Source organism: Coturnix japonica, chromosome 26 (genome assembly GCF_054131305.1).
Source record: "Coturnix japonica strain WE chromosome 26, WE-NBRP24, whole genome shotgun sequence".
In the NCBI taxonomy this organism is placed as follows: Eukaryota; Metazoa; Chordata; class Aves; order Galliformes; family Phasianidae; genus Coturnix; species Coturnix japonica.
Genome location: NC_140688.1, coordinates 6,734,172 through 6,805,004, shown reverse-complemented (window position 1 = coordinate 6,805,004; position 70,833 = coordinate 6,734,172). Strand labels below are relative to the sequence as shown.

The 70,833-nt window shown below is 50.2% G+C and overlaps 2 protein-coding genes and 2 long non-coding RNA genes across 4 annotated transcripts; 2 read left to right on the top strand and 2 right to left on the bottom strand.

Annotated features, from left to right (window-relative positions):
* Positions 1-25,924: 25,924 nt before the first annotated feature.
* On the bottom strand, positions 25,925-27,177 carry LOC146756814 (uncharacterized). Its single transcript, XM_085524299.1, has one exon. The coding sequence runs from the start codon at positions 26,960-26,962 to the stop codon at positions 26,300-26,302; it is 663 nt and encodes a 220-aa protein (XP_085380425.1). The 5' UTR covers positions 26,963-27,177; the 3' UTR covers positions 25,925-26,299.
* Positions 27,178-27,387: 210 nt separating this feature from the next.
* On the top strand, positions 27,388-28,805 carry LOC146756813 (uncharacterized). The gene is made up of 2 exons (XR_014937398.1): positions 27,388-28,077; positions 28,522-28,805. It is a non-coding gene; the product is annotated as an uncharacterized LOC146756813 (long non-coding RNA).
* Positions 28,806-33,201: 4,396 nt separating this feature from the next.
* On the bottom strand, positions 33,202-37,554 carry LOC146756812 (uncharacterized). Its single transcript, XR_014937353.1, has 3 exons — positions 37,358-37,554; positions 33,415-33,483; positions 33,202-33,273 (listed from the first exon to the last, which is right to left on the bottom strand). It is a non-coding gene; the product is annotated as an uncharacterized LOC146756812 (long non-coding RNA).
* Positions 37,555-65,457: 27,903 nt separating this feature from the next.
* On the top strand, positions 65,458-67,228 carry LOC146756811 (zinc finger protein 2-like). The gene is made up of 4 exons (XM_085524261.1): positions 65,458-65,733; positions 65,923-66,049; positions 66,648-66,758; positions 66,864-67,228. Exons 1-4 carry the CDS (start codon positions 65,710-65,712, stop codon positions 67,226-67,228), a joined length of 627 nt encoding a protein of 208 aa, XP_085380387.1. The 5' UTR covers positions 65,458-65,709.
* Positions 67,229-70,833: the final 3,605 nt, after the last annotated feature.

Sequence of the window (70,833 nt, the reverse complement as noted above, 5' to 3'; positions counted from 1 at the left end):
ATGGTCAGCAAACCCAGAAGTGAGGTCAGGAAACGCGTAAAGTGAGGTCAGCATACTCAGAAAGTGAGGTCTGCTAACCCGGAAGTGATGTCACCAAACCCAGAAGTGAGGTCACCAAACCCGGAAGTGAGGTCAGCAGACCCAGAAAGTGAGGTCAGCAAACCCAGAAGTGAGGTCAGCAAACCCAGAAGTGACGTCACTAAACCCGGAAGTGAGGTCACCACAACCGGAAGTGAGGTCAGCAAACCCAGAAAGTGAGGTCAGCATAATCAGAAAGTGAGGTCGGCAAACCCGGAAGTGAGATCACCAAACCCGGAAGTGAGGTCAGCAGACCGGGAAAGTGAGGACAGCAAACCCGGAAAAATGAGGTCAGCAGACCCGGAATTTGACGTCTGCTAACCCGGAACTGAGGTCTGCTAACCCGGAAGTGAGGTCAGCAGACCCGGAAGTGAGTTCAGCAGACTTAGAAAGTGAGGTCAGCAAACCCAGAAGTGAGGTCAGCAAACCCAGAAGTGACGTCACTAATCCCGGAAGTGAGGTCACCACAACCGGAAGAGAGGTCAGCAAACCCAGAAAGTGAGGTCAGCATAATCAGAAAGTGAGGTCGGCAAACCCGGAAGTGAGGTCACCAAACACGGAAGTGAGGTCAGCAGACCGGGAAAGTGAGGTCGGCAAAGCCAGAAGTGAGGTCAGCAGACCCGGAAGTGAGGTCACCAAACCCGGATTTGAGGTCAGCAGACCCGGAAAGTGAGGTCTGCTAACCCGGAAGTGAGGTCAGCAGACCCAGAAGTGAGGTCAGCAGACCTGGAAAGTGAGGTCTGCTAACTCGGAAGTGAGGTCAGCAAACCCGGAAGTGAGGTCACCAAAACCGGAATTGAGGTCAGCAGACCCGGAAAGTGAGGTAAGCATAATGAGAAAGTGAGGTCGGCAAACCCGGAAGTGAGGTCACCAAACCCAGAAGTGAGGTCAGCAGACCCGGAAGTGATGTCACCACACCCGGAACTGAGGTCAGCAGACCCGGAAAGTGAGGTCTGCTAACCCGGAAGTGAGGTCACCAAAACCGAAAGTGACGTCTCGGAATCTGGAATTGAGTTCAGCAAATGCGGAATGTGAGGTCAGCATACTCGGAAAGAGAGGTCGGCAAACCCGGAAGTGAGGTCAGCAAACCCGGAAAGTGAGGTCAGCTGACCCGGAATTTGAGGTCTGCTAATCCGGAACTGAGGTCAGCAAACCCAGAAGTGAGTTCAGCAGACTTAGAAAGTGAGGGCGGCAAACCCGGAAGTGAGGTCACCATACCCGGAAGTGAGGTCACCTGACCCAGAAAGTGAGGTCTGCTAACCCTGAAGTGAGGTCAGAAAACCCGGAAGTGATGTCACCAAAACCAGAGTTGAGGACAGAAAACGCGGAAAGTGAAGTCAGAATACTCGGAAAGTGAGGTCACCACACCTGGAACTTAGGTCACCACACCCGGAAGTGAGGTCAGCAAACCCGGAAGTGAGGTCAGGTGACCAGGAAATGGAGGTCTGCTAACGAGGAAGTGAGGTCAGCGAACCGAGAAATATGGTCAGCAAACCCAGAAGTGAGGTCAGGAAACGCGTAAAGTGAGGTCAGCATACTCAGAAAGTGAGGTCTGCTAACCCGGAAGTGATGTCACCAAACCCAGAAGTGAGGTCACCAAACCCGGAAGTGAGGTCAGCAGACCCAGAAAGTGAGGTCAGCAAACCCAGAAGTGAGGTCAGCAAACCCAGAAGTGACGTCACTAAACCCGGAAGTGAGGTCACCACAACCGGAAGTGAGGTCAGCAAACCCAGAAAGTGAGGTCAGCATAATCAGAAAGTGAGGTCGGCAAACCCGGAAGTGAGATCACCAAACCCGGAAGTGAGGTCAGCAGACCGGGAAAGTGAGGACAGCAAACCCGGACAAATGAGGTCAGCAGACCCGGAATTTGACGTCTGCTAACCCGGAACTGAGGTCTGCTAACCCGGAAGTGAGGTCAGCAGACCCGGAAGTGAGTTCAGCAGACTTAGAAAGTGAGGGCAGCAAACCCGGAAGTGAGGTCACCAAACCCGGTAGTGAGGTCACCAAACCCGGTAGTGAGGTCACCTGACCCAGAAAGTGAGGTCTGCTAACCCTGAAGTGATGTCACCAAAACCAGAGTTGAGGACAGAAAACGCGGAAAGCGAAGTCAGCATACTCGGAAAGTGAGGTCACCACACCTGGAAGTGAGGTCACCACACCCAGAAGTGAGGTCAGCAAACCCGGAAGTGAGGTCAGCAGACCCGGAATTTGAGGTCTGCTAACCCGGAAGTGAGGTCAGCAAACCCAAAAGTGAGGTCAGCATACTCGGAAAGTGAGGTCGGCAAACGCTGAGGTGAGGTCACCAAACCCGGAAGTGAGGTCAGCAGACCGGGAAAGGTAGGTCTGCTAACGAGGAAATGAGGTCAGCAAACCGGGAAAGTGAGGTCTGCTAACCCGGAAGTGAGGTCAGCAAACCGGGAAAGTGAGGTCTGCTAACCCGGAAGTGAGGTCAGCAAAACCGGAAGTGAGGTCAGCAAACCTGGAAAGTGAGGTCGGCAAAGCCAGAAGTGAGGTCAGCAGACCCGGAAGTGAGGTCACCAAACCCGGATTTGAGGTCAGCAGACCCGGAAAGTGAGGTCTGGTAACCCGGAAGTGAGGTCAGCAGACCCAGAAGTGAGGTCAGCAGACCTGGAAAGTGAGGTCTGCTGACTCGGAAGTGAGGTCAGCAAACCCAGAAGTGAGGTCACCAAAACCGGAATTGAGGTCAGCAGACCCGGAAAGTGAGGTAAGCATAATGAGAAAGTGAGGTCGGCAAACCCGGAAGTGAGGTCACCTGACCCAGAAAGTGAGGTCTGCTAACCCTGAAGTGATGTCACCAAAACCAGAGTTGATGACAGACAACGCGGAAAGTGAAGTCAGCATACTCGGAAAGTGAGGTCACCACACCCGGAAGTGAGGTCAGCAAACCCGGAAGTGAGCTAAGCAGACACGGAAAGTGAGGTCTGCTAACTCGGAAGTGAGGTCAGCATACCCGGAAGTGAGGTCAGCAGACCCGGAATTTGAGGTCTGCTAACCCGGAATTGAGGTCAGCAAACCCAGAAGTGAGGTCACTAAACCTAGAAGTGAGGACAGCAAACGCGTAAAGTGAGGTCACCAAACCCGGAAGTGAGGTCAGCAGACCCGGAAAGTGGGGTCTGCTAACCCGGAAGTGAGGTCAGCAAACACGGAAGTGATGTCACTAAACCCAGAAGTTAGGTCAGCAGACCCGGAGGTGAGGTCTGATAACCCCGAAGTGAGGTCAGCAAACCCAAAAGTGAGGTCAGCATACTCGGAAAGTGAGGTCGGCAAACGCTGAGGTGAGGTCACCAAACCCGGAAGTGAGGTCAGCAGACCGGGAAAGGGAGGTCTGGTAACGAGGAAGTGAGGTCAGCGAACCCAGACTAAGGTCAGCAAACCCAGAAGTGATGTCAGCAGACTCGGAAAGTGAGGTCTGCTAACCCGGAAGTGAGGTCAGCAAACCGGGAAAGAGAGGTCTGCTAACGAGGAAGTGAGGTCAGCGAACCCATTAGTAAGGTCAGCAAACCCAGAAGTGAGGTTAGCAGACCCGGAAAGTGAGGTCTGCTAACCCGGAAGTGAGGTCAGCAAACCCAAAAAGTGAGGTCTCCAAACCTGGAATTGAGGTCAGCAAACCCAAAAAGTGAGGTCAGCATCCTCGGTAAGTGAGGTCACCAAACCCGGAAGTGAGGTCAGCAAACCCAGAAAGTGACGTCACCAAATCCGGAAGTGAGGTCAGCAAACGCGTAAAGTGAAGTCAGCATACCCAGAAAGTGAGGTCTGAAAACCCGAAAGTGAGGTCAGCAGACCCAGAAGTGAGGTCACCAAACCCGGAAGTGAGGTCAGTAGACCCGGAAATTGGGGTCTGCTAAACCGGAAGTTAGGTCAGCAAACACAGAAGTGACGTCACTAAACCTGGAAGTGAGGTCAGCATACCCGGAAGTGAGGTAAGCAGACCCTGAAAGTGAGGTCTGCTAACCCGGAAGTGAGGTCAGCATACCCGGAAGTGAGGCCAGCAAACCCAGAAGTGTGGTCAGCAGGCCCGGAATTGAGGTCAGCAAACCCGGAAGTGAGGTCAGCAGACCCGGAATTTGAGGTCTGCTAACTCGAAACTGAGGTCAGCAAACCCAGAAGTGACGTCACTAAACCCGGAAGTGAGGTCACCAAACGCGTAAAGTTAGGTCAGCATACTCAGAAAGTGAGGTCGGAAAACCCGGAAGTGAGGTCACCAAACCCGGAAGTGAGGTCAGCAGACCCAGAAAGTGAGGTCAGCAAACCCGGAAGTGAGGTCAGCAAACCCAGAAAGTGAGGTCATCATAATCAGAAAGTGAGGTCGGCAGACCTGGAAGTGAGGTCACTAAACCCGGAAGTGAGGTCAGCAGACCGGGAAAGTGAGGACAGCAAACCCGGAAGTGAGGTCAGCAAACCCAGAATTGACGTCACTAAATCTGGAAGTGAGGTCAGCATACCCGGAAGTGAGGTAAGCAGACCCGGAAAGTGAGGTCTGCTAACTCGGAAGTGAGGTCAGCATACCCGGAAGTGAGGCCAGCTACCCCAAAAAGTGAGGTCAGCATATCCGGAAGTGTCGTCACTAAACACGGAAGTGAGGTCAGCATACCCGGAAGTGAGGTCAGGAGACCCGGAAGTGAGTTCAGCAGACTTAGAAAGTGAGGGCGGCAAACCCGGAAGTGAGGTCACCATACCCAGAAGTGAGGTCACCTGACCCAGAAAGTGAGGTCTGCTAACCATGAAGTGAGGTCAGAAAACCCGGAAGTGTTGTCACCAAAATCAGAGTTGATGACAGACAACGCGGAAAGTGAAGTCAGCATACTCGGAAAGTGAGGTCACCACACCCGGAAGTGAGGTCACCACACCCGGAAGTGAGGTCAGGAGACCCGGAAAGTGGGGTCTGCTAACCCGGAAGTGAGGTCTGCAAACACGGAAGTGATGTCACTAAACCCAGATGTGAGGTAAGCAGACCCGGAAAGTGAGGTCACCTGACCCGGAAGTGAGGTCAGCAAACCCGGAAGTGAGGTCTCCAAACCTGGAATTGAGGTCAGCAAACCCAAAAAGTGAGGTCAGCATCCGCGGTAAGTGAGGTCACCAAACCCGGAAGTGAGGTCAGCAAACCCAGAAAGTGACATCATCAAATCCGGAAGTGAGCTCAGCAAACGCGTAAAGTGAAGTCAGCACACTCAGAAAGTGAGGTCGGAAAACCCGGAAGTGAGGTCACCAAACCCAGAAGTAATGTTACCAAACCCGGAAGTGAGGACAGTTGACCCGGAAAGTGGGGTCTGCTAACCCGGAAGTGAGGTCAGCAAACACGGAATTGATGTCACTAAACCCAGAAGTTAGGTCAGCAGACCCGGAAGTGAGGTCAGCAAACCCGGAAGTGAGGTCAGCAGACCCGGGAAGTGAGGTCTGCTAACCCGGAACTGAGGTCAGCAAACCCAGAAGTGAGGTCACCAAACCCGGAAGTGAGATCAGCAAACGCGTAAAGTGAGGTCAGCATACTCAGAAAGTGAGGTCGGGAAACCCGGAAGTGAGGTCACCAAACCCAGAAGTGAGGTCAACAAACCCGGAAGTGAGATCAGAAGACCCAGAAAGTGAGGTCAGCAAACCCGGAAGTGAGGTCAGCAAACCCAGAAGTGACGTCACTAAACCCGGAAGTGAGGTCACCACACCCGGAAGTGAGGTCAGCAAACCCAGAAAGTGAGGTCAGCATAATCAGAAAGTGAGGTCGGCAAACCCGGAAGTGAGGTCACCAAACCCGGAAGTGAGGTCAGCAGACCCAGAAAGTGAGGTCAGCAAACCCGGAAGTGAGGTCAGCAAACCCAGAAGTGACGTCACTAAACCTGGAAGTGAGGTCAGCATACCCGGAAGTGAGGTAAGCAGACCCTGAAAGTGAGGTCTGCTAACCCGGAAGTGAGGTCAGCATACCCGGAAGTGAGGCCAGCAAACCCAAAAAGTCTGGTCAGCATATCCGGAAGTGACGTCACTAAACCCAGAAGTGAGGTCAGCAGACCCAGAAGTGAGTTCAGCAGACTTAGAAAGTGAGGGCGGCAAACCCGGAAGTGAGGTCACCATACCCGGAAGTGAGGTCACCTGACCCAGAAAGTGAGGTCTGCTAACCATGAAGTGAGGTCAGAAAACCCGGAAGTGTTGTCACCAAAACCAGAGTTGATGACAGACAAAGCGGAAAGTGAAGTCAGCATACTCGGAAACTGAGGTCACCACACCCGGAAGTGAGGTCAGCAAACCCGGAAGTGAGCTAAGCAGACCCGGAATTTGAGGTCTGCTAACCCGGATGTGAGGTCAGCAAACCCAGAAGTTTGGTCACTAAACCCGGAAGTGAGGTCAGCAAAAGCGTAAAGTGAGGTCACCAAACCCAGAAGTGAGGTCACCAAACCCGGAAGTGAGGTCAGCAGACCCGGAAAGTGGGGTCTGCTAACCCGGAAGTGAGGTCGGCAAACCCTGAGGTGAGGTCACCAAACCCGGAAGTGAGGTCAGCAGACCGGGAAAGGGAGGTCTGCTAACGAGGAAGTGAGGTCAGCGAACCCAGACTAAGGTCAGCAAACCCAGAAGTGAGGTCAGCAGACCCGGAAAGTGAGGTCTGCTAACCCGGAAGTGAGGTCAGCAGACCCGGAAGTGAGGTCACCAAACCCGGATTTGAGGTCAGCAGACCCGGAAAGTGAGGTCTGCTAACCCGGAAGTGAGGTCAGCAGACCCAGAAGTGAGGTCAGCAGACCTGGAAAGTGAGGTCTGCTAACTCGGAAGTGAGGTCAGCAAACCCGGAAGTGAGGTCACCAAAACCGGAATTGAGGTCACCAAACCCGGAAGTGAGGTCATCAGACCCAGAAAGTGAGGTCAGCAAACCCAGAAGTGAGGTCAGCAAACCCAGAAGTGACGTCACTAATCCCGGAAGTGAGGTCACCACAACCGGAAGTGAGGTCAGCAAACCCAGAAAGTGAGGTCAGCATAATCAGAAAGTGAGGTCGGCAAACCCGGAAGTGAGGTCACCAAACACGGAAGTGAGGTCAGCAGACCGGGAAAGTGAGGTCGGCAAAGCCAGAAGTGAGGTCAGCAGACCCGGAAGTGAGGTCACCAAACCCGGATTTGAGGTCAGCAGACCCGGAAAGTGAGGTCTGCTAACCCGGAAGTGAGGTCAGCAGACCCAGAAGTGAAGTCAGGAGACCTGGAAAGTGAGGTCTGCTAACTCGGAAGTGAGGTCTGCTAACCCGGAATTGAGGTCACCAAAACCGGAATTGAGGTCAGCAGACCCGGAAGTGATGTCACCACACCCGGAACTGAGGTCAGCAGACCCGGAAAGTGAGTTCTGCTAACCCGGAAGTGAGGTCACCAAAACCGAAAGTGACGTCTCGGAATCTGGAATTGAGTTCAGCAAATGCGGAATGTGAGGTCAGCATACTCGGAAAGAGAGGTCGGCAAACCCGGAAGTGAGGTCAGCAAACCCGGAAAGTGAGGTCAGCTGACCTGGAATTTGAGGTCTGCTAACCCGGAACTGAGGTCAGCAAACCCAGAAGTGAGTTCAGCAGACTTAGAAAGTGAGGGCGGCAAACCCGGAAGTGAGGTCACCAAACCCGGAAGTGAGGTCACCTGACCCAGAAAGTGAGGTCTGCTAACCCTGAAGTGAGGTCAGAAAACCCGGAAGTGATGTCACCAAAACCAGAGTTGAGGACAGAAAACGCGGAAAGTGAAGTCAGCATACTCGGAAAGTGAGGTCACCACACCTGGAACTTAGGTCACCACACCCGGAAGTGAGGTCAGCAAACCCGGAAGTGAGGTCAGGTGACCCGGAAATGGAGGTCTGCTAACGAGGAAGTGAGGTCAGCGAACCGAGAAATATGGTCAGCAAACCCAGAAGTGAGGTCAGGAAACGCGTAAAGTGAGGTCAGCATACTCAGAAAGTGAGGTCTGCTAACCCGGAAGTGATGTCACCAAACCCAGAAGTGAGGTCACCAAACCCGGAAGTGAGGTCATCAGACCCAGAAAGTGAGGTCAGCAAACCCAGAAGTGAGGTCAGCAAACCCAGAAGTGACGTCACTAAACCCGGAAGTGAGGTCACCACAACCGGAAGTGAGGTCAGCAAACCCAGAAAGTGAGGTCAGCATAATCAGAAAGTGAGGTCGGCAAACCCGGAAGTGAGATCACCAAACCCGGAAGTGAGGTCAGCAGACCGGGAAAGTGAGGACAGCAAACCCGGAAAAATGAGGTCAGCAGACCCGGAATTTGACGTCTGCTAACCCGGAACTGAGGTCTGCTAACCCGGAAGTGAGGTCAGCAGACCCGGAAGTGAGTTCAGCAGACTTAGAAAGTGAGGTCAGCAAACCCAGAAGTGAGGTCAGCAAACCCAGAAGTGACGTCACTAATCCCGGAAGTGAGGTCACCACAACCGGAAGAGAGGTCAGCAAACCCAGAAAGTGAGGTCAGCATAATCAGAAAGTGAGGTCGGCAAACCCGGAAGTGAGGTCACCAAACACGGAAGTGAGGTCAGCAGACCGGGAAAGTGAGGTCGGCAAAGCCAGAAGTGAGGTCAGCAGACCCGGAAGTGAGGTCACCAAACCCGGATTTGAGGTCAGCAGACCCGGAAAGTGAGGTCTGCTAACCCGGAAGTGAGGTCAGCAGACCCAGAAGTGAGGTCAGCAGACCTGGAAAGTGAGGTCTGCTAACTCGGAAGTGAGGTCAGCAAACCCGGAAGTGAGGTCACCAAAACCGGAATTGAGGTCAGCAGACCCGGAAAGTGAGGTAAGCATAATGAGAAAGTGAGGTCGGCAAACCCGGAAGTGAGGTCACCAAACCCAGAAGTGAGGTCAGCAGACCCGGAAGTGATGTCACCACACCCGGAACTGAGGTCAGCAGACCCGGAAAGTGAGGTCTGCTAACCCGGAAGTGAGGTCACCAAAACCGAAAGTGACGTCTCTGAATCTGGAATTGAGTTCAGCAAATGCGGAATGTGAGGTCAGCATACTCGGAAAGAGAGGTCGGCAAACCCGGAAGTGAGGTCAGCAAACCCGGAAAGTGAGGTCAGCTGACCCGGAATTTGAGGTCTGCTAACCCGGAACTGAGGTCAGCAAACCCAGAAGTGAGTTCAGCAGACTTAGAAAGTGAGGGCGGCAAACCCGGAAGTGAGGTCACCAAACCCGGAAGTGAGGTCACCTGACCCAGAAAGTGAGGTCTGCTAACCCTGAAGTGAGGTCAGAAAACCCGGAAGTGATGTCACCAAAACCAGAGTTGAGGACAGAAAACGCGGAAAGTGAAGTCAGCATACTCGGAAAGTGAGGTCACCACACCTGGAACTTAGGTCACCACACCCGGAAGTGAGGTCAGCAAACCCGGAAGTGAGGTCAGGTGACCAGGAAATGGAGGTCTGCTAACGAGGAAGTGAGGTCAGCGAACCGAGAAATATGGTCAGCAAACCCAGAAGTGAGGTCAGGAAACGCGTAAAGTGAGGTCAGCATACTCAGAAAGTGAGGTCTGCTAACCCGGAAGTGATGTCACCAAACCCAGAAGTGAGGTCACCAAACCCGGAAGTGAGGTCAGCAGACCCAGAAAGTGAGGTCAGCAAACCCAGAAGTGAGGTCAGCAAACCCAGAAGTGACGTCACTAAACCCGGAAGTGAGGTCACCACAACCGGAAGTGAGGTCAGCAAACCCAGAAAGTGAGGTCAGCATAATCAGAAAGTGAGGTCGGCAAACCCGGAAGTGAGATCACCAAACCCGGAAGTGAGGTCAGCAGACCGGGAAAGTGAGGACAGCAAACCCGGACAAATGAGGTCAGCAGACCCGGAATTTGACGTCTGCTAACCCGGAACTGAGGTCTGCTAACCCGGAAGTGAGGTCAGCAGACCCGGAAGTGAGTTCAGCAGACTTAGAAAGTGAGGGCAGCAAACCCGGAAGTGAGGTCACCAAACCCGGTAGTGAGGTCACCTGACCCAGAAAGTGAGGTCTGCTAACCCTGAAGTGATGTCACCAAAACCAGAGTTGAGGACAGAAAACGCGGAAAGCGAAGTCAGCATACTCGGAAAGTGAGGTCACCACACCTGGAAGTGAGGTCACCACACCCAGAAGTGAGGTCAGCAAACCCGGAAGTGAGGTCAGCAGACCCGGAATTTGAGGTCTGCTAACCCGGAAGTGAGGTCAGCAAACCCAAAAGTGAGGTCAGCATACTCGGAAAGTGAGGTCGGCAAACGCTGAGGTGAGGTCACCAAACCCGGAAGTGAGGTCAGCAGACCGGGAAAGGGAGGTCTGCTAACGAGGAAATGAGGTCAGCAAACCGGGAAAGTGAGGTCTGCTAACCCGGAAGTGAGGTCAGCAAACCGGGAAAGTGAGGTCTGCTAACCCGGAAGTGAGGTCAGCAAAACCGGAAGTGAGGTCAGCAAACCTGGAAAGTGAGGTCGGCAAAGCCAGAAGTGAGGTCAGCAGACCCGGAAGTGAGGTCACCAAACCCGGATTTGAGGTCAGCAGACCCGGAAAGTGAGGTCTGGTAACCCGGAAGTGAGGTCAGCAGACCCAGAAGTGAGGTCAGCAGACCTGGAAAGTGAGGTCTGCTGACTCGGAAGTGAGGTCAGCAAACCCAGAAGTGAGGTCACCAAAACCGGAATTGAGGTCAGCAGACCCGGAAAGTGAGGTAAGCATAATGAGAAAGTGAGGTCGGCAAACCCGGAAGTGAGGTCACCTGACCCAGAAAGTGAGGTCTGCTAACCCTGAAGTGATGTCACCAAAACCAGAGTTGATGACAGACAACGCGGAAAGTGAAGTCAGCATACTCGGAAAGTGAGGTCACCACACCCGGAAGTGAGGTCAGCAAACCCGGAAGTGAGCTAAGCAGACACGGAAAGTGAGGTCTGCTAACTCGGAAGTGAGGTCAGCATACCCGGAAGTGAGGTCAGCAGACCCGGAATTTGAGGTCTGCTAACCCGGAATTGAGGTCAGCAAACCCAGAAGTGAGGTCACTAAACCTAGAAGTGAGGACAGCAAACGCGTAAAGTGAGGTCACCAAACCCGGAAGTGAGGTCAGCAGACCCGGAAAGTGGGGTCTGCTAACCCGGAAGTGAGGTCAGCAAACACGGAAGTGATGTCACTAAACCCAGAAGTTAGGTCAGCAGACCCGGAGGTGAGGTCTGATAACCCCGAAGTGAGGTCAGCAAACCCAAAAGTGAGGTCAGCATACTCGGAAAGTGAGGTCGGCAAACGCTGAGGTGAGGTCACCAAACCCGGAAGTGAGGTCAGCAGACCGGGAAAGGGAGGTCTGGTAACGAGGAAGTGAGGTCAGCGAACCCAGACTAAGGTCAGCAAACCCAGAAGTGATGTCAGCAGACTCGGAAAGTGAGGTCTGCTAACCCGGAAGTGAGGTCAGCAAACCGGGAAAGAGAGGTCTGCTAACGAGGAAGTGAGGTCAGCGAACCCATTAGTAAGGTCAGCAAACCCAGAAGTGAGGTTAGCAGACCCGGAAAGTGAGGTCTGCTAACCCGGAAGTGAGGTCAGCAAACCCAAAAAGTGAGGTCTCCAAACCTGGAATTGAGGTCAGCAAACCCAAAAAGTGAGGTCAGCATCCTCGGTAAGTGAGGTCACCAAACCCGGAAGTGAGGTCAGCAAACCCAGAAAGTGACGTCACCAAATCCGGAAGTGAGGTCAGCAAACGCGTAAAGTGAAGTCAGCATACCCAGAAAGTGAGGTCTGAAAACCCGAAAGTGAGGTCAGCAGACCCAGAAGTGAGGTCACCAAACCCGGAAGTGAGGTCAGTAGACCCGGAAATTGGGGTCTGCTAAACCGGAAGTTAGGTCAGCAAACACAGAAGTGACGTCACTAAACCTGGAAGTGAGGTCAGCATACCCGGAAGTGAGGTAAGCAGACCCTGAAAGTGAGGTCTGCTAACCCGGAAGTGAGGTCAGCATACCCGGAAGTGAGGCCAGCAAACCCAGAAGTGTGGTCAGCAGGCCCGGAATTGAGGTCAGCAAACCCGGAAGTGAGGTCAGCAGACCCGGAATTTGAGGTCTGCTAACTCGAAACTGAGGTCAGCAAACCCAGAAGTGACGTCACTAAACCCGGAAGTGAGGTCACCAAACGCGTAAAGTTAGGTCAGCATACTCAGAAAGTGAGGTCGGAAAACCCGGAAGTGAGGTCACCAAACCCGGAAGTGAGGTCAGCAGACCCAGAAAGTGAGGTCAGCAAACCCGGAAGTGAGGTCAGCAAACCCAGAAAGTGAGGTCATCATAATCAGAAAGTGAGGTCGGCAGACCTGGAAGTGAGGTCACTAAACCCGGAAGTGAGGTCAGCAGACCGGGAAAGTGAGGACAGCAAACCCGGAAGTGAGGTCAGCAAACCCAGAATTGACGTCACTAAATCTGGAAGTGAGGTCAGCATATCCGGAAGTGAGGTAAGCAGACCCGGAAAGTGAGGTCTGCTAACTCGGAAGTGAGGTCAGCATACCCGGAAGTGAGGCCAGCTACCCCAAAAAGTGAGGTCAGCATATCCGGAAGTGTCGTCACTAAACACGGAAGTGAGGTCAGCATACCCGGAAGTGAGGTCAGGAGACCCGGAAGTGAGTTCAGCAGACTTAGAAAGTGAGGGCGGCAAACCCGGAAGTGAGGTCACCATACCCAGAAGTGAGGTCACCTGACCCAGAAAGTGAGGTCTGCTAACCATGAAGTGAGGTCAGAAAACCCGGAAGTGTTGTCACCAAAATCAGAGTTGATGACAGACAACGCGGAAAGTGAAGTCAGCATACTCGGAAAGTGAGGTCACCACACCCGGAAGTGAGGTCACCACACCCGGAAGTGAGGTCAGGAGACCCGGAAAGTGGGGTCTGCTAACCCGGAAGTGAGGTCTGCAAACACGGAAGTGATGTCACTAAACCCAGATGTGAGGTAAGCAGACCCGGAAAGTGAGGTCACCTGACCCGGAAGTGAGGTCAGCAAACCCGGAAGTGAGGTCTCCAAACCTGGAATTGAGGTCAGCAAACCCAAAAAGTGAGGTCAGCATCCGCGGTAAGTGAGGTCACCAAACCCGGAAGTGAGGTCAGCAAACCCAGAAAGTGACATCATCAAATCCGGAAGTGAGCTCAGCAAACGCGTAAAGTGAAGTCAGCACACTCAGAAAGTGAGGTCGGAAAACCCGGAAGTGAGGTCACCAAACCCAGAAGTAATGTTACCAAACCCGGAAGTGAGGACAGTTGACCCGGAAAGTGGGGTCTGCTAAACCGGAAGTGAGGTCAGCAAACACGGAATTGATGTCACTAAACCCAGAAGTTAGGTCAGCAGACCCGGAAGTGAGGTCAGCAAACCCGGAAGTGAGGTCAGCAGACCCGGGAAGTGAGGTCTGCTAACCCGGAACTGAGGTCAGCAAACCCAGAAGTGAGGTCACCAAACCCGGAAGTGAGATCAGCAAACGCGTAAAGTGAGGTCAGCATACTCAGAAAGTGAGGTCGGGAAACCCGGAAGTGAGGTCACCAAACCCAGAAGTGAGGTCAACAAACCCGGAAGTGAGATCAGAAGACCCAGAAAGTGAGGTCAGCAAACCCGGAAGTGAGGTCAGCAAACCCAAAAGTGACGTCACTAAACCCGGAAGTGAGGTCACCACACCCGGAAGTGAGGTCAGCAAACCCAGAAAGTGAGGTCAGCATAATCAGAAAGTGAGGTCGGCAAACCCGGAAGTGAGGTCACCAAACCCGGAAGTGAGGTCAGCAGACCCAGAAAGTGAGGTCAGCAAACCCGGAAGTGAGGTCAGCAAACCCAGAAGTGACGTCACTAAACCTGGAAGTGAGGTCAGCATACCCGGAAGTGAGGTAAGCAGACCCTGAAAGTGAGGTCTGCTAACCCGGAAGTGAGGTCAGCATACCCGGAAGTGAGGCCAGCAAACCCAAAAAGTGTGGTCAGCATATCCGGAAGTGACGTCACTAAACCCAGAAGTGAGGTCAGCAGACCCGGAAGTGAGTTCAGCAGACTTAGAAAGTGAGGGCGGCAAACCCGGAAGTGAGGTCACCATACCCGGAAGTGAGGTCACCTGACCCAGAAAGTGAGGTCTGCTAACCATGAAGTGAGGTCAGAAAACCCGGAAGTGTTGTCACCAAAACCAGAGTTGATGACAGACAAAGCGGAAAGTGAAGTCAGCATACTCGGAAACTGAGGTCACCACACCCGGAAGTGAGGTCAGCAAACCCGGAAGTGAGCTAAGCAGACCCGGAATTTGAGGTCTGCTAACCCGGATGTGAGGTCAGCAAACCCAGAAGTTTGGTCACTAAACCCGGAAGTGAGGTCAGCAAAAGCGTAAAGTGAGGTCACCAAACCCAGAAGTGAGGTCACCAAACCCGGAAGTGAGGTCAGCAGACCCGGAAAGTGGGGTCTGCTAACCCGGAAGTGAGGTCGGCAAACCCTGAGGTGAGGTCACCAAACCCGGAAGTGAGGTCAGCAGACCGGGAAAGGGAGGTCTGCTAACGAGGAAGTGAGGTCAGCGAACCCAGACTAAGGTCAGCAAACCCAGAAGTGAGGTCAGCAGACCCGGAAAGTGAGGTCTGCTAACCCGGAAGTGAGGTCAGCTAACCGGGAAAGGGAGGTCTGCTAACGAGGAAGTGAGGTCAGCGAACCTAGAAGTAAGGTCAGCAAACCCAGAAGTGAGGTTAGCAGACCCGGAAAGTGAGGTCTGCTAACCCGGAAGTGAGGTCAGCAAACCCGGAAGTGAGGTCTCCAAACCTGGAATTGAGGTCAGCAAACCCAAAAAATGAGGTCAGCATCCTCGGTATGTGAGGTCACCAAACCCGGAAGTGAGGTCAGCAAACCCAGAAAGTGACGTCACCAAATCCGGAAGTGAGGTCAGCAAACGCGTAAAGTGAAGTCAGCATACTCAGAAAATGAGGTCGGAAAAACCGGAAGTGAGGTCACCAAACCCAGAAGTGAGGTCACTAAACCCGGAAGTGAGGTCAGTAGACCCGGAAAGTGGGGTCTGCTAAACCGGAAGTTAGGTCAGCAAACACAGAAGTGATGTCACTAAACCCAGAATTGAGGTCAGCAGACCCGGAAGTGAGGTCAGCAGACCCGGAAAGTGAGGACAGCAAACCCGGAAGTGAGGTCAGCAAACCGAGGAAGTGAGGTCAGCATACTCAGAAAGTGAGTTCGGCAAACCTGGAAGTGAGGTCACCAAACACGGATGTGAGGTCAGCAGACCCGGAAAGTGAGGTCTGCTAACCCAGAAGTGAGGTCAACAGACCGGGAAAGTGAGGTCAGCAAACACGGAAGTGAGGTCACCAAGCCGGAAAGAGAGGTTGGCAAACCCGGAAGTGAAGTCACCAAACCCAGAAGTGAGGTAACAAACCCAGAAGTGAGGTCAGCAGTCCCGGAAAGTGAGGTCTGCTAACCCGGAAATGAGGTCAGCAAACCCGGAAGTGAGGACACCAAAACCGGAAATGAGGTCAGCAAACCTGGAAAGTGAGGTCAGCATACTCAGAAAGTGAGGTCGGCAAAGCCAGAAGTGAGGTCAGCAGACCCGGAAAGTGAGGTCTGCTAACCTGGAAGTGAGGTCAGCAAACCCGGAAAGTGAGGTCTGCTAACCCGGAAGTGAGGTCAGCAAACCCGGAAGTGAGGTCTCCAAACCTGGAATTGAGGTCAGCAAACCCAAAAAGTGAGGTCAGCTTCCTTTGTAAGTGAGGTCACCAAACCCGGAAGTGAGGTCAGCAAACCCAGAAAGTGACGTCACCAAAACCAGAAGTGAGGTCAGCAAACGCGTAAAGTGAAGTCAGCCTACTCAGAAAGTGAGTTCGGCAAACCTGGAAGTGAGGTCACCAAACACGGATGTGAGGTCAGGAGACCCGGAAAGTGAGGTCTGCTAACCCGGAAGTGAGGTCAGCAGACCCAGAAAGTGAGGTTTGCTAACCTGGAAGTGAGGTCAGCATTCCCGGAAGTGAGGTCAACAGACCGGGAAAGTGAGGTCAGCAAACACGGAAGTGAGGTCACCAAGCCGGAAAGAGAGGTTGGCAAACCCGGAAGTGACGTCACCAAACCCAGAAGTGAGGTAACAAACCCAGAAGTGAGGTCAGCAGTCCCGGAAAGTGAGGTCTGCTAACCCGGAAATGAGGTCAGCAAACCCGGAAGTGAGGACACCAAAACCGGTAATGAGGTCAGCAAACCTGGAAAGTGAGGTCAGCATACTCAGAAAGTGAGGTCGGCAAAGCCGGAAGTGAGGTCAGCAGACCCGGAAGTGAGGTCACCAAACCCGGATTTGAAGTCAGCAGACCCGGAAAGTGAGGTCTGCTAACTCGGAAGTGAGGTCAGCAAACCCGGAAGTGAGGTCACCAAAACCGGAATTGTGGTCAGCAGACCAGGAAAGTGACGTAAGCATAATCAGAAAGTGAGGTCTGCAAACCCGGAAGTGAGGTCACCAAACCCAGAACTGAGGTCAGCAGACCCGGAAGTGATGTCTGCAAACATGGAAATGTGGTCAGCAGACCCGGAAAGTGAGGTCTGCAAACCCGGAAGTGAGGTCACCAAAACCGGATGTGACGTCACAAAATCTGGAATTGAGGTCAGCAAATGCGGAAAGTGAGGTCAGCATACTCGGAAAGTGAGGTCGGCAAACTCGGAAGTGAGGTCACTAAACACGGAAGTGAGGTGAGAATACCCGGAACTGAGGTCAGCAGACCCGAAAAGTAAGGTCTGCTAACCCGGAAGTGAGGTCAGCAAACCCAAAAGTGAGGTCAGCATTCTCGGAAAGTGAGGTCGGCAAACCCTGAGGTGAGGTCACCAAACCCGGAAGTGAGGTCAGCAAACCCGGAAGTGAGGTCAGCTAACCCGGGAATTGAGGTCAGCAAACCCGGAATTGATGTCAGGAAACCCGGAAGTGACGTCACAGAACCCAGAAGTGAGGTCAGCTGATTCGGAAGTGAGGTTAGCAGACCGGGAAAGGGAGGTCTGCTAACGAGGAAGTGAGGTCCGCGAACCCAGAAGTAAGGTCAGCAAACCCAGAAGTGAGGTCAGCAGACCCGGAAAGTGAGGTCTGCTAACCTGGAAGTGAGGTCAGCAAACCCGGAAAGTGAGGTCTGCTAACCCGGAAGTGAGGTCTGCTAACCCGGAAGTGAGGTCTCCAAACCTGGAATTGAGGTCAGCAAACCCAAAAAGTGAGGTCAGCATCCTTGGTAAGTGAGGTCACCAAACCCGGAAGTGAGGTCAGCAAACCCAGAAAGTGACGTCACCAAAACCAGAAGTGAGGTCAGCAAACGCGTAAAGTGAAGTCAGCATAATCAGAAAGTGAGGTCGGAAAATCCAGAATTGAGGTCACCAAACCCAGAAGTGAGGTCAGCAAACCCGGAAGTGAGGTTAGCAGACCCGGAAAATGAGGACTGCTAACCCGGAAGTGAGGTCAGCATTCCCGGAAGTGACGTCACTAAACCCGGAAGTGAGGTCAGCAAACGCGTAAAGTGAGGTTAGCATACTCAGAAAGTGAGGTCGGAAAACCCGGAAGTGAGGTCACCAAACCCAGAAGTGAGGTCACCAAACCCGGAAGTGAGGTCAGTAGACCCGGAAAGTGGGGTCTGCTAACCCGGAAGTGAGGTCAACAAACACGGAAGTGATGTCACTAAACCCAGAAGTGACGTCACTAAACCCGGAAGTGAGGTCAGCAGACCCGGAAAGTGAGGTCAGCAAACCCGGAAGTGAGGTCAGCAGACCCGGAAAGGGAGGTCTGCTAACGAGGAAGTGAGGTCAGTGAACCCAGAAGTAAGGTCAGCAAACCCAGAAGTGAGGTCAGCATACCCGGAAGTGAGGTCAGCAGACCCGGAAAGTGAGGTCTGCTAACCCGGAAGTGAGGTCAGCAAACACGGAAGTGAGGTCATTTCACGGAGTACTCTAGAGCTCACTCCGGGACAGTGGGCACAAACCGGGGCAGCAGGAACAAAAGCCCTCCCTCCCCCCTTTTCTCTCACGGCACGGTACAGCAAAGTGTGGTGTGGCCCGGCCCGGTTACGTGCGTTTCGGAAGAGGGGAAGGGAAGGGAGATTGCGATTAGGTCTAACAAAAAATAAGGGAGAAAAAAGGTGATCTGAGAACGAATGGCAGTTTAATAACCTAATAACACTAAACAACAACAAGAGAGTTTCAACAAAGAGAGTACCAAGTCCCCAATCTCACCGATGGAGCTGTGGAAGGCAGGAAGCTCTGACCACGTCTCCTCGCGGGGAGCTGGGCCAGCAACCCCGTCCGCTTCTCACTTCCCTTCCGTTGCCGCACCCCACATGCCCATTAAGGCAGCCCACAAAAAAAAAATACTTGTCCCCTTTACTCCCATTATGAGGCATGGTGTTCTGATGTGGAATACCAACACCAACCAAATTGCAAAACCATAACATTCCACCCCTTATTACACATCATCACATCATGCCTAACTTTTATCAACATATAAACAGAACATTAGTTAACATGCATTACATATGTACATACAGATATATATATATATATATATACACACATGGAATCACAGGCTGCACTCCCCCAGCATCAAATTTCCCTGTGGCACACACTGAACATCCCCATCCTTCTGCATCACCCACCAGGTGCACCCAGGTCCCTGTGCAAAGACAGTTCCACGGAGGGGCCTCCCCTTTTCAGAGGCTGGAAGGACCCAAACCGCTTTTCCCAGCATATTCTTTACATGCACCACAGGAACCTTGTCTCCCTCCACGGTACGCAGGGAGTTTGACTGTGTAGCGCCGTCTCGGTTGGCTGATCCTCGGGTGTTTACCAGCCAGGTGGCTTCTGCTAGATGTTTCTCCCAGTTCTTAAATGTTCCACCACCCATCGCTTTCAGCGTGGTTTTCAGCAAACCATTGTGGTGCTCGATCTTACCAGCGGCTGGTGCGTGATAGGGGATGTGGTAGATCCACTCGATGCCATGTTCTTTGGCCCAAGTGCTCACCAGTGAATTTTTGAAATGAGTCCCATTGTCTGATTCGATCCTCTCTGGGGTGCCATGTCGCCACAGGATTTGTGTCTCTAGGCCTAATATGGTGTTTCTGGCAGTGGCATGGGGTACCGCATATGTCTCAAGCCACCCGGTGGTTACCTCCACCATGGTGAGTACATAATGCTTACCATTACGAGTCTTTGGCAGGGTGATATAATCAATCTGCCATGCCTCCCCATATTTATACTTTTCCCATCGCCCTTCCCCCCAGAGAGGTCTCATCCTCTTGGCCTGTTTGATCATGGCACAGGTGTCACAATCATGGATGATCTGCGCAATAGCGTCCATAGTTATGTCCACCCCTCGGTCTCTAGCCCACTTATGTGTTCCATCTCTGCCTTGATGGCCTGAGGTCTCATGGGCCCACCGAGCTAGGAATAACTCTCCCTTATTCTGCCAATCCAGGTCTATCTCAGCCACCTCACTTCTGGCAGCTCGATCTACCTGGTGGTTATTTTGTTGCTCCTCTGTTGCTCGACTCTTGGGCACGTGGGCATCTACGTGGCGCACCTTTAGGACCATGTTCTTTATTCGAGCAGCAATTTTCTTCCATAGTTCAGCGGTCCAAACAGGTTTACCTTTCCGCTGCCAGTTGTTTTGCTCCCATTGCTGCAACCACCCCCACAAGGCATTGGCCACCATCCATGAGTCAGTATAGAGGTAAAGCACTGGCCATTTCTCCCACTCAGCAATGTCTAGGGCCAGCTGGACAGCCTTTACCTCCGCAAATTGACTCGATTCTCCTCTTCCTTCCGTGGCCTCTGCAACTTGTCGTGTGGGGCTCCACACTGCAGCCTTCCGTCTGCAATGTTTCCCAACAATGCGGCACGATCCATCAGTGAACAGGGCGAACTTCTTTTCGTTGTCCGGAAGTTCATTGTATGGGGGAGCCTCTTTGGCGCGTGACACCTCTTCTGCTGGTGGTGCTTCAAACTTTTTACCTTCGGGCCAGTCCATGATCACTTCTAGGATCCCTGGATGGCTGAGGTTCCCCATCCGGGCCCGCTGTGTGATTAGTGCAACCCACTTACTCCATGTGGCATCTGTGGCATGGTGAGTGGAGGGAACCTGCCCTTTAAACATCCAATTCAGCACTGGAAGTCGAGGTGCCAGGAGAAGCTGTGTTTCGGTGCCAATTACCTCAGAGGCAGCCCGGACCCCTTCATATGCGGCTAGGATCTCCTTCTCAGTTGGAGTGTAGCCCTCTTCCGACCCCCTGTATGCTCTACTCCAGAATCCTAGGGGTCGGCCTCGGGTCTCATCTGAGGTTCTCTGCCACAAGCTCCAAGTGGGACCTTTCTCCCCAGCAGCCGTGTAAAGGATGTTCTTCACATCCTGTCCCATCCGTACTGGCCCCAGGGCCACAGCACGGGCTATCTCTTGCTTGATTTGCTCAAAGGCCTGCTGCTGTTCAGGGCCCCACGCGAAGCTATTCTTCTTTCGGGTCACCTGATAGAGGGGGCTCACAATGAGGCTATAATTTGGGATGTGCATCCTCCAGAAGCCTACCACACCCAGGAAGGACTGTGTCTCTTTTTTGTCAGTGGGCGCAGACATTGCAGTAATTTTGTTGATCTCGTCTGTTGGGATGTGGCGATGCCCATCTTGCCATTTCACCCCAAGAAACTGGATTTCTTGGGCAGGGCCCTTCACTTTGTCTCGCTTAATAGCAAAACCAGCAGACAGGAGGATTTGGATTATCCGTTCTCCTTTTTTAAAAACCTCCGTCGCTGTATCACCCCACACAACGATATCATCTACATACTGCAGGTGCTCTGGAGCACCGCCCTGTTCCAACGTGGCTTGGATCAGCCCATGGCAGATGGTCGGGCTGTGTTTCCACCCCTGGGGCAAACGATTCCAAGTGTACTGAACACCCCTCCAAGTAAAGGCAAACTGTGGCCTACACTCTGTGGCCAAAGGAACAGAGAAGAATGCGTTGGCAATATCAATGGTGGCATACCATTTTGCCTCTTTCGATTCCAGTTCATACTGGAGTTCCAACATGTCTGGCACTGCAGCACTCAATGGGGGTGTGACCTCATTAAGGCCACGATAGTCCACTGTCAGCCTCCATTCTCCGCTGGCTTTGCGCACTGGCCATATGGGGCTATTGAAGGGTAATGGGTCTTACTAATTACTCCCTGACTTTCTAGTTGTTGAATGAGCTTATGGATGGGGAGCAAGGAATCCCTATTAGTACGGTACTGTCGTCTGTGTACTGTTCTCGTGGCAATTGGTACCCGTTGTTCTTCCACCCGTAGTAACCCCACAGCAGACGGGTCCCCTGATAGGCCAGGCAAATCAGACAGCTGCTTAATGTTGCCTGTTTCTATAGCAGCTATTCCAAAAGCCCATCGGTATTCTTTGGGGTCCTTGAAATGTCCCTTTTAGATAATCTATTCCAAGTATGCAAGGAGCCCCCTGGCCAGTCACTATATGATGTTTCTGCCAGTCTCTACCTGTGAGGCTTATCTCAGCCTCCAACACAGATAGTTCCTGTGAACCTCCAGACACCCCTTGTATATGTATCCGTTCTGTCCCTTTGAAACCTGAGGGTATCAGAGTGCACTGTGCACCAGTATCCACCAGTGCTTTATATTTCTGTGGTTCTGATGTGCCAGGCCACCGAATCCACACAGTCCAATACACTCTATTATCCCTCTCCCACTCCTGGCTGAGGGCAGGGCCCCTCTATTGGTTGTCTGCAGCGGTAGAGGCAACCTCAGTAGTGGCTGACCTCTTTTCACTCCTGCAGTCCCGGTAATTTCGCGCACAGACTGAGGCAAGGGAATTTAACTCTTGCCTTGGGGGGTCTCTTGAGTCTCAGGTGAGTCTTGGGACTCAGGTGAGTCTGGGAGCGTGCTGTTGCTGTATGGTACCCTGTGCACTCGATGAAGTGCCAGCAGCACACCCCTAATAATCCGAGAATCAGAGTGAGGTACTCCAGAGGGAATGGGCCCTAAATCCAAGAATCGTGCGAGCTGAGAAACATTGCTGGTGAGCCAGCGGGAATATTGAATGAGAAACCAGGGATGTAAATGAAGTAATGGGACTGGTTATATAATTGAGTACCCTAATCATGAGACCAGGAGCTGGGTGTTTGTGGAAATAGAAGAATTGTATTGTTTGATTGGTGGATTTTGAAGGGAGTGGGAGAAACTGTACATGGAAGTCCAATTGTCAACGGTACATGGAAGTGCAACTCTGAGGGTACAAATAGTGGAATTGTGGGGGAAAGCAACACAAAACAAAACCCACAAAAACCAGCAAAAGGGTTATGGAAAACAGTGAGTTTGTGCTGGCACAAGAACACATCCCCCACACTGCCCTCCCCTCCCCCAGTGTCAGCTTGTAAGAACTTGGAGTGAGAGAAAGAGCCAGGGGCCAGAGACTCCCATGTCTCTTACCTGTCTTGCCAGATAGGAAGTTTGTCCAACAGCTCTGCTTAGAGGAGAACCGGAATTTGATTCAGGTACTGTGGCCCTGAAATCTGGAACACCCAGATGTTTCCAGGTGCAGTTAGTACAGGCAAGGACAGGCATCCAATGGCTTTATACACCTGGTGACTGCCTGCCTAACAAGGAAGGAATAAGCTGAGCCCACCAGGCAGTTGTATGTTAGTTGAGTCCTCAGACTCCAAAGTGAGTGGAAATTTTCTACAACACTTCAGGCATGATTAGGGTAACTTAGTTTCAGCAAGTTTTGCATTAGCAATAACGGAGAAAAATAATTAAAAAAAAATTATGATAGGTGCTGCAAAAGAAAATCATCAAAGCAGATGAAACAAACTTAGCGCTCCTTTGTGCTCTTCACATTGATTCACCTAACACAGAGGAAACTTTCTTCCAGGTGCAACTCTGTTTCCATTGGAACAGGTGCGCCTATGGTCTTAGCAGTTACTCAAGGAAGGATGTAGGAGGAGATCTGGATTTGACCAAGGTATCTGATCAAGGTAAAGCTAATGGAGGAAGACACTCACCTGCTCCACCTCCAATGCCTGAGCTGGATTTGAAGCTGAAGAGGACATCTGTGTGGCTCAAGATGAATTCCACAACAGCCGACTGCATCTGTACCTCCATGAAGGCACTTCTTCTGCTGATGCAGGCAGACTCACTCTGCTGTGATCTGCAGAAAAAACAGATGAAGTAAAACTGCCAACAGACAGAAGACTGGGAAGGCACCTCTGGCTGTGCAAAATGTGTTGATTTTGGAGGGGAGGGTCTGTGAAGGCCGCATGCGTTTGAGCTTATTTTCAACCCTGTTTACAAGATGTCAAGCATCAGCCCATTCTGGCGCATGTCAGTGTGTCCCTATTTTAATTCTGACTGACACAGGCCCAACACATACCGACTTCCTTTGGAGCCCAGCACACCTTTTACATCTCTGAAAATGATGCAGGGACATTTTCTTCAACGCTCCCTTTAGGATGCTTTGTTCACCAAGGCTTCAACAAGGTTTATGGGAAACAGAAAGTACAGAATTCTAAGGAAGTGATCTGTGTGATGTCTGGGTACTGGAGCTGCCAACACCATGCAGAGCAGCAGCACAAGTGCTGTTTGCAGGGAGCTGATCCAATCCCTCCAGGCTGATGCCTGTGGGCCACCAGGGACTGTGGGGCTTTTCTCAGAGTGCTGAGCACACTAATCCTTTCTGAAACTCATACATCTCTGTGTTTCTTTTGTTGCTGTTGCACTGGTCAATAAGTAAATGCACTACTACTACATTCTATGCCCGGCTTGCAGAGGCCCATTCTGCACATCCAGAGGTGCTCTAATAACAAGGAGCAGTAGCAAAGCCCTTACCCAGCAAGGCCACGCACTGGTACGTCTCCAGCATCACGTCCTGGTATTGTACTCACAGTGCAGGGTCCAGCAATGCTCACTCCTCCCTGCTGAAATACACAGCCACCTCTGCAAACGGCACAGGCTCCTGCAAGCGCTCCTTGCTGAGCACAGCCAAGGCCCAGGGAAACAGCTTGGAGAGAAACTCCAGTCCCAGCGGCTTCTCTGTTCCCAGCACACAAATGCTGGCTGAGGACACCTCACTCTCCCCCTGCACTGTCATCTCTTGCTCCTTGCCCTCTTTTGGCTGTTTCCCTTAGCCCCTGCCCAAGATGGATGTGCCGTGGCTACTTGCTGCTCTGCTGCAGGCTGATATTAAACTGGAGCCTGCTGGGACAAGAGAAACAGCAGGAGAGGTGTGAGGGAACGCAGCAATCCCTGCTCAACCCCCACCCTCACAAGCCCACCTACAGGGCATTTCCAGGGGGTAAAAACCAGCTGGGACTCAGATCAGCAGCACTGCTCTTACCAGCCTTCCTTCCCAGCAAAGCCAGTGTGATGGTGTTTTCCCTCCTCACCCTTTCTTTCCTCCTTTCTCCCACCTTCCTCCCTCAGCCTGGCGTAGGAAGACAGCGAGCAACACTCCTAGCTAAATCAGATTAACGATCACAAAACTGACTCAAACTGGGAGGCTGAAAGAACTGACAGCGGACTTCTGCCTCAACAACTGAGGGCCACTTGAGCACGTGCCTAAAAACAAAGTATGACAGTGAGTCAATCATCTTACCACCAAAACAGAGCAGCACAAGCACCTCTTAAGCTCTCCTGCACAGCAGCAGGCTGCAGGACAAGCTCTCCCCTTGAGCAGGGATGCCTCTTGAGGTCACACCTACACAGAGATCCTTTCTAACTTGATATCAAGATACCTCGCTGATATGGATCCTTAGCAAGCAACTAACAGCTTGGTTTGAGCTTTCTTAGCTTTGCTAAGGTTGTATCTTTGTGCACACAGGATCTCTTAGACGCAAATTCTTGAACGCGTCTGGGACTAGGAGCGGATTCAGCTGTGCTGAGGATCCTTACCTCTGTGGTTTGAAGAGGTCAGACAGCAATGGGGTCTGCTCTCATCCTCATGACACAGCAGGAGAGTGAACTGTAGGCGACTGTTTAACCCAGCCCTCTATGTGGAAAATAACCAAGCGTATCCTGCCATCTCCAGTCTTGTTATATCACCCTTATATACTGAAGTACAGTATAGCTACCTAGCATCAATAAACACATTCCTACTTCCCCCTTAGGAGTGTGCACTGTAGCTGTATCCGAAACGACAGAACTTACAAACACAGGAGTTAACATCCTCATAGAATCCTAGACTCTAATAACCTCGTAGTAACGCTACAGTATTGAATCGCCACATTTTGTTTCCTCACTCCCACAGAGGGAAGCCTCTGAAGGAGCATACTCACAATTGATGGTATCAGTCAGCATCACCCAGCACTTCTCATGGAACAGCTTATCTAGAATATCAAAACACTGAACTCAGAGGTTCTTCCTCAAAAGATGGATTTTTAATACCATTTTTCATTCTGGTTTGGACACAGGAAGGGAACTGAGGTCTAGAATCCTTACAAAAGGAATCTAACACCACAGTGCCCTTCATAAAACCTCTTCCCTTTGCCACAACACAGGGGAATGAGGAAAGTGAACCTTCATCCTGGTTTTCCACTACCCCTCAGGTCAGTCCCTGGGGACATCTGGGACCCTCCTGGAGACACCAGGAGTCCCCAGGACCCTCACTGGGCCCGCCCCAGGCATTTTGATGCCACAAGCCCACTTGCACCCAGGGTGTATCTCTAGTATCCCACAGAGGGTGAGAGCCCAGGCAGGATGCAGTGTGATAGACCCACATGGCTCCATTGTGTGTCATGGGTGCTTCTCACTGTTCCTGGTTGAAGTTCTCAGAGGGGCACACAGAGCTAATAGCAGGCTGAGGACATGGCCAAGGGGCACTCAGGATGACAGGATGTAGCCACAGCTTGGGGACAGTGGTCAGGTGCCGGGGACATTCATACGGCAGGAAAAGACACAACCACAGCTTGGGGACATGGGGGGCAACAAAAGGGACCTTGCTCTGACCACTGGGAGCACGGTGCCACGGGTGAACACACTGCCTCCCACCTAGTGAAAGTCACGTCCTTGCTGCAGCTGCGCCTCCAAAGGGCTTTATTCAGTGCCACAACCCACAGATCCCCCAAACAGGCAAAAACCACAGAATTCTGGACCAAGCAATTGTCAGGAGCTTCCATCCGGTGACAGCGTTACTGTGAGGCCAAGGTCCCCACAGGCCAGGAGACACAGGAACACTGCTGAGACACTGAGTGATCAGTAGCAGTGCTGCTGATGGCAGCATCAACTCAAGGGGACACTGCGCCGGAAAGGCAGCGACAATAAGAACGCCATCAGTGACAACCACAACCCTCAAGTCCACCGGACACAGCGCTGGAGGTTACCGGCAGTAACACTGCGACAACGAAGCCAGGAGCTCCCCACGGCTGCCAGCACTGCCCCACCGGGGTCCTCACTCTCACAGCACCCCACAGATGTCAGGCGGCAGGTGGTGACGGTGGCTACGGTGGCAGCCACAGCACGCAGATCACGGCGCACCAGGCACAGGCAGTGTGCGGTAGCAGCTGCCCCAGCTTGAGCTTGGCCCAGGGGTCCCCCGAGGCCTTCCAGCAGCCGCGCAGCCCCACTGAAACCGCGTCCCAGCGCCTCAGCCATCGCACCCCGCAGCCGCCCCTCTCCCGCCGCCAGCCGCTGCTGCAGCAGTGAGGTGCCCCCCCGGGACACCCCCGGCAGTGGCACTCGGGACACGCCGTCCTCTTCCTCCTCCTCCTCAGTCTCCGACGCCTCCCCAGGAACTTTCAGCCCCACCGCACGGGTCCCGGCTGCGGTCCCCCCCGGCTCCGGCTCCGAGTCGCTCTCCGAGGCCTCGCCCAGCACCACCGTGGTGGAAAGAGAGGCAGCCATGGTCTGCAAGAGCAGAACGAAAGGGAGGAGGGGGAATCGCGGGGAGAACAGCCCCGTCGGGCACGGAGACCCCCGGCCCCTTCTCCCGAGTCTCAGGGGAATACCCCGCATAACAGCCCCGCATAACAGCCCCGCGCTCCCCCGGCCTCACGAGACCCCCCGCTTCCCCGCCCCCCTCCCGGCCCCACGCGGACCCCAAACACGTCCAGGCACCCGCAGCTCCATCGGAACGCCTCGCAGTCCCTTCCCAGCCCTACGGGACCCCCCACGCCCCGTAACGCACCGCCAGCCCCGCAACCACTCACTCCCCTCAGCCCCGCACCGCCGCAGCCCTGGGTCACGTGACGCTCACCCCCATCCACCGCGCGTCGCGTCGCGTCGCGTCGCGTCGCGTCGAGCGACGTCACACCTCCACGCGCCCGGATGAAGGGCGCGCCAATAATAGGCAGCAGTGAAAACCAATCAGATGGCGGAACGGGGAAGGGCTGGCCAATAGGAGGGGCGGAGGGGAGGGGCGTGCAGGAGGCCATGCAGGGCCGGAGCCTGTGCCTGCCGTGCGTTCGTGTGGTCCGGCGGTGCCGCCCGGTGTCCGCTGCTGCTCGGGGCGGCGTGTGCCAGGGCCCTCATCGGGAAACACTGCGTCCTTCTATGGAAGCCGCCGAGCGCCTCGGCCTGCACTCTGTACATAAGGACGCGGCGATGACCGACTTGGTGTGCGCAGGGCGACGAGTCCGCTGCTGGGACACTGTCAGGGCGCGTAAGAAGTCGTGGTCCCTCCGTGTGTGAGCTCCCTCCGAGGACGAGAAGGCCGCCATCAGGTCTCCCCAGAGCCTTCTCCGGGCCGCACGAGCACAGCCATCTCAGCCCTTCCTGTCGGGAGAGGCTGTTCCTGGGCAATGGGGCGCAAAGCCAGGAGTCGGATGCAACGGGGGCATCCCCAGATGTTCCGATCCATTGCCCCGTGCTACCCAGAAGCGAGCAGGGACGAGGGAAGGGGAGAACCTCCACTTCTTGTCTGAGGAGAAGAGGTGCACCGAGAGGCCTGAGAGAAGGGGGAGAATGTGGGGTGCGGGAGTTGCACCACCACAGTTGACGCAGGCACTCCAGGCTTTAGGTGACGACTGCCCGAGAAATCCAAACACCAAACCTTCCTTCCAAATGAGCCCCACGCTGAGTTTTACCAAGCAGAGCGAGGAAGGAAGAAGCATGACATTTGGGCCTTGCAGGTGGGCATCTTTCTGTGCCAGAAGTGCTTTGTCCTCTTAATTAGTGAAGGGAGTGACGTGCGGAATCAAACTCTATAACCCACGTAAGCTTATAAAGCAGCTATGCTCGTCATGGCGCCAGATGCGAGGGGGATATCTCCTCCTCCAAGAGGACTTGCACTCCAAGAAAAGCTCTAGGTACATATTTACAGACAGAATGTTTACATATTCATTACGTTTCACAGAAATGGCCTGGAATTCTGAGAAATTATTAACATATTGTCCGACTCTCTTGAACATGCGTCCTAAAAATGGGGTGGGGGTCTCCGGTGGTCATTGGATGAAGGCTAGTAGTCTACCCCGCTGTGAACTTCCAACCTTTTAGTGGGGGGTAGTCCAAACCAGCTCGTACTGGTGTTTTGTTGAGCTGAGGCATCTGTTTCACTCTCCCATCTTCTACAACAGGAGTCCATTCTTCTTTCTTATCGTTGATGGGCGGCAAGTTTCCGTGGACTCTGCATTCTGTTCTTCAGCTTACGTGCCCACAAGCGTCTTGTCCTTCAGCGTGGACCCACTCCAGCTCTGTGAAAAGGCTGTTCTCACAATTTAGAAAGGCTGTTCTCATGGTTCGGGAGACAGCCAGAGCTGGGGAATGGATGCATGGCACCCTAACTCTGACCAGCAAGGGAACGAGAATGGAAATGCAGACACTGCCAACTTCTACCAGTTTAAATCTGCTTCCAAACTGTTGTGGTTTGGTAATTTGGTTGGTGTTGCTATTCCACATCAGAACATCATGTGGGATAACGGGAGTAAAGGACACAAGTTTTTTATTTCTTTCTTTTCTTTTTCTGTGGACAGCCTTAAATGGGCATGGGGGGAGGGAAGCGGCAGCAGAGGGGAGGCCACCCTGCCCCATACATGCCCCCCCACCCCATAACTCCCCCCACCCCACATATGGCCACCCCTTCACCCCATAGAAGCTCCCCCTGCCCCACAGAAGGCCCCCTGCCCCATATAAGCCCACCTCCACCCCACATATGGCTGCCACCCCGCCCCACAGAAACCGCATAACTCTCACACCCCATAACCCCCCCACCCCATAGAAGACCCCCTTGCCCCACATATGGCTGCCCCCCTGCCCCATAGAGCCCCACAGAAGTCCCCCCCTCCCCATAGAGCCCCATGACCCCCCTGCCCCATAACCCCCACGCCCCATAGAGCCCCACAGAAGCCCCCCCCCGCCCCATAGTGACCCATAGAAACCCCACAGAAGCCCCATAACCCCCCCACAGGGCCCCTGCCCCACATATGGCTGTTTCCCCCACCCCATAGAGCCCCATAGAACCCCCACCCCACATCTGGCTGCCCTCCCCCACCCCATAGAGCCCGATAGAAGCTCCCCCTTGCCCCATAGAAGCCCCATAACCCTACCCACCCCGTAACCCACCCCCGCCCCATAGAAGCCCCCCCTCTCCCCATAGAAAACCACCCCGCCCCATAGAGCCCGATAAAAGCCCTGCCCCATAGAAGCCCCCCCCGCCCCCTAGAGCTCCATAGAAGCCCCATAACCTCCCTCACCCCACCGAGAGACGCCCCCCCCGACCCCCATAGAGCCCCATAGAAACCCCATAGAAGCCCCATAACCCCCCTGCTCCATTGAGCCCCATAGAACCCCCCCCACCCCATAATTCCCCCCGCCCCACATATGGCCACCCCCCCCCCCGCACCCTAGAGCCCCATAACCCCCCATCTTGCGCTTTACAGCATCAGAGAGGAGGTCGGGAAGGGGATGGGGTTTTGCCCGGTTCCCTGTGTGGAGGCAGCGTGGTAGGAACTTCCCGCCTCCCACAGCCCGCCGGTGAGATTTGGACTTGTTTTTCTCCTTGTTGAAACTCTCTCGTTGTTGTTTAGTGTCCCTGGGTTCGTTAAACTGCCGTTCGTTCTCAGATTGTTGGTTTTTTTTCATTTTTTCCCTCCTAGACCCATTCACAATCTCCCTTCCCTTCCCCTCTCGGCCGCGCCGCACCGCGCTGTTAGAGAGGGGAGGTGCTTTGTTCCTTCTCTCCCCGGGTTTGTTCCCGCTGTCACCGAGTGAGCTCTAGAGAGAACTCCATGACACAAACTCATTGCAAAGTCTAAGCTAGAAGAAGCGTCACCTCAGTGTATCCCAGAAAAAGAACAGCGTTGAGATTTTAATTGGTTTTGGTTTTTTGTTATATTGAGGGTGGGTTGTTTTTTGTTGGTTTTTTAGGGGTTTTGGGGTTTTTTTTTGTCTTTTTTTGGGGGAGGATGGGGGGGGTGGGGGGGTGCGAGGGGAAGGGAGAGGGTGGGGACAGTTGTTTGGTTGTTTTTAATATACAATAAAGCTATGCAGTTCCACTGTCAGTTGCCTCAGAGAGTTCCCGAAGGAGCTCAACCACATTCTGCTCAACATCAAGTTGTTCCATTGAGTGGAACAATGGTAGTCTTGCAGATGGAGCAATGCAGGAATTCTGACAGCATCTCCAGGTGTATCCAGTTCATCATCTGAAAGCTCCGCAACCAAATTGGAAGGGACCAGTCCTCTTGTGCCATCTGTCAGCTCTCCCTGAAACCAGCCATTCTCACCCACATCTCCAAAGACATTACGCATTGTCCGGCAGTCAGAGGAAGCTCGTTTTCTGGGTCCTCATTAGGACCCTCAACAGGAATGTAGCTGTGTCGAGCTAAGAATCTTCAAACTGCTGGTGATACCTGTCCTGGAGAATGCAGGATGAAGGACAAAAGCTCTGCTCTCACATTCAGGGCCATCCTCTGACAGAAGGCAGCGCTCAGGACTGTTCCCAAGGATCTCTTTCATGGCTTTGAGTTCAAGCTCCAGGTCTTCCAGATGACCTTGAAGACTTCTGGCCTCTTCAATGGCAGAATGGAACGGACTGGAGCTATTACGGAGACTCTTGTTTGACTGGGTCAGAGTCTGTCTCGTTGCCTTCCCCAGCTCCATCTGCTGCTTCTGCTTCTCTTTTTTCCCTCTTGAGCGCTCTGTGAGAATGAGTTTCAGAAAGCACTACTCAGTGACAGGAAATAAGGGGAAACTTGAAAGACTTTGCAACCTAAGTCCTGGCAGTGTACTGCCAGCGGCTGATTTGGCCGTCCAGGATCCTGGCACCACAAATGCTTCATTGCCAAATGCAGCAATAAGGTGTTCTGGGGAAAGGCCAACTCACAGGTAATTTTTGAGCACCCATATCACAGTACCAACGGCCAGCACCAGCGCAGGCAGCAGCATCGCTGAGACCGTCACCGGAATGTGGCACTTCCGCACAGATCTGTGAGCAGCAGCCTCTGTGCTTTTGCCTGTGTTCATCCCTGGAAGAAATGAGACAATGTCCCACGTTACCTTCAGCTGCGCTACAGATAATCTCTCAGTGTGCTTCATGGACCCAAGAGGTCATTTTGTCAGTGGGTGCCTCCGTCTCTGGTGCCGAAGAACCGGAGGACAAGAAGGATTGCTTCCACCTCTCGTTGGGTACGGAGAGGCTGCACAGGCACTACCCGTGTCCTCCTCTGGGCCGAGAGCTGGGGCTGTACTCTGGGGTCTGGGCTTGGTCCGTGGGGAGAGCTACAGAGCAGAATCCCTCACACTTTTCCCGGCATGCGTGTTCTGAGCTCCCCCTGTGGGACGCCCCCCAGGCTGAAGGTCAGGCTTCAGCCAGCACAGGGCACAGCCAGAGCCAGCCCAGGGGAGAAACACTCCTGCAGGCTCCTACCACGCAAGACCCTGCTCATCACCCTCAGGTGGCTTCGTTCCAAAAGGGCAAACTCTGGGATCCGGGAGCGGTGGGAGCTGAGCAGGGTCACAGAGGTCTGCAAGTACCTTCTCTGGCACATTGTTGGAACAACTCTCCACACTCCACGAAGGCCAGCCATTTTCAGAGAGCCACCCCTGGCTTCTTTTACATGTGCTCTATGCTCACACGCTCAAGTCTGGCTGCTGACCTGGTGTGCAAGAACTGGCAGCAAGAGCCTGCAGGCACGCAGTGACTCTGGTTCGTGACACCGTATGATCATGGGACAGAAATTACCTGGCATGCCAGTTGGTGCTGCCTGCATTCCTCTGTCCGGGACGGACAGTGTGGGATAACCGCCTTCCTGCAGCGCATCTGGGACTGGCAGTGTGGGATATCCACCTTCCTGGAGTGCATCCGGGACCGGCAGTGTGGGATATCCACCTTCCTGGAGTGCATCCCGCTCACTTTGTTGGTCCGTTCCTTTAGAAAGAAAGCAGGGCAGTAGGATTGGGATGTCACGTGCCCTCATCAAAAACTGAGCTTCTCCAATCCCGAGCTCAGGTAAAGTCCAGCCCCCCCCCCAGTACACTGTGAGCCCCTCTGTTACCCAAGGGCATTTGGGCCCTCCCAGCTATTGGACAATGCTGACTCCCTCACACCTCTTGAGGAATCAGCTCCTGTGCAAGGCCCTCACATTCTGTGCTGTCACCAGCCCATCACAGCCAGGTAGCTGCAGGCTGAAATCCAAGCTCTAACACACAGTCCAAGCCTTCAGAATTAGCATCTCCACCTCATTTCCAGCATTAGCAAAAGCAGCCAACCCTGCTCGGGATGCTCCTCCTGCCTTGAACTTGCTCAGCTGCACGGAGGGCTTTGGATGAACAGAAGCACAGCGCTTGCCACTTGCTGCCATCTGGGTGCCAATGACTGCACAAAGCAGCTCTGACAAGTAATGGTTGTGCTGGGGGAGCAGCTGCCTCTGGGTCTTGGCTGGATGCAGACCATCTGGCAGCAGACCAGCTCTGGTGCTTGACAGCACCTGCAAGGTGATACATGGAACACGGCTGCAGCACGGCTCTGACCCTTCCCTTCCTGCTGTGCAGGCTACAGCCTGCCCACACCTGTATATCACACCTCAGCTTCCCAGGTCCCACAGTGAACAGACTGAAGTATACCCACCACGCTCTGCCTTCTCCATTTCCTTCAGCAGTCGTTTCAGGAGACGGGATGAGCCCTGAGAGTATTTTCCTCGTTTGGATTCATCCTCTTCTCTTTCCGAACCTTAACAGAATGTATGAAGTTAAATATCACATGCATGAAGTTTTGAAGACCAGCGGCGAGTCAGCCAAGTCAGTGAAGACAGAGTACTCACTGCTGGGATTAAAGCTGGGCTCCAGCACAGGAGGAAACCGATGACCGGGCAAGGCCCACACTGGGGGCACTTCTGCAACCAAAGACCCATGAAAAGTTTCAGTCACACACTACAGCATCAACTGAGTAGCAGAGCGTACAGGGGACTGTGCCATGAAATGGCACTGAAACGGGCAGCAAAAGCTCTCTAAAGAATTTCAAAGCTATGACGTACCTGCGCAATCCGACAGAGTTTCAGTTCCAGATCTCAGAGAGGAAGCTGGATCAACTCCTCTAGTCAAATCTGCAAACGAACGCAGGACAGAGCAACTGCTACTGAGCATCCCTTCAGCCACAAGGTCGCAGGATGCAATTAAAGCCAGGGATTCCTTCACAACACTATTCTCCCTTCCGCACAGGAGCGCCTCGGAAACAGTTCCGGGCTGCCTACAGGGGCCTCACCATCGTGCTTAACTAATCCTGTGTGGAACTGCCCAGAGGAACGCCCTCCTGGTGTTCACCCCAGCTCTAAACTGCATGGAGTGGGGTAAACCTCAGCTTTGGTAAGCCACTTCCTGGAGACACAGCTGTCATCACGGATAGAGGAGAAATGTTCCCATTGCATGTGCCCATCTCTCTTTTCCTTAGTGAGCTGCAGTGGTGGAAGTGGCTGCACAGAGGCCAGAGGTGACCTGCTGGCTGGTATTCCACAGCTTTCCAAATACTGTCTCCAGGCCGTGGGAAACAATTCTCAGGGACCTCGTGGAAGAACACTTGGCCCCTTGAAAGTTTCTTACTGGGAGACCTCGTAGATACACAGACAAAGCCAACACAATGCTGACAGCACGGAGCTCCCAAGAAACGATGACCATCCATGCTTCTTGGGGAGAAGAACCCTCTGTCCGGTTAAACGCAGAACACTCGATGAACCGTCCCAGCCAAATATAAACAAATATCAAGGAAATGAAGCCTGCTGATTTACCTCCAGTCTCGCCCTCGGGATCGTAGGCAGGATTCAGTTCTGCAGATTCACCAGCAGGGCCTGCAGACACAAGTGTGATCAGACACAGGTGAGGAGAGCTTCCGGCACATGTGGGGGCCTCCTTTTCCCTGAGTGACCTGTAGGGTCTGGCGGTGGTTGGGGAATGCCACAGCCCGAATACAAAGGTCTGGGCTCCCTCAGCTGCAGAGGGGCAGCGGTAACCTTCCCACTGAAACGTGGCAGCTCTCCGAGAGAAAAAATACTCATGGGCTCATCTGTGCAAACCCTTCCGGGCACAAACAGGCTTGGAAGACCTGGAGAGGATCTCCAGTAAAATTGCACCCAGGTAAACCGTGAGAGCATGAACGTTTCAGCCTCCAAGGAAACAGACACTCACAACTTACCCCTGGGTTGTCCCCCAGGCACAGGCATGAAGTCTGGATCCAAACGAGCATCCGGAAAGGGAACACGAAGCTCATCATCTAGAATCAAGAACAGATGAGAGAAGTTCCCACTATATGCACTATATGGTGTGATCTCCTTCTCCCTCAGTAACTGGATGTGGAGAATAACTCAGGTCATGATTTCCAAAGTTGCAGGGTGGACGGGATGACCCGTAGGCTGGCACCTGGCAGCGTATGCAGTGCTCTCTCCGGGCCACGTGCCACATCTCTCACAGATTACGTGGAAGAAGATGCAGCCCCCCAGGGCTTTCTTACTGGGAGGCCTCTGATGGACAGCAAGGTCACACTGAGGCACGGGAGGAAAGCACACCTGTCTCTTCCCCTGGGCTGTGGACTGGGGCTGTGGCTTGGAAACTGGGGAGTGCCATGAGCCTGAAGCAGAAATGCTCATGCACGCCCAGCACGCCTCTTCTGAACTCTCCCCGGGCATCTCCCAGGATGAAGGCTGTGCTGCAGCGTGCAATTAGCAGAGCTACAGCCTGGCATGGCTGGAGCCAGCCCTGGGGAGCAGCGCAGCCATGGGCTCTTGCCCGGCTCCTGCAGTGCTGCCCATCACCCCCTACCCAGCAACACCCCCATGGAAGGCAGGCCCCAGGCAAGTGTACTACAGGGCCGTGGGGACACAGCCTGACTTCTTGCTCCCAGCGCTGCTCAGTTTGGGTCCCATCTCTACCCACTCACCTGCTCCCCGTGCTCGCCACGGAGCAGCACAGCTCTCCTGGAAACTCATGGCCACCAATAGGAGGAAGAGGACAAGGCGGGCAGGGTCCATGGCCGCCCCCACACTTGCACCACGCTTCCAACACCACCGCTGCAGCCACAGTGAGTGTCGCACTGAGCCAAGACTGCGGCCAGGCCTCGTGAGCTCATGACGCAGCTCAGCACAATCATAGGATGGGGCATTGTGACCTCACACCTCTGTGATTCCGGGTGGCGGCTCTCGGGCAGAGATGCCACCCACAGAGTCTTGCTGCCCAGAGCTCCATCCAACCTGGCCTTGAACACCTCCAGGGATGGAGCATCCACAACTTTGCTTGGCAAACTTTTGCAGAGCTTCAACAACCCCAAGACGGCATTATTTCCAGCCTGGTGCACCACCTCAGGCCACAGGGGTAGTGACGCAATATGCACAGGTTATCCATGCGTGTGAAACGTGCTGCAATTAAGCAAGACAAGCGGATAAATCCTCTCCAGTGTGGAGGATGATGGCTGAAATACAAACATGGAGAAGCTGACCTTCCCACAGACCCGCCAAGTCAAGTGTCACGTGCTTACATTTTTGTTGATAGATCTGCAGTTTCATCTTTTTTTGATTGGCTAAGGAAATCCCCTTTCCTGCACCAAGTGTATTTCCCATGTGTAACGTGCTTCCAAGCCTGATTCTAGTAGCAGATATTGAAGGCTTGCTAGTTGGCACCTCCCATCCCCAAAGTCCCAGTGAACTCACCCACTGCTGGCAACTGGATGCTTGGTGGCGAGAGAACCATCACTTACAGGATCCCACCTGGGTTTCCAGAAACTGTTGCACCTTTGGATACATGGCGATAAATACTGTGTCCATACAACACCCTCATTGAATCAGAGCCTGCCACCTTCCCTACAACCAGGCAAAGGGCGCAAAGGAAGCTGAACTGCTGAACCAGGCACCAATGGGGCTTACGTGTTTGCGTCAAAAGACAAAATACCAAGCAGAGAGCGTGGGAATCAGGTGTTGTTTCTGAAGCAGAATTAAGATTAAAAAAATTGATTTCACAGTCTGACATCAACCCTCCTCCACCCCTCCCATTCCCCCCCAGAGCACCCCTCCCTTCCTTCCCTCTTTGTTTAAAGGAATCAAGGGGCCTGGGAGAGCAGGAAGGATGCAGATAAGGAGTGAGACCTCACGGAAGATATCAGGCAAGGAGGAGAATAGATGTTGTAAATACCAGAAGAGGAGTTGCATCCCCCTGATAAGAACAAGAGGGGGTCTACATGCTAAACAACTATTGAATATGTATCAGAATTCTGAGAAATCATTGACAATGTATGAGATGTACCTATATCTGTGTCATGATTTTACAAGTCTGTGTGCAAGTTTGGTGGAGCTATCCCCCTTGCACCCAGCGCTGGAATAAACATACCTGCTTTATAACCCATCTATGTGTTATAGAGTTTGATTCCGCAAGTCACTTACACCCCATATTTTCCCTAACAGCCACACTGGGTTATCTGGATTTGTTACACTTATCCATAGTTGCTGGCAGATGTTTCTCTCTCTCTCTGTCTTAAATCCCCACACAGCCCATCTTCCCAACTGTGGGTTTCGGTTAGGAGGTATGCACCCATAGGGTCCATGCCCTGCTTGTAGATATTTATCCTGCCCAGCCCCAGGTGCCCAATCTGAGGCAATAGTTTCACATCCCTAATAGGCACAGTAATATGAGCCTGGGTGGTTACAGTATCCCCTCCCTGGGTTTGAGCTTAGGCAAAAATAGTAACCCTTTTGGTTTAGACTGGGCTGTATAGGTACCAGGTCACACAGGGATGTAAGGAAGCTTGGTGTGGGTGGCGTTGTGCTGCTATACAAAATGTGATCACTGTGAGAATCCCCAAGTACTAATGGATACCCCTAAGGCCCATCTTTCCCCACAGTTCACTCCTCTGCCTCACTCATCAACTGGGTTGCAACCAGCTACGAGGGGTTTTTTTAGTTCTTCTCAGCAGCAGTAGTGCTCTTCAGGGGAAGCCTTTACCTGGAATACCCATTGGGCTTGTCGCAGTGTGAGTTTCAGGTCGTCACTCCCAGGAGCTACCTCCCACTTCTCGTCACCGATGGGTCCTTTAACACGTCTGGCATGAGTCCATCCTCTCTCTGTGGTTCGAATAGCTGTTTCTGCAGTAAATAAAACAACATAGGGACCTTCCCCTTGTGGTGTTAGTGTAGCTTCTTTCCAAGTTTTTCTTAGAACCCCATCCCCTACGTGTATCCTATGGATTGCTATCTCCAATGGGGACTGCTGTGCAATCAGATCCTTCTTGTAGTTCCTTGCACCCATTCATTAATTGTATAAGATTTTAATTGATCATCTTGTAAATGGGGGTGACCAAGAGGTATTTCAAGATTATAGGGCATACCATACAGCATTTCAAAAAGTGAAATTCCCAGATCAGTTCTGGGCTTCACACATATATTTAACAGAGCTAACAGCAAGCATTTTATCCAAGATGTCTTAGTTCCTATCATTAATTTTCTAAGTTGTTTTTTAGTTTCCCCATTCATTCGTTCTACTTTACCAGAGCTCTGACGGTGCCAAGGAGTATGATATTCCCATTTAATCTTTAGAATTTTCATTGTGTCACGTGTAACCTTTGACACAAAATGAGCTCCCCTGTCAGAATCTATTGCTTCTCTAATTCCATATCGAGGAGCTATATTTTCTAATAGTATCTTCACTACTGTTTGTGCTGTAGCCCTTGCCGTAGGGAATGCCTCAACATAGTTTGTAAGATGGTCTACAATCACTAATAAATATTTGTATCTCCCAGTTTTAGGGAGTTCAGTAAAGTCCAACTGGATCCTTGCGAAGGGTCGATAAGCCAATTCTCGCCCTCCTGGGATTCATTTTCTCATATTCTTTGCATTCACCCTACAGCAAGTCATATGTCCATTAACAATCCCCTTTGCTATGTTATATACCCCTGTACACATATAATTATTGGCAAACTGATCCACTAAGGCCTGAGTACCCCAATGTAACGTGGAACCTCCGTAACACCCTCATAGCTACTGATTTTGGGCTTTCCCTTCGTAACTCGGTGCCTGGTGGCCGCTGCGCTCGGGAGAATAAAAGCGGCTCGGACCGCCCCGCCTGCACGGGACCCAAGCCGCCCGGCGACCCATCGGGACGGCCCGGACCCGGAAGCGGACCGGACCGGCGGCGGACCGGCGCCGCGGGGAGAGTGCGGGTAGAGGAGAGAGGGGAAGGTCGGGTCTGTGCTCCTGGCCCCCTGGCAGACGGGGCCGTGGGTTCAGGTGGGGTTATGTAGGGCGGTGGTGACAGTGGGACTTCTAAATCCCTTCTCTTCTTCTCCCGCCCTCCTTTTTCTTTTAGGTGATATAAATGCCTCCTTGGCTCTGAGGCTATCCAGAGGTGGGCATACTCACTTTCCTCTGAACTAAAAGGCTCCTTAGCATTTACACAGAGGATAAGGGCCTGACATACCCAGTCCTCAGAGGAGCCAAAAAGGGGCCAACATACACTCTCCCCTTTTATGGGCTTATTGCCCCATACTTCTACACAATAATGAATCATTTTAACTTTACTTTTTCCCCGCCTAGAAGGGGAATCATTCCAATTCTTAATCATGAGTCCCAATGGACTGTCTGGGGGAATACAGGGTATACCTATACCCTCACCACTAGTTCCCCCACCCATGGGACCAGAAGGCTTACTCTTCTTCTGTCCCATCTTCTGGCAGCACCTTCACACACACACGCACACACTCACGCACACACACACACATGCACACACACACACGCACACACGCACACGCACACACACACATGCACACGCACGCACACACACAGGTGCACACACACGCGCACGCACGCAATCGCACGCAAACGCTCACACACACACGCACACACATGCACACACACACGCACACACACACACACACACACTCACACACACGCGCACACACACGCACACACACACACGCACGCACACACACGTACACACGCACACACACACTCACACACACACACACACACACACACACACGCACACACGCACACACACACACACACACACACGCACACACACACACACGCACACGCACACACACTCACACACGCACACACGCACACACACGCACACTCACACACACTCACACACGCACACACGCACACACACACGCACACACACACACGCACACACGCACACACACACGCACACACACACACATACACACACATACACACACGCGCACACACACACACATACACACACGCACACACACACACACACACACGCACACACACTCACACACGCACACACACACACACGCACACACACTCACACACACACACGCACACACACACACACACACGCACACACACTCACACACACACACACACACACACACGCACACACACTAACCCCCTCCCAGCACTCACTTGAGGTTGGACAGGTCGAGGATCAGCCCCCCCAGCACCGCAGACGCATCCTCACGTGGTGCCACCTCATTCCTGGGGGTCAAAGGGGGTGAAATTGGCACCAATCCGGGGCTTTTTAAGCCCAAAATGAGCTCTGGGTTCTGGTGGGGGGAGGGGGGTCCAACCTGGGGGTGCAGCTGGGTGAGGCCGGGTCCCCATCGGCGTCCACAGGGCACAGAGGGGCTGCAGGCTGGAAGGGGGTGGGGGGCTGGGGGGGAAATGGGGTGAAATGGGGGCAACTGGGGATGGACTGGGGGGACCTGGGATGAACTGGGATGAATGGGGGGGGATTGGGGGATATGAGAGTGACTTTGGGGGGGACTGGGGTGATGTGGGGTGAATTGAGGTGAATGGGGGAGAATTGGGGGGACTGGAGGGGTCTGAGAGTGACTTGGGGGGGAACTGGGATGAACTGGGGTGATATGGGGGAGAATTGGGGGGATCTGAGGGTGACTTGGGGGGGGACTGGGATGAACTGGGGTGATATGGGGGGAATGGGGGTGAATTGGGGGGGATTGGGGGATATGAGAGTGACTTGGGGGGGGAACTGGGATGATGTGTGGTGAAATGGGGGTGAATGGGGGTGAATTGGGGTTAAGTGGGGTAAGTTGGAGTGATTTGGGGTGAACTGGGGGGGGAATTGGGGTAAATTGGGGCAATCTGGGGTGGAATGGGGGGTAAACTGGGGCAGGCTGGGGTGAACTGGAGCTCTATGGGGTGAAGTGGGGCAATGTGGGGTGCAGTGGGGCGCTATGGAGCTGTTCCCTATGGGTTCTCATAGTACTCTGGCATTACCTGCAGCAGCTTGGTGTCCCCCCCTGGCACCCCACTGTGCTCCGGTGCTGAGATGTGGGGCAGCCCCACAGTGCCAGCCCCATAGCGCTCCTCATGCTCTGCCCCACAAGTGGGCTCCGCTTTGGCTGCCCACTCCCCCTCCAATGGCTCTTTGGTGGCCTCAATGCATTCTGTGCCCCCATCAGTGTCACTATGGGGCTGTGGGTCACTATGGGGCTGCAGGTCTCCCATATCAGGGCTGTTCTGGTCCTCCTGCTGCTCGCAGCCATCCATCCCATCCTGGAACAACCCCCCCCATAACCTGTGTGCTCCTTACCCCATAGCTGTGGGGAGCTGGGGGGTGCGGAGTCCAGAGCATCGCCTCCAATCATGGCCCCCATACTGATGTCCTCCATATTGCTGTCTCCCCCATTGCTGTCCCCCATATTGCTGTCTCCCCACTTGGTGTCCCCCATATTAGTGTTCCCTGCATTATATACCCCTCATTGATGTCCCCCTCATTGGTGTCCCCCATATTGCTGTCCCCTCCATTGGTTTCCTCTTCCTTGATGCCCCCCATATTAGTATCCCCCCCTTGGTGTCCCCTCTATTGATGTCCCCCCTCTTAGTGTCCGCCATATTGGTGTCCACCATACTGGTGTCCCCTCCCTTGCCGTCTCCCCCCCTTGGTGTCCCTGTCTCCTCCATTTTTGTCCCCTCCATTGGTATCCACCATATTGGTGTCCGCCATATTGGTGTCCCCCATATTGGTGTCCCCCCCCTTGGTGTCCCCTCTATTGTTGTCCTCCCCATTGGTGCCCCATCCAATCATGTCCCCCCCCTTGCTGTCCGCCATACTGGTGTCCCCTCCATTGTTTCCCCCCTCATTGGTGTCCCCTCTATTAGTGTACCCTCCATTGATGTCCCCCCCCTTGCTGTCCCCCATATTAGTGTCCCCCCCATTAGTGTCCTCCATATTGCTGTCCCCCATATTGGTGTCCCCTCTATTAGTGTCCCCTCCATTTGTGCCCCCTCCATTGATGTCCCCCCCCCTTGCTGTCCACCATATTGTTGTCCCCCCTATAGTCGTCCCCCCCCTTACTGTCTCCCCTCAGTCCTGCCCTGACTTTGACACTGGGGCCATCATGGTGGTCACCACCTGCAGGAGGAACAGCAGCGGCTTGGACACCATTTTGTGGCCATTTTGCGGCCATTTTGCAGCCTTTTTGAGGCCATTTGTGGCCATTTTGTGGCTGCTTGGAGGCCGTTTGGTGGCCATTTTGAGACCGCTTGGAGGCCACTTGGAGGCCATTTTGAGACCATTTGGAGGCCATTTTGAGGCCCTTTGGAGGCCATTTTGAGACCATTTGGAGGCCATTTTGAGGCCCTTTGGAGGTCATTTTGAGACCACTTTGAGGCCATTTTTTGGGAGGCCATTTTAAGTCATTACCTGTCACCTGGCTGCTCCTCCTTTTGCCCATGGCGCCGCTCACCTGAGGGGTACAGGCGCCCATTGAGCATCATTTCCTCACTATTTCCCCTCAAATCCACCCCTGGCCGCCTGATTTCTCTCCCTCCCCCTCCACTTCCCAGAATAACACCGTTATCCCGCTATAACGAGGCCCAATGGTGCCCATCCTCCCCAAGGCCCTTCCTGGCCCTGCCGCCATTTTGCTTCACCTCATCTCCCGCCCGACGCCTTCCCGCCTTTTTCACACCTCACGCTCTGCGCCTGCGCCGCACGGGGGACGCTGGGAGTTGCAGTCCCCGGAGAAACGTAACGCGGCGCAGCGCGGGGGTTGCTGGGAGTTGCAGTTCGCGACGCACCGTAAAGCACAGCAGGGTGCGGCACTTTTGTGACAGCGTCGCCATAAAGTGCGGAGGTGTTGGCAGCCCCGTAGGAGGAAGCGGTGAGTGGGGACGGACCGGGACCGGGGGGGTCCGATGGGGGGGGATCGAAAGTGGGGGTCCAATGGGGCTCCAATGGGGGGGGGGGTGTACAACGGGGGGGATCTAATGTGGGGGGGGGGTCCGATGGGGGGTGTACAACAGGGGGGGCGGGGGGGGTCTGTGCTCTGGCACAGGCATACATGCATTTAAGGAATTATAAAATGATGGATAAAAATCAGAAGTATTTTGTATTTAAATATATGTATACATTATACAGTTATTCTAATGCGACATCAAATGATTACCATTTTGCCCACAGATGTGAGAACTGTTAAGAGAAAATATACTTGCTTTTAACCACTGTAGATCACCCATGGCACATACCTAAGGACAACATAACAGCTGAAAGCAGTAACTGGGAGAAACACTATACAAAGTATACAGATTGGGCTGCACGTGCGTCAAGTGATTTATTAACACAACGAGGTTGGGGGGGAAGAAGAATTAAGTTTGATACCTGTTGTCTTCGTTTCTCCTCTTCAATAACAGCTTTGGCTTCTGCCTCTTTTATCTGTCCAGACATACAAAGTGATAAGTAACTGTTGTAAAAGCAGGTAAAACTATTATCTTACAGAGCCATAATTTATAGAACAGTTCTCAGAAAAGCGAGCAAAACCTTCACCAAGTGAGCTGTGAGCTTACTCAGATTCTAAAACATTCTGTGAAAAACCTCTATCAATTCATGTTTGAAAAACACGGAACATAAGAGACGCTACCATGTTATAAAACTAAACTTCTGACTAACTGGAAAATTCAAATGACAAATATAAAACCTGGGGAAAATATAAATATATATATTCATTAATACCAGGGAAAATTCCTTAATAAAGTCACTCTAAGCTTTCAGTAACTCAGTCCTCAATTCAGCACACTGTACACTGACGGGTAAATCCTTATATATGTATGTAATTTACACTCACACACTTCATTCCAAGTAGTTAAATATGCCCTGACTGCTAGAGCAAAAGGAAATCTCCACTTTTGTACCAAATGACATATTGGATAATGCATACTCATATTGTTCTACTGCTCTTGTTGTAATGGAAACTGTCAATGCAATTACATTTGCTTCACCATCAGAAAGTTTTATGAAAAATAAAACCTGGAACTACAACTGATCACTCTACAGAACTGTTACATAGCATTCAAGACAGCGAATTAAATGCCAGAAACTTAAAGGAAAAAGAATGGCACAGAAAATATTAAAACATAAACATACAATGCATCTGAATCACAGTTCCTGCATTATTTTCATCCTACAATAACAAAAGAATGCAACGCCTAACATACATAAAGAACAATGGGATGGACTGGCTCCGGAATCACAGAATGGCCTGGGTTGAAAAGGACCACAATGACCATGGAGTTTCAACCCCACTGCTGTATGCAGGGTCGCCAACCACCAGACCAGGCTGCCCAGAGCCACATCCAGCCTGGCCTTGAATGCCTCCAGGAATGGAACAGCCACAACCTCTCTGGGCAACCTGTTCCAGCACATCAGCACCCTCTGTGTAAAAAACTTCCTTCTAATATCTATCCTAACCCCCCCTTCTTGTGCTGGTGGCCCCAGGCCTGGATGCAGTACTCCAGATGGGGCCTCACAAGAGCCAAGTAGAGGGCATCTCCCTCTCCTTGCTGGCCACCCCTTTTTAAATGCAGCCCAGTACACAGTTGGCCTTCTGTGCTGCAAGCACACACTGCTGGCTCATGTCCAGCTTCTCGTCCACCAGGACCCCCAAGTCCCTCTCCACAGGGCATCTCTCAAGGAGATCTTCCCCCAGTTTGTACAAATATCTGGGATCGCCCCAACCCGAGTGCAGCACCCTGTACTTGGCCTTATTGAACCTCATTAGGTTTCCATGGGCCCACTTCTCCAGCCTTTCCAGGTCCCTCTGGATGGCTTCCCTTCCTTCCAATGTATCGACAGCACCACTCAGTTTGGTGACATCTGCAAACTTGCTGAGGGTGCACTCGATGCCACTGTCTGTCATTGATGAAGATGCTGAAGAGCACCTGTCTCAAGACCAACCCCTAAGGGACACCACTTGCGACCAGCCTCCACCCAGACACAGAACTGTTGATCATAACCTTTTGGCTGCATCCAGCCAACCGATTCCTAATCCACTGAACAGCCTATGTACCTGCAGAAGCCCTTATTGTTATCTTTCACTCCCCTTGCCAAGTTCAGCTCCATCTGTGCCTTGACTTTCCTAATCCTGTCTCTTCACACATGGACAACAGCTCTGTATTCCTCCCAGGCTATACAACACTGCTCCACTTTCTGAACATTTCCCTCTTTTCCCTCAAGTTTAAGCTGCAGGTCCTTGCACATCCATGATAGCTGCCTGCCTTCCCTGCTTGACTTCTTCTGCAGGGGGATGGAGAGCCACTGTGCTTTCAGAAGGGTGTCCTTAAAGAGCTGCCAGCTCTGTTCTATACCCCTGCCCTTAAAGTTGGTTTCCCAGGGGAAGCTGCTAAGAGATGTTTAACTTGGATTCATCAGGTAAAAAGCAGGTGATTGACAGGACACACAATCCTGAAGACAGTGAAAGTGCCAAATAGTATTTTTCATTACACAAAAAGGCATATAGATTCAGCAAAGCCATCAAACATTAAGACACTGTCTCGCTCCAATTTACAGGAGGGAGGCAAGGTTCTTTTGTGTATATACCCGGCGTGAGATTAAGAAGCAACGGTTCAAATGTTGGTCCAACCAGTTTATTAAAGTCCTAGCCATTTTTAGGGAGACGGGTAAGGGAAGGTAGGCGATAGGGAAAGTAGGAAATATAAGCAAGGAGTCTTTGCAGATAGCAAAAGAGATATAGTCACCACCGTGGGTCCAGCGAGGTACACAGTAGGTCCGTTGATCTCAGGAACTCGTCTGATCGCCGCAGGGGATGGGAGACAGCCAGGGAGCTCCGCAGCAAGCCGGTCCCGGGGTTCTTCCGACAAAGTTTTCCCCTCAGGGAATTCTCTGTCAAAGGTGTCTTTGGGAGTTTGTCTCCAAAGTCCCCAGTTTAGCGAGGGCCTTTTATCCCCCATTTCGGTGGGAATTTTCCCTCTTCGAAGTTTGGGAATAGCAGCTCAGCATTTTTGGTGGAAATACCAAACTTCCAAACAAACAGGCAACCATTCTTCGAAAGATGATTTAAAACCAACTTTTGTGGCATTCCTGGCCCACAGATAAGCCAGCAAGGACGGGGGAGGAGGGTGTCTCTATTGCCAGACACAAGCGTTATCGCCTTCCGCAGGGGTCCGCTCCTTCGAGCAGCACCCCTGAGAAAAGACTGCTAGTCCTGCTTCTGCTTATCTTTGCAATCATAAGCAGAGGGACTGTGGCACAACAACACCCACCATTCACCCTCCTAGATAGTTAGCAGTCGCCAGTCAGAGTCTTATAATCAGAAAGGCCTCACGAAGCAAGCTTTGAGACAATAAAAGAAAAACAGTTCCGTCCTTTACAGACACCAGCTCTATCTCTGAAATTCCCTCAGTCAGGCATCACTACAGTGACCGCAGTACCAGTGTGCTGGGTCAGTGTATGCGTATCTGCTGCTTGTACATGTTTCTTGGACCTCCAACTCTGCAGCCACTTAACACTACCTTAGTAAAATTAGATCTCAGAGTAATAGAATGCCCTAAGATGTAATGATATGATTGACAACTTGAAGTTAAAAACCATCTTGATCTCAATAATCAGTCTATATATGTACATATATATATTTATGTATCACATTTTGCACAGTAAAAATGGTAATTAACTAAGTAAGGTATGCACAGATGGAATTTGTTCCAATCAGTCTACAACTTAAGAGCTGTCGAAGACTAAGCAGAAGGCACACCAGCTCGTGCTTAAGAACACCGCAGCTCAAAGAGCGTGCTCTGTGCAAGCAGTTACATTTGTGGATTTTCAGATACTTTTTTTTTTAAATTGTTAAACCATATATGAAATATCACTAACAATTTCATTTCACCTAGATAATGTCAGAGTGTCTCATCAGAAAAACATACAAAGGTCTTTTTAGTCATGAATACCTGAAATAGGAAAGTTTGGTTTGCAAAAACTGCAGCCCTATCCCTCCTGGTATTTCACTGCCATCTAATGGCAGAACATCAGTTCCAAAAGAGAAATCAGCCCGTGAACACAGAATGTAGCTTCTTTTGTACGCTGCTGTTGTCATATTTGTGTAAGATTCCTGCACACGTTTGTGCGGAACTTCCTATGCTCACAGGAACCTGTAGTCATTTGCTTGATGCATTAGATTATTTTCCCAGTTGAATTCAATGGTACAGATAAAAAATAGGAAATATTATCTGCTGAAGTGAAACTGCAGCTGATGCTGCACCCCACTGAAATGTGCTCCTTTGTTGATGCAGACTTCTATGAATTCACCCCCCTTCAATGCACTCCATGCCCAATAAACTCACTTCCACACTTCACTAGAATGATTTGTTACTGCTGGTTTTTCTAGAAGTATATTCCAAGAGTCTTGGTGTTCAAGCTGATTGCAAAGGTGTAGAATTTGATTTACAGAGTACGTCTTAGAACTTGCCTGACAATCCTGAAATTCTGAGCAGAAACAGACAGATGTAGCTTTTACAGAACGAGGTTTTGGGTTGAATATTTAAATTATATATATCAGTATATTACATATACTACTAAGTTGATAAAAGTTAACCAGCTCATGCACCACTTCCTCATGTTTCCATAAAAGGCCTAGAAAAACAATGTGGATATTCTGTCTCTTTAGGTGAGATTATGCAGCAGTTTCTTTACTTCAAACAAAATTATTGGAGAGCATCCATGTTTACAATGGGCTGAAAAGCACATGCAGTTGCTGAAAGCTCTCATGGGAAGATCTCCCCTACTTCCTTCTCCTTCCTCCCCCTTACATTGAAGGCCAAAGCAAACAAACAAACAAACAAACAACAACAACAACAACAGAAAAAAAAAACCAAAAAAAACCACCAACAAAACCAAAACAGAATACCAGCACAGAGAGAAAGTTATAATCTTATAATCTATACTACTAGCCTATGAAGAATTTTGTCAGGAAAGCACAGTAACATAGCCAGAAGCTATTCTGGTTTTCATGCTTTCTGACAATATGCAGAACAATTTTCATAGCATACAGCAAAATCCAAAAACTAACTTCTTCAGAGCAATTCCAGCACGCTAAGATAAACCACCTGCCTAGATGGTTAAGAATATGGTCCACTACAAGTTGTGGGTTACAAATTCAAGTGGTTTATATGACCTTGCATGTTTACATGCATAGCCTCATGATGCAACAGTTAAATTCAACACCAGAAAAGGAAGAAAAAATCCTCCTGTTTTGCACTCAAATTATGAGCTCCTACATTTGATATTAATTGTGATGGTTCAGATGAGGCATATTTACAGAGCAGCTTGGAATACGTGTCCTGTCAACTCCCAACCTCACCAGTTGTATACACAGACAGAAGACTGGTAGAGGAGAATTCAACTGCAAATATTAGGTACTCAATTCTGTTTCTCCTTATCTTCAAGATCACAGGCTGCAGGCACAAAAGACTAAATATACAGGTACACTATCCTATCCAAGCTAAGAAAGAAGTACACTATCTGCTGTAAGTATGCAGCTCCAAGCAAATATGCATAAGGACCTTCTGGAATCAAAGATATCCTAATTACAATCTCAGACAAGGGCAGATGCATAAAGCAAACGTTAAAAGACATAATCTTTCACACTACAGAAACGAGTCATATTTCTGCAGTCAGATTAGCTGTAACTAATACACAGTCCAATTATCAGTGGCTTATTGGTTCTACCATCATTTACCCTCTACACTGTAGCTCTCTGTACAAAAGAGAGCATGGATTTGGGGCTTGACCTGGAAACAGTGAGATGATATTTAAGGTGGGGATAGTGTTTTCTTCTCTTTCTGAAGGGAAACACCATTTCACTAGGAATCAGAAGGATCACTTCGTGGCTATTTAAATAAGTGGGCTGTCATCATATAAGAATTAATTTTTATTAATTATATAATTAACTCATAACAACCTTTCCACCTTATTAAAATCAAATTTACAAGATTGAGGGGGGGAAAAAAAGTAACCGTCATTATATTTAAGGACCATAAAACTTTCAGAATAGCAGATCTGGAATGTTCCATTTCAGGCCACTGTAAAAGTGAAAAGTGAGCATCCTAAACATTAATTTCATTGCTTCTTGCTACCACATTTCAGTTGGACATCCACATAATCACTGAAGACATCCCAGCACTCTGGGACAATAAAATCTGAACTGGTCTGAAATAGCTATACAGCGTCAGAACTCAGCAGAAGATGATGACACATTTCAGTTTTCCAAAAACAGTATGAAAATTAGGGACAGCAACAACTAGATGTAACAGAGCTATCATGGAAATACCCATCTTCCTTATTCAATTAAGTCTGGCGTAAGAAACAAGGCCTCAAAGATCATCAAGTCCAACTGTAAACCTATATCTTAAGGAACAAGAAGCAGAAGTATACACGCAACCAATGATATTATTGATTTTACTGAACACAGTAGAGTAAGAAAAACTGAAATTAGTAAGAGCACTTAGTCACAACAAAATAATTTATCCTCAGCAGAAGTCAACATTTCAACTTACAAATAAAGAAAAGCTAGTTATTTATAAGCAGAGACTGCTCAATTTGAAGCACGTACTCTGGGCATTACCATCCTTTCTCTTGAACATGCGCCCTGCAAGATCTGAGATTTCTGAAGACATTTCTTGGAGAAGCTAAGAACTCTGGGGAAACTGCATCTGTGTGGAAAGCTCAGAAGTTAACCGGGTCTTGAAAATAATTTAAGCATGCTTTGTTCAAGCCAGATAGTGAATTTTTCATTAAGTTAACACTTGTCAAGAGGTCACAGCAGCCTCTGGTTTTCCCCTCATCATACTTGATAGCTATAAGCTTTGTCCTTTATCTCTGCTGAAAGCTAAGGATGCTGATGCCTCTGTTTGCTTTAAGGGCCTCAGACAACCATCAATTAGGAATTCAAAACATCTGTGACTGTTCCAATTTATGTAATTATAAACTTCTCAGTTCCTAATGAGGAAAATGTGCTTTGACTTCTTAAATCACTCCAGATCATCTGATTATTTTCCTAATGGAACTACAAAAATTGAAGTGTGCTTGAAGAGAAAGGTATTGCAAATCTGGGAGCTAACATTTTCTACAATGAATTTTATGTTCCTTAGTGAATATTTTGATTGTTCCACCCAGACTTTCAGCTGCTGTTGCTGCTCTGCTCAAGTAACTGATTCTATTCCAGTCTTGACCAGAGACAATCCATGTACACAAGCCTAGGAACATACAAAGAAAATGTGTCACTCTCAGAACTGCAACTTCAAAACTTACCTTTTTCAGTCGCTTACAAGGACACTTGAGTTTAACCTTCTGGCTGCAGTTCAGAGGACAATCACCTGAATGGCAAATCTCTTTACACCGGTGACCACAAGGCAACTACAAGCAAAACAAGAAATACCCCACCAATGAATAACTGAAATTGCATGCAGTCTTTGAACTAGTTTTATTTCAGACACAGCAGCTAAACAGAAAACTCATTCAGCTCATCAGGTTTGTCTTCCTACCTGCAAAACTGCAAAGAAAAAGGTCAACTTATTTCACTAGTTACTCAGAGTTTTTTGGTTCACATAGAATTATTTATCTTTTACTGGGAACGCCTGATCAAAAAACAATTTTTTCTTTCAAATGTTACAGGAACAGTCATCTCCACAATGATTCATATATCGACTGCCCTAACTACCTGTATGATGGAGGAATAGAAGTAGATGAAGTAAGAAGGAACTGAAAACTGAAATGAAGTGTGATGTGACCCAGTCTGACCCACAAATTGCTAACAAGAGGGTAGAATTAGAAGCAAAAATACCACAAAACTAGGTTTTATGTGCAAGAACCTTGCAAACTATGCAGGAGTCAAATACAGGCCACCAATATTCTTACACCTGAATTAATTTCACTAAATCCTAAATTTCTGCATTTGGTAAATTATCCTGTTTTTGACATCTGACAAATAGCATTTCCTTTTTTTAAACTATCAGTGAAAATTTTAACACTTATCATGAAACTATTATTATTCCTTACTGTATATTATTATTCATTACTGGGATAATTTAAATATGCTGCTGCCTTTTAGGGATGTAACAGTGTTTCCAGAACAACATTAGAGATTAAAAAAACAATTCACAAGAATAAAAACAAGTTTTCTTCCACAGCGTGTTGGGAGCTCAACTGACCTTGCTCAGGTCCCAAACAAAATCTTCATAACGATGATTTTTCATTTTCAATTACATAAATCAATACTGTCCAATACTGTTTATAAACAAAGGCAATAACTCATGTAAGATACCCAACTGATTCATTTATAAAGGTAGGTTTAAACAATATCACTCCCTGTACAGAAAGAGTTGGGGGAAAACACACTGACAAATGACCACAGAGTCTCTTCCAGGATCCCACCTTAAGAGGCAAGAGCTTTTCCATTCATTTACATTTATTTTATCCATCCATTAGTTCTTATCCACAGACTGAAAAACTTCTCTACTGTCCTTTCATAACAGGCTCTTTATTCCCATAATATTCCCTTCATTGAATTCCAGGCAGCTTCAATCAATGTTTCTTGAATATAGTAGCCAGAACTGCAAGTAATATTCCAGCTGGAAGAACATTGTACAATGCCTTAATTGCAGCTTATTCTCCACAGAATATCTTTCCCTATACATCTTCCACTCTCATGTTCACTTCTCTCCAGTTATTCATGCTGCAACGATAAGGATTTCTACTGTCTCCCAGGAGGGTTGTTATTGGCCTTGACATGCCCAGTCTCACTGGTTTTTCTGTATCTGTACCATGTCCCAAACGCATGTGTTCTGCTGCACATGCGTTTCCTCAGTTGTCACCTACTGACAACACACCACAAATTCTCATAAGAAAATCCCAATGAGTTTTTGGTGCCAAGGTCATTACTGCAAACAGTGCAAGACTAGCCCTCAATTTGAGCCCTTGGAAAATCCCCTTATTGTCAACATCTCTTGTTCCAATCACTCCTGTAGGAATTTTTGTTGTTGCTTATGGCTTTTGAGGTGGTTGCCCTAAATAAAAAAAAGAACCACAAGCAGTTGTTTCCTTCAGTAAACACCAACTCTCGCAACGATCATCTCTTTTACATGAATTAGCTGTTTACTGTCTGGCACAGCCTCAAGAGCACAAGTAAAGTATGACATACGGGTCTACATCTCTTCTCTTTGTCTGGAGGAAAAAAGGAATTGGTCATTCTATCAAAGAAGGAATTCAGTTTTGTCTGGCACAACTGATCACCTGCAAATCTACTTGAACTCTGCCTCATTGTTAAAAGATGGGTTAGATGCTCATGATTAAGCCTTGCACATGCTGAAGTCAGGCATGCTTCCATTAATAATGTCAAAGCCTGAACAGTTACATACCACCAGAGCACAACACAGGAATATACTTAATGCAATACCAAAAATCGTATTTGCTTATTGAGTTCATACACAGCTCACATTCAGTGGGATGCAGGACAAGAATGAAGCTGACAGTTTCAGCTGCTTCTCAACCCCTCCAGTGTAAACACAACATAAACTCATGGGAAGCAGTTCTATGAGTGGCAAAACAACAGCCCCAAGAGCTAAGAGAACAACAGAAGCAATCCAACCAGTTCTGCCAGATAAGTGCTGTAGTGGGAAGGGAGGTGGTTTTGTCCATTTATTTTTTGCAAATGTTGAGGTGCTAAAATATAATGTGTTTATCCCCTTAGATCTTTTTCACTGTAAATATTCTGTTGTTAATAGCTAGTAAACTAAAGGCTGAAAAGAACAGGCTTTATATTTGTCATAGCAAGCCAATTAAAAGAAAGCAGTATAACCCACAACTCTGAAAACAATCAAACAGAAATCTTCATGAGCATTTTCCAGAAACACAGGAAGGGAAGAGAATGTATTTTTATGTAACTGATTACACTACAAAGTTTTGCATGTAGATGAAACAAGATATATCCATATCTACAGGAATGAGAAGAGTTAACCAAAAGCCTTATCCAACTAAAACAGACCCTGCTGTCCTGAGTCTTCTGTTCACATCCCACTGAATTCAATTCTAAAAAGGCCCTGCTCTACAAACGATGCAATTCTGAATTGCAGACTTGAATTCAGTAGTACTACTGGATGGATTTTAAACCTCAGACTGAGTCTTGGGAATACATCCAGAAAAATCTCAACAGTTAACATTAATCAAAATCAAAGAAGAGATATGGAAAAAATCTTTGAAGAGAACCTGAAGTACAGGAACACACAGTTCATGTTAAGAGATTAGAAGTACTCCTGAAAATAAAGAGGAGGAAGCGTTGCAGCAAATAAAACCAAAGGAACAGAGAAGGAAATGGAAGGACAAAAGTTAAGAGGTAAACAGTGAAATAATTCCCCTGCCGGGAAGAGAACTTTCAGACATCCAGGTGAGAAGATTGTGACAGATGGATTCATTTACTCAAGTAAGACAAATAAAGAGGATGTGCAAAACGAAGACATCACAAAGACAAGGGCAGAAAGCAGAAGATGCAAGTAGACACACAGCAAAGAGTCCAGAATTTCTATTGGGGTTTCATGGATTTGTTAACATAACCTTGTCTGAAAAACAGAGACTCTTGGGAAGCAGGCAGGAATACTATCAGTTTTGCAAGTTACTCAAAACCAGGAAAGTCTATCTAGTAAAAGACTGGACACTTCTGAAACCAGAAAATAATGCAACACAGGTTTTGAATCTATGTCTATTCAGTTGAGGCAGAATTCAGGCAAGGTGAGACAACAGATCTCAGACTAGAGGACTCCACAGGCAAAGCAGCACAACGGAACAGAAAGCAAACAGTGCAGAAGGACAAGCTGAATCAAATTACTTCTGAGTGCCAACTACGTACTACTGGAGACAAAGTACAAGGCCAAAACAGAGTAAAAAACCAATAAACAATTTCAGGATTAAGTATTCTCAACCCTTTGAAATTATGCACAAGCCTTTTCTTTACAGCTGGGAAGCAGAATTTCTGAGAAATTCTGAAGTGTTTAACAGTGGAAACACTTTCCAAAATATTCCTGACTATTCACATTTTTCCTCTTTGTAAATTTCCTAATTCTACAGTAGGGAAACAGAGTGAAGAAAGGGCTGTCACCCCTGCCACAACTAATGACAACTAAAGAACAAAGGCACAATAGTAAGTAATACATAGATTTCTGAAAACACACAAGCAGCACAGAATAACAGCACTGGGAGGGACTAGGAACAAGTCATTTTGCCCGTCCCTCATGTCTTACAGCAATAAAATCCATAACTAGACTAACCCCAATATATGTCTAAGCTGTTACTGATGAAAATTCTGTAGCTTTTCCAACCTATTCTTCCCAAGCTCTACAAGTTTTACTACTCAAAGGCAGTAACTAACACGAATCTTCCTAACTGATACAACCACTAGTTCATAGCCTGTTTGCCATATAACAAGTTTACTATTCTTCTTTACAGCAACCCTTCATATAGTCACATACAACAAAGCAATTAACTCCTTTGTCTTAAGCTTCAAGCTACTCAATATGTTTCACTAGCACAGTCAGTCATTAAGAATTCATTTTACTTAGGTCCCGTGCAGTTTTTTTTTTGTTTCTCTTTTCTTGTTTCCTAAAACTGTTGTGCAGACAGTGATCACTGACCCTGCGCAAGAAAAATCACAAATACACTCCTCTGTATTTGTCCCAACCAAAGAGTATCCTGTTGAGAAAGTCTGTTCAAGATCACTTTTCAACCACATCAAAGGACATACTCTTCCTCATTCAACCTCAGCAGCTTCAAGCTTCAGCTTTCAAGCCATGAATGAAGTATTCACTGATACTGTCCTGGAGTCCTTAACCCTCATAGAATAAAAAAATCATTACGGTTGGAAATACCTCTAAGACCAAGTCCAACCATCAACCTATCACCACCACGTTTGCAGCGTTTGAGGCACGGACTCAGATGTGAACGATCCAAATCATTTATTACAAGTTCTCACATCCCTTATATACCTTCACATGTTGTTATTTTCTAACTTTCCCGTCCGCCCTTACAACTTTCCCAAACACCTTTACATGTCAACAGAGCATTCTACAGAACCCTTTTCAACTGTCCATGCAGGCACGTATCCAATCAGAGCTGTGAGACCCTTCTTCTCCTTGCAGAGGTGTCCTTGGTTCTCATGCTGTTTATCTTGCTCCACAGCTGCTGCTCTGAACAGCTTTTCTTGTATTCCCACAAGTACCAGTGCGGCCACAGCCCTCAGGCACCCTGGCCATCCCTTACTCACTTCCTTGGCAATTTGCAGCTCAGGGGTTTGGCAGATGACTTCTTTCCTGGCAGTCCTTAAGGTTCAAAGTCCAGCTGTAATCTCATTTCCCAAATATGTCACTTGCTGTTGAGTTATTTGTGCTTTCTGTAAACCAAGAAACTCAGCAAACTCTCAGTCTATTGTACAACACTATCTTTTGTTGCTGTGGCAGCCACGTGCTGCAGTAAAGTTCCACCCTAGAATGGAGGATCCCAGATCTCAGGCTCATGAGTTGACCATCATTCAGCTGTTCTCACAACCCTGGGTAACACTGTCCAGGTTAACTGAGACTCTTCTCCCCATATCAGGGCTTTCCTTTTCAAAGGCAAATAACCTTAGGCTTCCTTTGGCCAAACCAGGCAGAAGAGACATCCCTCAAATCCAGAAGGTAAACTTAATCTTTTTGTTCCTTAACTTGGTTAATAAAGTGCATGGATTTGCCACCACTGAGTGTATCCATTCAACTATTCTAGTACTTGCCCTCAAGTCTTGTACCAAACTACAGCACTTGCTATCAAAATTGGAATCCAAACTCCAAAAAGTTACCTATTATTTCTTTTATCCTCCTACAGTCCCATAGCCTCAAAGGGCACCGCTTTACCCTGACTAGGCAAGCTCTTGCTTTTAACTTCTATTTAGGGCTTCATTTTTGGCCCTGATGCCCACACCACTAAGTGTATCATATTTGAGATTGCTGTAACTCCTGGGGGTACAACATTATTTTGCCCAGTTTGTGTTAAAGCCAGAGTTACAGTTTTTAATCAGTCAATATTGTTGCACTCTTAGCTCCAGTTTTATTCAATTTCTTGCCAGAGTAACCCGGCAGGTACAAGAATTTCTGTATTCCTGCTTGTTTTCTTAGCTTATGTTTAATTAATCCAAAAAAAGGAAACCTTTTCCCGTTGGGCAGTAGCATCTACTACTGTTACAAAACCATCTATGGGTAGTAAGAAGCACCCATATCCACCAGAAAACGAACCTCAATATCCTGCTTTCCTAAATGCAATTTCCCACTGCAGTTTGCACACTGCTTTCCTTCCAGTGAGGTCACTCCCAAGTACACTGCCCGGTGCAACTCAAGGGTAGGTATGGCCAGCCATACGGACCACAAACCCACACAGAACCGCAAGGTATCGCTGCACAGAAGACTTATTAGGACCCTTAGACAAGGATCTGGGGAAAGTCGTATTCTTACAGCAGCTTCTGGGTAAAGCTCCTAGCCACAGCTCGGTTCCATTGCAAGAGTTCTGTTCAACACAGAATGTCCTCTGGTGCTGTACCGGAGACTGCCTCTTGCTGGGACATACTCGTGGGGGAGAGCAGTAACAGGAACGCCAGGACAGCAAAGGAGGGATGACTGACCACAAGGGTGTGCGAATGTCCCCACCGAAGGAAGCAAAGAGAGCCGGCAGAAAGCGATGCTTCATTAGCGTAACAAAACACAGCCCCCATTCCTCCCTCCCTCCTCCCCCGCACCCCTTCCCATCGCCATCCCCCGGGGGCAGATGTGCCATGTATGGGAGATCACAATGTGAACCACTGATTGATCAGCTGAGGCAAGTGTGGGGTCAGCTGTGGGAGCACAGGTGAAAGTTATGTAGCTGTGCTCCCTGGAGGGGTGGAGTTCAACTCCACCTCCTCTGAGACCTCATTTAAGGGCTGACCCTCACTGAGGCAGCATCTCTTGGAGATCGCTCACCAGGGAGGATCGCCTCAGCTCTGGTGAGTTCCCTTTTCCTTATATCTTCTGTATTTCTACCATTTTGCTTGTAATTGCTATCCTTGTTAATACCAGCATAGTTACTGCCAATACATTTGGCGAGCCAGGCAGGAGCCACTGACTTGGCATCTAGAAATATAAGGAAAAAAAGTGTCCTTTGTGTGGAAAATCTTTAATTGGTACAAGGGGGAGAAGACCACCCCCTTAGGGACATGCCTTCCTGGACAAATTCCAGGTTTTGAGGCGTCCCCATATTACCAATTAGCAACAATTATTGAACAATGGGGCCCTTTAAGAGTACCAAATAACATGGACGCCTATTGTCTGACTGATTACTTTCTAGGACTACAAAAAGATATCTTAATTACAAAAGAAAAGCGAATGGCTGCATCTATGGCAGCCTGGCCATTATTAAATGCCTTAAATCGGGCAGAGATAAAATCAAACAACATTGCACATGAAAATGAATTGTTAAAGGCCCGTATTGAAAAATTGGAGGGTGAGATCAATCTATTGACAGGAAAAAAACCGTCATTTTCTTCCTCCAACCCTCAAATTAGATACATTTCATTTAATGACGATCAGGATCCTGAAGAAATGAATCAAAATAAGATCACTAAATCTGATCTAGAAAAACCATCTGAGACGGACTCACTAGAAGTCCGTCCAGTAATAACTCAAAAAACAAAGAAAATTCAAGATCGACCAGCAGGAGTGCCTCCTGATCAATGGCCCCCTGCCGAATCTGTTTTACATGTAACAGCCCGTCCATATACGCCTACTGAACTCATGGACCTAGTGCAACGATTTAGGCAAAGGCCAAGGGAAAGTGTTCCGGCTTGGTTATTACGGTTATGGGATTCAGGGGCAGATAGTGTACTGGTTAGTGGCCCCGAAGTATCTAAGTTGGCCACAATAACAGTACATCCTGCCCTTCGGCAGAGACTGTATGCTGGGACTCAGTTCCCTGAAGAAAACCATTCAATTGTAGAATGGATAATGGCTGCTTGCCGCATGGTGTGGACAAATAAAACTGACATGCCAGTAAACACAGGGATGTGGTCTTCTATGGAAGACCTTCAAAATTATATACGCGAATTAGGTATGAGAGAGGCTATCTACGAAGACACATTCGATAGCCCTGATATGGTTAAATTTTCTGCGGGAATGAGGGACCTAATTTTACAGCAAGCACCCTCTCATATGTATGGAACCTTGGTTTCCATACTTAATCCAGTAGTATCCGCAGAGGCAGTAGTCCAACAAGCCGCCCAATTGGTAGCAGACCTCGGAGAAACTGAGCGTTTACGAGCTAAGCGCAATATCAGGGTGATTGAGGATGCCGAGGCTTTTCCAATAGTGCGAGCCAGAAGATCGGCCCCGCGAACTTCTCGGGCAGGACCTGTTAGGGTATCCCGGAAACAAATGTTTAATGATCTGCTCCGGGCAGGCGTTCAGTTTTCAAAAATTGATGGGCAGCCCAATCAGGTTCTCCTTCAGTTGTGGAAGCAACTGAAGGATGAACAAAAATTTCAGAATAAACCCAAAAGGCCAGGGATAAGATTTATAGAGCGGCGACCAACAACAACATGGAATTTAGAAGATTTTATAGTTCCAAATAGGAAAAAGAAGCCACCTCAGGTGCCTCGGGTTACGACACCGGAGGTATCGGAGGTAAAAGACTTGAATCTGGCTCAGTTCATGGCTTGACGAGGGATGTCAGTCCCCCTAGGGCCTCTAGACGGGACCGGAGGCCCTATGTGGAACTGACGATATACTGGTCCCGAAAGAATATACAGAAGGTTATGGCCCTAGTTGATACCGGGGCAGAGACATCTATAATATATGGAGACCCAACTAAATTTAAAGGTAATAGAGTGATGATTGGAGGTTTTGGGGGACAAACCATTCCGGTCACCCAAACCTGGGTAAAATTGGGGGTCGGGCATCTTCCACCACGAGAGTACAAGGTATCCATTGCCCCAATTCCAGAGTATATATTAGGAATTGATATCCTGTGGGGTCTGACTCTCCATACAACAGTGGGAGAGTTCCGATTGCAGCAGAGATGCATTAGTATCCGGGCAATCCAGACAATATTGAGAGGCCATGCAAAACATGAGCCTATTTGTTTGCCGAAGCCACGCCGGATTACTAATGTGAAACAGTACAGACTCCCGGGTGGGCAGGATGAAATAACAAAGACGGTGCAGGAATTAGAAAGAGTGGGTATTATAAGGCCTGCACATAGCCCATATAACTCCCCAATATGGCCAGTGCGAAAACCGGATGGAACATGGAGGATGACAGTAGACTATAGGGAATTAAATAAGGTCACGCCACCTGTTCATGCGGCTGTACCCAATATTGCCTCCCTAATGGACACACTAAGCAGGGAAATCAAAACATATCACTGTGTCTTGGATTTGGCGAATGCATTCTTCAGTATTCCAATCAGTGAAGAATCGCAAGATCAGTTTGCATTTACATGGGAAGGGAGGCAATGGACTTTCCAGGTCCTACCCCAAGGGTACGTACATTCGCCCACTTTTTGTCATAATTTGGTGGCACATGATCTGGCTAAGTGGGAAAAGCCAAATAATGTCAATTTATATCATTATATTGATGACCTCCTGTTAACATCCGATTCGTTAGAGGCGGTGAGACAAGCAGCAGATTTGTTGATAGCTTACCTGCAGAAAAGAGGGTGGGCTATAAACCCACAGAAGGTGCAAGGTCCGGGGCTATCTGTAAAATTCCTGGGAGTAATTTGGTCCGGGAAAACCAAAGTACTACCCAGTGCGGTAGTAGATAAAGTCCAAGCGTTTCCAGTCCCTACAACATCAAAACAATTGCAAGATTTTTTGGGTATATTGGGGTATTGGCGCTCCTTTATACCTCATTTAGCTCAGCTATTAAGGCCATTATATAAGCTTACAAAGAAGGGTCAATCATGGAATTGGGGAAAGATAGAACAGGATGCTTTCCAACAGGCAAAACTGGCAGTTAAACAAGCTCAGGCATTGGGTATATTTGATCCGACCCTCCCAGCTGAACTAGATGTTCATGTTACTCAAGATGGTTTTGGCTGGGGCCTGTGGCAACGCCAGAGTTCTGTTCGAACCCCCATTGGATTCTGGTCTCAGGTTTGGCACGGAGCAGAAGAACGATATAGCATGATTGAGAAACAGTTATTGGCTGCCTATTCGGCATTACAAGCAGTAGAGCCGATAACGCAAACAGCAGAGGTCATAGTTAAGACTTCATTACCAATCCAGGGGTGGGTGAGAGATTTGACTCACCTTCCTAAGACGGGGGTGGCCCAAGCACAAACGGTGGCACGATGGGTCGCCTATCTAAGCCAGAGAAGCAGTCTGTCTTCATCTCCACTTAAAGAAGAACTACAGAAGATCCTAGGCCCAGTGACGTATCACAGTGATACATCAAAAGAACCGATGGTTGCTCCACCAGAGAAGAGTCCCGTTCAGGAAGGAAGATATCCTATTCCTGAAGATGCCTGGTATACGGATGGGTCCAGCAGAGGCAACCCGAGCAAGTGGCGAGCAATAGCATACCATCCCTCTACTGAGACCATCTGGTTTGATGAGGGGGATAGTCAAAGCAGCCAATGGGCAGAATTGCAAGCCGTGTGGATGGTTATAACTAAAGAACCTGGTGACGGCGTCCTGAACATCTGTACAGATAGTTGGGCTGTGTACCGGGGGCTCACTCTGTGGATTACGCAATGGGCTACCCAGGAATGGACTATCCACACCCGACCGATTTGGGGTAAAGACATGTGGGTAGACATTTGGAATACGGTCAAACACAGGACAGTATGTGTCTACCATGTCTCTGGTCATCAACCCTTGCAGTCACCAGGAAATGATGAAGCTGACACACTGGCCCGAATCCGATGGATTGAGAATTCACAATCTGAAAATATTGCCCGTTGGTTACATCAGAAGCTACGGCATGCTGGACAGAAGATAATGTGGGCAGCTGCTAAAGCATGGGGGCTGCCTGTACAACTATCTGATATCGTTCAAGCATGTCAGGATTGCGATGCTTGCTCAAAGATGAGACCGAGACCGTTGCCTGAAACAACATCCCACATTGCTAGAGGATATAGTCCTCTTCAGAGATGGCAGGTCGACTACATTGGGCCCCTCCCTCGGTCTGAGGGGGCGAGATATGCCCTGACCTGCGTTGACACTGTAAGTGGACTGCTGCAAGCCTATCCTGTACTAAAGGCAAATCAAGCATACACAATTAAGGCACTTACTAAACTGATGTCTGCATACGGGACACCTCAAGTTATCGAGAGTGACCAAGGGACTCACTTCACTGGAGCGATGATACAGCGCTGGGCAGAAGAAAACAACATTGAATGGCGATTCCACCTGCCATATAATCCAACAGGGGCAGGCCTTATTGAACGTTATAATGGTATCCTTAAGGCTGCCCTGAAGACAGACTCTCAGTCCCTGCAGGGGTGGACAAAAAGATTATATGAAACCTTGCGGGACCTGAATGAAAGACCTCGGGATGGCAGACCCAGTGCCCTGAAAATGTTACAAACTATATGGGCCTCCCCTCTTAGGATCCAAATTACAGGCACCGATAATAAGGTAAAACCGCAGGTTGGTACTGAAAATAATCTTCTGCTCCCTGCCCCTGAGAATTTAGAACCGGGAATCCATAAGATAAATTGGCCTTGGAAGGTGCAGGTAGGACCCAAATGGTGTGGCCTACTTGCACCTTGGGGGAGATTATTGGAGGTGGGAGGTTCAGTCACCCCCTTGGTGATAGGTACATGGCCTACTGACATCGTGGTCAATACTCTGGCCTTTATTGCTAAAGGAACACCTATTATGTCCCTATGGCAGATCAAGACTCCTCCTCTGGTGCCAGATATAGTTATACAGCCACAGATATCTGGCCAGAGGGTATGGTATCGGAGGCCGGGACATAATCCAGTACAAGCAGAAGTATTGACCCAAGATAAGAATACGGCCTGTATCTTGCCCTGGAGGGTGGATCTTCCCCTCCTAGTACCCTTGAAACATCTATATTACTCCCCTTAAGATTGATTCTAAGCCTCTAGGACCATTACTCTGGACTGATGAAACGCAGACGGACCTGCACTTCAAGATGATTTGTCTCCGGTAACATCTATCAAGCACTGGCCCATGGAAGATCATAAACACCCATCCAATCATCATCATTTGAATAATATCAACATCTAATGCGATGGGAGATTGTATCAGCGTCGTGATTGGGTCTCTGTAATAAGGGGAACTCACCTAATCATTGGTTCACGTTGTGAAGGGGTGGAGTGTATGGGAGATCACAATGTGAACCACTGATTGATCAGCTGAGGCAAGTGTGGGGTCAGCTGTGGGAGCACAGGTGAAAGTTATGTAGCTGTGCTCCCTGGAGGGGTGGAGTTCAACTCCACCTCCTCTGAGACCTCATTTAAGGGCTGACCCTCACTGAGGCAGCATCTCTTGGAGATCGCTCACCAGGGAGGATCGCCTCGGCTCTGGTGAGTTCCCTTTTCCTTATGTCTTCTGTATTTCTACCATTTTGCTTGTAATTGCTATCCTTGTTAATACCAGCATAGTTACTGCCAATACAGCCATGAAAACGAGCTCTGGGCGTGATCGTTGTGGGAATTCCTGCCTTCCTGAGCCTGTGCGGAAGAGGCGAGAGCCTGGCTGGAAGCCATCCGGGCAGCACCGCGGGGGCAGGAGGTGCACCAAGGCCGTCCTGCGGCCAGCTCCGGGCTGAGGGCACTCGGCGTCCTCTGCTCTACGCGACTCCGAGGAGCCCGGCTACCTGCACCAGAGCTGGGAGCAGCCTGCTCCGCACCCAAGGTAGGTGCCCTTCGTGGCTCGTGCAGAGGAGCGCACGCTTCCTGCCCCCTGCCAGCAGCACCGGGAGAGAAGCGGGGAGCGGCCCCGGACGGGGCGGAACCCGCACTGCCGTACCCCAGGCGGGACCCTGGTCCCGGCTCCAGCTCCCGCTCAGCGCAGCAGGTTTGCTGGCCCAGACGGGCTGCAACCAGGGCAGCAGTTCATGCAGCCCGGGCAGGTCTCCGAGGGGCACGGGAACGGGCTGGGAGCTGGGACAGTGAGGAAGGGAGCAGAGGAGGTCAGCGTGCTCTGCTGCCCGGTTGGATCTCTGTAACACAGCGCAGCAGGGGCTGCAGTTCTTCCTCTGGGCCACGGGAGACATGAGACGGCCTCGCTCTGTAGCTCTGCACGCGTGGATTGACGGAAGCTTTAAACCCCCCGATGCCTCCTTTGGAGTGTCTTAATGTGAAGCCTCCAAGTGGAAATTTGCACTCGCCCTGCTCCTCCTCCCCGGCAGCCCCCAGCTTCTCTTTGGGGACCCTGCGGGCAACACGTGCCTCTGGCGACCCTTGAAATGGCGTTACCTTTTGTTTGCTGAGCGCTTGCCTGATGGCTCAGCTGGGGTTGTGCAAACCCCTGGCAAGGCTTTTGTTCAGGCTGTCCCGGCAGCTGCAGATGCCTTGAGCACACAGCTGCGGGCCCTGAGCACGTTCAGCATCTGCAGCAGCTCCGGCACTGGGCTCTGGAACAGACGATGAGAAGCTGGCAGCCTGTGGGCTGACTGGAGCACGCGTTGAGAACACGGCCGAGCAGCAGCAGGTCAGTAAAGCACAGCCCAGGTGCCTTCTGCAAAGGGCATGCGGTGCTGAGAGCGTCCCCTGGCAGTGAGCGCAGTCTGCGTGCTCGGCTGAAGAGGGAGGGAGGAATGAATTTATTGATATCATGCAGGTGTCCTGGAGTGCTCTAACAACTGCTTAACAAGGCTGTTGTAACCACGTGGTTGTTTATTGCCTTAATTGTTCTGTTTAGCACTGCTGCTATTCGATAAGTTGCCTTCACGGTTCAGTTAAAATTCCCGGCACAGCATCGGCTGGTGGTGGCTGTGACCGTCACAGGCTGGTTTGGCTGCAGTGCTGTCAGATACTCTCTCTTCTCAGGAGATGGAAAAATAATCTCCATGTGGTTGGATGTTTTGTTGATTTATTGTTGTGTTTAAGTAAGCCATCCTATTTATTTGAGAAGTGTGAACCATCCAGTTGACTCCTCGCCGTTTTGCACTTCCTTACCTGAGGAATGTGAGCCATCACCACTTTTAGGTAACATCAGCAGTAGGTGGTTTTGAGAACTACATCAGTCACCTTTACAGAGTACTTTTCCCAACCCTTTTCTGAGGGCTTGCTTGATTTCAGCAAGCCCAGGGCTACTTCCACTCCTGAGAGGATGTACGGACATCTGCCAGAGGATTTAATCCATTTGCCACCAGGTGTTCCCTCACGGATCTGTGGAGGTGGTGCTCCAGCAGGCTTGCTGTGTTTGAGTGTTGGGGGCTGCATTCATGGTGTTCTTCCATGAAACAGGTGCTTTTCTGCACCTCCTGCTGGATGGTTGGATGGCCATACCGTTTTCTAACAGTATTTCTGCATCTCTTTCCTGGGTAGCCGTCCCCTTTAGGCATGCTTGCAGTCAATCAAAAGGTCCCCCAGTTGGCACAGGCTGTCCTTGTTGTATGTCCTCAACTTCCTTCACCACTCAGACCTCCAATAAAACTCCCGTTTCCCATTCCTTCTGTATCACTCTTCAGTTTCCTTAACTGCAGCTAGGGCAGGCAATAAGCCGTCATTCTGCTGCCTCTGTTTGCCTTAACTGTGTAGAGGCAGTGCCTTTAATTAGTGCTATGGGTGCAGTTTTGCATCTGTTTGGAGCCAAACCCTACAGGTGGAGGATGTGTGGCCTAAAGGATTGTAGGCGACTCGGGGAGGTCTTCGTTTATTGTGTGAATAAGCATTACCTGCACAACTTGCACCGCGTAGTGCAGCAGAAATATTGTGCTATATCAGTCGCTTTTGATTCTGGGAGGACCGGTGCAGTTCTCCTTTGCTTCATATGTCACTTCCAAACCCGACACGATGCTGATAACACCTTTCCCATTTTGCATCCTATTACTGCCCCCAGTGACCTCTGCTTGCCGCTCAACTACAGCAGTTGCCACGAGAACATTCACAGAAGAATTTGGGATGCGCTTCATGTCTCTTGTCATCGGTTTGTTTCCCTTCTTGCCATCCTGCAGACTTTGCCCATTGGTCACAAGTGGATCCAAACACAGCATACACTCCTAAGGGAGAAGCAGGACTATATTGGTTGATATAATAGGGATATGCTGTAGTGATTTAACAGTGACACAACAGGATCGGAGGTGGCTGGATACACTTGGTTATTTACTGCATGGAGGGTAGGGTTACACACACACCTACAGGAGGCCCTCCCATTGAGTCACGAGGCTCAGAGTAGTTCCCCTTTTTTTCTCATGTCTTCAGTCCACAGAGGTAAGGAGCTAGGATGTTGCTGGATCCTCTCCTAGTCCCAAGCTTGGTCAAGGCTTTGTGTGGAAGGAATCATACGTGCACAGTCCCTCTAAGGCAGAACCTTAGAGAATACATGAAAGCTCCAAAGTAACCACGGGTGTCTTACAGAAGATCTGTATTGAGAAGGAGTCTTGATGTCAAACTGCAAGGGATCTCTGTGCAGGTGTGAGCTGCAGAAACAGCCCTGCTCGAGGGCAGGTCCTGTGGTGCAGCCCGCTGCTGTGCAGCAGAGCTGGAGGGGCACTTGGGCTGCTCCCTCTTTTGGGGTAAGATGACTGCCTCGTTGCCGTGCTTTGTCTTAAGTCCCCTCTCAGTCTCAGCTGTTGAACTCAGTGTCAGCTACCAGTTGTTTCAGCCTCCCAGTCTGAGACAGCTTTGTGACGGTTCATCTCTTTGAGCCAGATTGTTTCCTGTGCTGCAGCTCATTGTCTTCCTCTGCAAGGCCAGGCAGTGCCCTGCAGAAGGGCTGAGCTGGGACTGGGACTGCTGCATTCCCTCACAGCTCCCCTGCCATTTCTCTTCTCTCTGCAGGCTCCAGTTCAACTTCTGCCTTCCAGCCGTGATCATCCCAGCCTGCAGGAGAGCAGCAAATGGCCGCAGCACATCCAGTTGAGGTAGGGGTTGGGGAAGCAGGCAGGAGAGGCCAAGGGGCCAGGGATGTGAATGCAGGGGTAGAGGGAGGTGCCCTCAGCCAGCGTGTGTGTGCTGGGGACAGAAAAGCAGCTGGGGTGTGAGGTTCTGTCCTGTGCGAGCTGCTTGCCTGGGCCTCGGCTGTTCCCAGCAAGGAGCCTCTTTGCTTGCAGGAGCCCGTGAGCTTTGAGGAGGTGGCCGTGTATTTCAGCAGGGAGGAGTGGGCGCTGCTGGACCCTGTGCAACGAGAGCTCTACCGGGACGTGATGTTGGAGACATACCAGTGTGTGGCCTCACTGGGTGAGAGCTTGTCTGCCTTTCCTCCTCGTTAGGGCACCTTTGGCTGTGCAGAATGAGCCTCTGCAAGCCGGGCCTTGAATAAACACCATACAGCTACATACTGACTCACACCACAGTGCCAGCAAGAAAGGAGATACTGAAAAGCATGAGTTTCAGAAGGGATTAGTATGCATGGCACTCTGATCAAAGCCACAGAGTCAGTGCTGGCAAGCAGGCATCAGCCAGGAGGGAGAAAACCAGCCCTTGTGTTGTGTGTTGCTTGGTGCCACCAGTTCCAGCTCACAGATTACTTCCTGGTTACTGCTATGGAATTGAGGATTTTCCATGCAATTGCCATCAACATTTTGATGCCTTGACCACTGGTAGACTGTAAGAAAACAAATAAGCTGTTGTAAAGTTAATTTGAAAGAAAAAATATCCCTTCACAATGTTCCGAGATGGAGCAAAGAATGTTTTGACAAGGGAAGCTGTAGGCACAGTGTCATTTAGACATAAATGGTGGTTTCTCCTTGGGGAGGGGCACAGAGTGGAACTGTTGAACAGGCACTGTGCCAGCATGAGGGAAATGCTCTCTTGTTCCCTGTTTCTCTCCCTGAAGCTCCACTTCCAGCCCCCAAGCCCGTGGTGATCTCCCTGCTTGAAAGAGGGGAAGACCCCTGGATCCCAGATGTGCGTAGCCCTGAGGCCATGCCAGGAGACCTCAGCCCAGGTGAGGTGGTGGAGGGAAGGGGAATGTTGGGGCTGTAAGAGCCTTCTCTGCCTGTGTTTTATTTTGGGCACCGTGTGCTATTGCTGCATTTCCTCTGTCATCCAGCAGCTGATGGGATCAGAAATACAAAGGAGGTTCCGCAGAGAAATTGTGTAGCGGGAATGCAGCAGAATTGCATCTCTGTTGAAGAAATCAGAAGGGATGTCCAGGAAGTCCTGCAGCAAGGTCAGGGTGAGCACATCAAGAAGCCCCTGGGAAAGCATCTGGGAATGACACTGAGGAACCCAGTGGACTTCAACATAGGTCCAAAGCAGCCTGAGGAAACGAGGAGCAAGGATGTGTGCCAGATGAAAAAGCAGAATCCATGCACTGAGTGTGAGAAAAGCTTTAAACTGGATTCCAGCATCACTAGCCACCAGTGCACGCACTCAGGGGGCATTACGAGTTCTGTGATTCTGCAGAGAGCATGAAATGGAGACTCCACCCCACTGGCCAGCAGTGCATGTACACAGGAGAGAGAGCCTTTGAGTGCTCTGACTGTGGAAAGACTTTTACGGACAGTGGGAGCCTCACTTCCCACCAGTGTATCCACAGAAGAGAGAGACTGTACAAGTGCCTTGAGTGTGGGAAGAGCTTGAAAGGTATTTCTAAACTCAAAATACACCAACGTGTCCACACAGGAGAGCGACCGTATAAGTGCCCTGAGTGTGGGAAGAGCTTCAAAACCAGTTCCAGCCTCACCATCCACTATCGCATCCACACAGGAGAGAGACCATATAAGTGCACTGATTGTGGGAAGAGCTTCAAAAAGAGTTCCAGCCTCACTGTCCACAATCACATTCACACAGGAGAGAGACCCTGCAAGTGTTCTGAGTGTGGGAAGAGCTTCAAAATCAGATCTGAACTGAAGGTGCACCAGCGTGTCCACACAGGAGAGAGACCATATAAGTGCTCTGAGTGTGAAAAGAGCTTCATAAGCAGTTCTAATTTGAAGCACCACCTGCGCATCCACACAGGAGAGAAACCCTATAAGTGTCCTGAGTGTGGGAAGAGCTTCAAAAGCAGCTCTGAATTGAAGATGCACCAGCGTGTCCACACAGGAGAGAGACCATATAAGTGCTCTGAGTGTGGGAAGAGCTTCAGTAGCAGCTTTGAACTGAAGATGCACCAGCGTGTCCATACAGGAGAGAGACCCTATAAGTGTCCTGAGTGTGGGAAGAGCTTCAAAAGCAGCTCTGAACTGAAGATGCACCAGCGTGTCCACACAGGAGAGAGACCATATAAGTGCTCTGAGTGTGAGAAGACCTTCATAAGCAGTTCTGATTTGAAGCTCCACCAGCGCATCCACACAGGAGAGAGACCATATAAGTGCTCTGAGTGTGAGAAGAGCTTCATAAGCAGTTTTAATTTGAAGCGCCACCAGAGCATCCACACAGGAGAGAGACCATATAAGTGTCCTGAGTGTGGAAAGAACTTCAAAAGGCGTTCTGAACTGAAGATGCACCAGCGTGTCCACACAGGAGTGAGACCATATAAGTGCTCTGAGTGTGGGAAGAGCTTCATAAGCAGTTCTAATTTGAAGCTCCACCAGCGCATCCATACAGGAGAGAAACCCTATAAGTGTCCTGAGTGTGGGAAGAGCTTCAAAAGCAGCTCTGAACTGAAGATGCACCAGCGTGTCCACACAGGAGAGAGACCATATAAGTGTCCTGAGTGTGGAAAGAACTTCAAAAGGCGTTCTGAACTGAAGATGCACCAGCGTGTCCACACAGGAGAGAGACCATATAAGTGCTCTGTGTGTGGGAAGAGCTTCATAAGCAGTTTTGCTTTGAAGCGCCACCAGCGCATCCACACAGGAGAGAAACCCTATAAGTGTCCTGAGTGTGGGAAGAGCTTCAAAAGGCGTTCTGAATTGAAGATGCACCAGCGTGTCCACACAGGAGAGAAACCCTATAAGTGTCCTGAGTGTGGGAAGAGCTTCAAAAGGCATTCTGAGCTGACGCTGCATCAGAGCATCCACAAGAAAAAGAGACCCTGTGAGTGTCCTGAGTGTGGTAAGAGCTTCAAAGGGAGTTCTGAATTGAAGCTGCACCAGCATATGCACACAGGAGAGAGACCATAGCTTCTGTTGGACATTTTAGAACATTTTGGGCAGGCCTGCATGCAGGGAGATGCCTGGGAACTTGTCTTTTCTCTCCCTCAGAGAATCCCATCTGCTGTGTTACCAGAATGTCTGCACCAGTGAGCTGAAATGGCAGGAAGCCTTGAGTGTGAGAAGGGCTTTGTGCTGAGCAGAGAGCTCCTCACACTCCCAGAAGAACTTCATGCAAAGCTCAGTCCTCATTAAACATTGCAGTCCACAGGACAGGTAGCTACTAGGACTGCATCTCCTGCAGGAAGAGTTTCTCTCAGGGCTGGTGCCTCATTTCTCATGGGAAAACCCCCAGCAGGAGAGACTCTCAGGATGCTGGAGAGCCCAGGGATGAGGGAGACCAATGCTTCTCCCCATGCAGGAAGAGTTTGCAAAGGAGACGGCATCACCGACACCCTCTGCAGAAGGGACTTAACCCAGGAGCTTCAGATGGCCTTTCCTTGCTGCCCAAAGCACTTCTCTCACCATGCCCACTTTCCACTTCTACTCTTCCCACCAGCTGCTTTTTGATGCTGTTTCCTAGTGGAGAAGTGGTTGTGTAGGGATATGCTGTGTGTCTGTGTGCATGTGTTGCTCTCAGTCATTTCTGAGCACACTCATGCATCCCAGAGAAGGGTCAGCAGAGCAGTAACGTGGCTCTTGGAGGTTTTCTGAGAATCTTCTGTAGTGGAAAGAGAAGGGGGTGAATAAAGTAGCTGAGTTGTTCTGGAGCTTTCTTCACTGTAGTCTTGTTTTTGCTCTTAAAATAAATGTCAGCATGTGGAATGAGGAGAGGGAAAGCTGCAAGCAGGGTTTCGTTTTGGTGCCCTCTCCAGCCCACTGCTTGCTTCTGGACAAGGCATTTACTTTCTTAATAGGGGAGATGCTCCAGGCCCTTCACCATCTTCATGGCCCTCCGCTGGACTCTCTCCAAGAGATCCCTGTCTTTTTTGTACTGGGGAGCCCAGAACTGGACACAATATTCCAGATGAGGCATTAATAGGGCAGAGTAGAGGGGGAGGATCACCTCCTTCGACCTGCTGCACACACTCTTTTTAATGCACCCCAGGATGCCATTGGCCTTCTTGGCTACAAGGGCACACTGCCGGCTCATGGCCAATCTGTTGTCCACCAGGACGTCCAGGTCCCTCTCAGCAGATCTCCTCTCCAGCAGGTCTTCCCCCAGCCTGTACTGGTGCATGCAATTATTCCTCCCTAGGTGCAAGACTCTACACTTGCTTTTGCTAAACCTCATCCGGTTTCTTACTGCCCAGCTCTCCAGCCTGTCCAGGTCTCTCTGAATGGCAGCACAGCCTTCAGGCATGTCAGCCAATCCTCCCAACTTTGTGTCATCACAAATTTGCTGAGGGTGGTCACTATCCCCTCATCAAGGTCGCTGATGATGTTTAACAAGACCAGACCCAGTACAGACCCCAGGGGGACGCTGCTAGTTACACGCCTCCAGCCAGACACCACACCGGCAATGACAACCCTCTGCACTCTGCCAGTCAGCCAATTCTCAACCCACTTCACTGTCCACTCATCTATCCCATACTTCCTCAGCTTTATAAGGATGTCATGGGGGACAGTATCAAAAGCCTTACTGAAATCAAGGTAGACTACATCTACCGCCCTCCCCCTGTCCACCCAGCTAGTGACATCTTCATAAAAGGCGACCAGGTTGGTTGAGCACGACCTCCCCTTGGTGAACCCATGCTGAGTACTCCTGATAGCCTCCATATCACCCAGTTGTCTGGAGATGGCATCTAGAACAAGCTGTTCCATCACCTTCCCTGGGACAGAGGTGAGGCTGACCGGCCTATAATTACCCGGGTCTTCCTTCTTGCCCTTTTTGAAGACTGGAGTGACATTGGCCATCCTCCAGTCTTCAGGCACCTCCCCAGTTCTCCAAGATCTCTGTTAGATTACAGAGAGCAGCTCAGC

Bases quoted from the DNA above. Each gene is read 5' to 3' on its own strand.
- LOC146756814 (XM_085524299.1), bottom strand. From the start codon at position 26,962: ATGCGGGGTATTCCCCTGAGACTCGGGAGAAGGGGCCGGGGGTCTCCG.
- LOC146756811 (XM_085524261.1), top strand. From the start codon at position 65,710: ATGGCCGCAGCACATCCAGTTGAG. The intron at 65,734-65,922 runs GTAGGGGTTGGG...CTTTGCTTGCAG, and splicing joins CCGCAGCACATCCAGTTGAG to GAGCCCGTGAGCTTTGAGGA. The intron at 66,759-66,863 runs GTGAGGTGGTGG...TCTGTCATCCAG, and splicing joins GCCAGGAGACCTCAGCCCAG to CAGCTGATGGGATCAGAAAT.